At 41.8% G+C, this 72089-nt stretch overlaps 2 protein-coding genes across 3 annotated transcripts; both read left to right on the forward strand.

Annotated features, from left to right (window-relative positions):
* The first annotated feature begins 3769 nt into the window (after positions 1–3769).
* Positions 3770–21983, forward strand: HEMGN (hemogen). The gene is made up of 5 exons (XM_025359629.1): positions 3770–3912; positions 10509–10642; positions 12440–12533; positions 17826–19012; positions 21308–21983. The coding sequence occupies exons 2-5, from the start codon at positions 10564–10566 to the stop codon at positions 21400–21402; spliced, it is 1455 nt and encodes a 484-aa protein (XP_025215414.1). The 5' UTR covers positions 3770–3912; positions 10509–10563; the 3' UTR covers positions 21403–21983.
* Positions 21984–26110: 4127 nt separating this feature from the next.
* TRMO (tRNA methyltransferase O) lies at positions 26111–44858 on the forward strand. 2 transcript variants are annotated; one of them, XM_025360736.1, is made up of 5 exons: positions 26111–26263; positions 32105–32279; positions 34873–35030; positions 37788–38444; positions 44358–44858. In XM_025360736.1, the coding sequence occupies exons 1-5, from the start codon at positions 26188–26190 to the stop codon at positions 44615–44617; spliced, it is 1326 nt and encodes a 441-aa protein (XP_025216521.1). In that variant the 5' UTR covers positions 26111–26187; the 3' UTR covers positions 44618–44858. The 2 variants fall into 2 exon arrangements, with proteins under 2 accessions (XP_025216521.1, XP_025216520.1); XM_025360735.1 differs by having other exon boundaries at positions 26112–26263; positions 37788–38453; positions 44358–44814.
* The last annotated feature ends 27231 nt before the right edge of the window (positions 44859–72089 follow it).

A 72089-nucleotide genomic window follows, 5' to 3' on the forward strand; every position in this document is an offset into this window, starting at 1 on the left:
TCCAAAATTGAACACATATGGAAGTAAAGCACTCCTCACCAAATGTAAAAGAGCAGAAATCACAACAAACTGTCTCTCAGACCACAGTGCAATCAAATTAGAACTCAGGATTAAGAAACTCACTCAAAACCACACAACTACATGAAAACTATAACTTGCTCCTGAATGACTACCGGGTAAATAACAAAAGGAATGCAGAAATTAAGATATTCTTTGAAACCAGTGAGAACAAAGATACAATGTACTAGAATCTCTGGGACACATTTAAAGCAGTGTGTAGAGGGAAATTTATAGCACTAAATGCCCACAAGAGAAAGCAGGAAAGATCTAAAATGGACACCCTAACATCACAATGAAAATAACTAGAGACGCAAGAGTAAACAAATTCAGAAGCTAGCAGAAGGCAAGAAATAACTAAGATTAGGGCAGAACTGAAGGAGATATGAGACACAAACACAAAAAAACCCTTCAAAAAATCAATGAATCCAGGAGCTGGTTTTTTGAAAAGGTCAACAAAATTGATAGACCGCTAGCAAGACTAATAAAGAAGAAAGGAGAGAAGAATCAAATAGACACAATAAAAAATGATAAAAGGGATATCACCACTGATCCCACAGAAATACAAACTATCATCAGAGAATACTATAAACACCTCTACACAAATAAACTAGAAAATCTAGATGAAATGGATGAATTCCTGGACACATACACCCTCCCAAGACTAAACCAGGAAGAAGTGGAATCTCTGAATAGACATAATAGGCTCTAAAATTGAGGCAATAATTAATAGCCTACCAACAAAAAAAAGTCCAGCAGGTGGACTCACAGTCAAGTTCTACCAGAGGTACAAAGAGGAGCTGGTACCATTCCTTCTGAAACTATTCCAATCAATAGAAAAAGAGGGAATCCTCCCTAACTCATTTTATGAGGCCAGCATCATCCTGATACCAAAGCCTGGCAGAGACACAACAAAAAAAGAGAATTTTAGGCCAATATCCCTGACGAACATCGATGCGAAAATCCTCAATAAAATACTGGCAAACCGAATCCAGCAGCACATCAAAAAGCTTATCCACCACAATCACATTGGTTTCATCCCTGGGATGCAAGGCTGGTTCAACATACACAAATCAATAAACATAATCCATCACATAAACAGAACCAATGACAAAAACCACATGACTATCTCAAAAGATGCAGAAAAGGCCTTTGACAAAATTGAACAGCGCTTCATGCTAAAAACGCTCAATAAAATAGGTAATGATGGAACGTATCTCAAAATAATAAGAGCTATTTATGACACACCCACAGCCAATATCATACTGAATGGGCAAAAACTTGAAGCATTCCCTTTGAAAACCGGCACAAGACAGGGATGCCCTCTCTCACCACTCCTATTCAACATAGTGTCAGAAGTTCTGGCCAGGGCAATCAGGCAAGAGAAAGAAATGAATGGTATTCAAATAGGAAAAGAGGAAGTCAAATTGTTCCTGTTTGCAGATGACATAATTGTATATTTAGAAAACTCCATCATCTCACCCCAAATCTCCTTAAGCTGATAAGCAACTTCAGCAAAGAATCAGGATGCAAAATCAATGTGCAAAAGTCACAACCATTCCTATACACCAATAACAGACAAACAGAGAGCCAAATCATGAATGAACTCCCATTCACAATTGCTACAAAGATAATAAAATACCTAGGAATCCAACTTACAAGAGATGTGAAGGACCTCTTCAAGGAGAACTACGAACTACTGCTCAACAAAATAAAAGAGGACACAAACAAATGAAAGAACATTCCACGCTCATGGATAGGAAGAATTAATATCGTGAAAATGGCCATACTGCCCAAAGTAATTTAAAGATTCATTGCCATCCCCATCAAGCTACCAATGACTTTCTTCACAGAATTGGAAAAAAACTACTTTAAAGTTCATATGGAACCAAAAAAGAGCCTGCATTGCCAAGACAATCCTAAGCAAAAAGAACAAAGCTGGAGGCATCACGCTACCTGACTTCAAACTCTACTACAAGGCTACAGTAATCAAAACAGCATGGTACTGGTACCAAAACAGAGATATAGACCAATGGAACAGAACAGAGGCCTCAGAAATAACACCACACATCTACAACCATCTGATCTCTGCCAAACCTGACAAAAACAAGAAATGGGGAAAGGATTTCCTATTTAATAAGTGGTATTGGAAAAACTGGATAGCCATATGTAGAAAGCTGAAACTGGATCCCTTCCTTACACCTTATATAAAAATTAATTCAAGATGGATTAAAGACTTAAATGTTAGACCTGAAACCATAAAAACCCTAGAAGAAAACCTAGGCAATACCATTCAGGACATAGGCATGGGCAAGGACTTCATGACTAAAATACCAAAAGCAATGGCAACAAAAGCCAAAATAGACAAATGCGCACTAATCAAACTAAAAAGCTTCTGCACAGCAAAAGGAACTACCATCAGAGTGAAGAGGCAACCTACAGAATGGGAGAAAATTTTTGCAATCTACCCATCTGACAGAGGGCTAATATCCAGAATCTACAAATAATTTAAACAAATTTTCAAGAAAAAAACAACCACCCCATCAAAAAGTGGGCAAAGGATATTAACAGACACTTCTCAAAAGAAGATATTTATGACACATGAAAAACTGCTTATCATTACTGGTCATCAGAGAAATGCAAATCAAAACCACAATGAGATACCATCTCATACCAGTTAGAATGGCGCTCATTAAAAAGTCGGGAAACAACAGATGCTAGAGAGGATGTGGAGAAATAGGAATGCTTTTACACTGTTGGTGGGAGTGTAAATTAGTTCAACCATTGTGAAAGACAGTGTGGCAATTCCTCAAGGATCTAGAACTAGAAACACCATTTGACCTAGCGATCCCATTACTGGGTATATACCCAAAGGATTATAAATCATGCAACTATAAAGAAACATGCACACATGTTTATTGCGGCACTATTCACAATAGCAAAAACTTGGAACCAACTGAAATGTCCATCAATGATAGACTGGATTAAGAAAATGTGGCACATATACACCATGGAATACTATGCAGTCATAAAAAATGATGAGTTCACGTCCTTTGCAGGGATATGGATGAAGCTGGAAACCATCATTCTGTGCAAACTATCACAAGGACAGAAAACCAAACACTGCATGTTCTCACTCATAGGTGGGAATTGAACAATGAGAACACTCGGACACAGGGAGGGGAACATCACACACTGGGGCCTGTAGGGGTATGGGGGGCTGGGGGAGGGATAGCATTAGGAGAAATACCCAATGTAAATGACGAGTTAATGGGTGCAGCAAACCAACATGGCACATGTTTACCTATGTAACAAACCTATACATTGTGCACATGTACCCTAGAACTTAGTATTTTTTATATATATTGTAAAAATGTGCAAAAAATTGATGTAATATTCACCACAAAATGGCTAAAATCAGGCACAGTTATAGCTCAGAAAGGAGAGACCACATCTAGGCAGTTAAAGGCAATAGAACAGAATGGTTAAATCCCTAAACTTTGCAGTTGGACAGCCTTAGATGTGAGCCCTAATTCTGCCACTCATGAGCTTATGTGATCTCGGGATATAACCTCTTTAAACCACGGTTTTGTTATCAGTGAAATGGGGATAATATTAGTTGGAAAAATGAAATGAGATATTGCATATAAAGTGTCAGCTACCCATTATGAGTTTGTAGAGTGACTAAAGTCTCATCATATCATTGTCATTGTCGTCATCATCATCATCATCATCAAAGGCTTTGTGATGAAGGCACTCACTATCTGGATGCGCAGACATACGAAAGAAGACTGAACAACCGGAAGTTATGAAGATAGGTACTGCAGGTGTTAGATTCACGGCAAAACAGGGAAGGCAAGTGGCACTAGTTAATGGAAACATTGGGTAGTTCCAGGAAAGTAATGGGAAAAAACATTGGGAAATTAGACTTAAATACCAGACTCGGAAATTTAGTCTTTATTCTGCAGGCAATACTCAGGCTTTACAGGATTCTAAACATGGAAGTGACCGGTTCACAGCCAGCTGTAGCAGGAATATTCTGGATGTTTGTGCAGGATGGACTCGGGAGGGTGAGCGCAAATGAAAGCAGATAGCCACTTATGGAGCTTTTCCAATGCTTCCAGTGAGAAGTTGAGGCCCCTCTCTGGGATGGTGGTATAGGACAGGAAAAGAGGGAATGAGCAAGTGGGACACTGGGAAGAAAGAACTGGCAGAACTGTATCTAGCTGAATGTGAGAGACAAAGTGAAGAGGCACAGTCAAAGAGAGTTTTGAAGGCTTAGAACTAGATGGCCAGGCATGGTACTACTATTCTAACAGAAATAAAGCACAGGGAGCCTAGTTTTAATGGGGAAGATAAATTTGCTTTTAGTTATGCTAAGCTTGAGGTGCAGTGAGACATCCAGGTAATAAGTGATAACCAAGAAACACTAGGAAATGTGATCTTAGAACTCAGACATACTTAGAAGACATCTGCAAAGAGGTAGTAGCTAAAAGTATACAGTTGGATCAACTGTCTTTGGGTAAGAGTATTAACTCAAAAGGATCAGGGACTCCTAGAAAACACCTCCCACACCTAGGGGAGTGGAAGAGAAGCCTGTGAGCAAGGAGGAGGAGAAGGGAGAGAGAGTAGAGGACACCACACCATCAGAGAGGCCAAAAGTGGAGCAAGTTTTATGGAGGATAGGAGTACTCAGAGGAATTATGAGCTGCAGAGAGGTCAAAAAGAAAGAACCGAGAATGGACCACTGGATTTGGCCATTAGGAAATCATTGATGATTTATGAGAGAATGTGTGAAAGAAAAAGCTAGATTCCAGATGTAAAGCAATGAAATGGTGTAGGGGGAAAAGGAGGCACTGAGAATACATTATCAGTTCCAGAAGCTCAGAAATGAAAGGACAGAGATAAGGGGGAGGCTCAAGGTGAGACCAGAATTGCTCTTACCCAGATAAATGACCACTCACCAGTGTTTATTCAGAGACATTTATTTGTCTATACTCTAATAGAAGGCAGTATTTGTGGGAGGATTCCAGAGGAGGGACTTTGGGACAAACTAGACTGAAAGGCAGGCTACAGCCATTCTAGGTTATAGAACATGTTATCTGTATGTGTACAGCAGCATCTGTTTTAGCAGACAGAAGTCATTTATCATGCATCAACAGACTGAGAGAGAGGGGAACAAGAAACTCTCCTTCTCCACTTAGGAAAACAAAGCTTGATCCAGTCTTTGAAAAGTATTTAAAAGCTTTGAAAAAGTATGTCAGCAAGGAAGGAATGCTAAGAAAAACAAATGTCCATTGTCTTCCCTTCCACGACTTTTCCACCTAAATGTATTTTAGAAAATTGCCCAGGTGCATGATTAGAACACTCTAATATCACTATTAACACCGTCCAGGTTAATGGGACTTATATCTGCAGTGTTTTTCATTTCATAAAAAGCTCTCATGATCTCTTTTATCCTCACAGAATCCCCATGAGGTATTACCTTTCTCTATTTTACAAGGGAAGAAACTGAGGATCAGAAAGAATTAAGTGATTTTCCCCAAATTACCCAGCCAGGAAAATGATAGAGCCCTGTACCCCTCGTTCTTTTCAGTGTATGCTTTCAAGTAATATGGTCTTCACAGTATGTCTCTCTGGCTATGGCATGACAAACCAAGGTGTACCAGGACTCTCATCTCTCTGGTTTTGGAGACTCTATAATTTTTATCAATATAGCCTAAAATGGCGTTAACTTTGGGGCACTTTTACCCAGTCTTGTTTTTGACTAAACAGCATCCAGTACATGGCCTGAGCTAGTTTTTCCTGTGCTCCCTTTTCACGCCCATCTTAAAGGGCCCTAGGGCAGAAGTTTCAGCAATCTGTTTCCTTCCCTCCTACATTTGCCCAGTTCAGTCAGGCCTCTGAAATGCATGACCAAGTTCTTGATACTTACAGCTGCTCCAGACGATCAGGAGGCAGGAAAGCAACTCTCTCCCTCAATACCTAGTTTGTTCTAGTAGGAAGAGGGCCAGGCCGGGCTTGGTAGCTTCACATCTGTAATCCTAGCACTTTGGCAGGCAAAGGCAGGGGTATTGCTTGAGCCCAGGAGTTCGAGACCAGCCTGGGCAATGTGTCAAAACCCTATCTCTACAAAAAAATACAAAAAATTAGCCAGGCATGGTGGTGCATGCCTGTAGTCCCAGCTACTCGGGAGACTGAGGTGGGAGGATCACCTGAGCCCAGGGAGGTAGAACCTGCAGTGAACTGTGATTGTGTCACTGCACTCCAGCCTGGGCAACACAGTGAGACCCCATTTCCAAAAAAAAAAAAAAAAAAAAGAAGAAAAAAGAAAAAGAAAAAAGAAGGAATTAGGGGGAATTGGAGGCTGAAGGCCCAGCTTCTGGTGCAAACTACCAGTCTCCCTCTGTGATCTTAGTTATGTCACTCAATGCACTGAGCATCACTTTCTTGATCAGAAAAAATGAGGACAATAATAGCTATGTTATAAGTCTGCTTCAAGGATCCAGTGAAACACTTGCTGGGTTTAATTTTCTGCTACAGCCATCTTGAAATTCTTAACAATTTTTGAAGGAGAAGCCCTGTGTTTTCATTTTGCACTGGGCGCCCCCAAAATTATATGGCTGGTTTTACCTGCATGCCCTTGGCCAAGTTACTTCACCTCCATAATCTATAATTAATTGAAACGAATTGAATTGTTAGGAAATCAATTGTTAGGACAATTCTCAATCCTTCCTCTACTTTAGCAAAGTTTGACACAGTGGATTAGTCCCTCCTCTTTGAAACAGTCTTTCCTCTTGGCTTCCAAGACACTATATTTTTCCAGTTTTCCTCTGTCTCACTGGCTGCTCCTTTGCTGTTTTCTCCCTAACCTGTTAGCACATCCAAAATGAAACTCTTGATCATCTCCTCCAAGCCTGCTTCTCCCAATCTTCCTCACCTGTGAACGCTAACTCCATCCTTCCAGTTGTTCACAACAAATCTTTATCTTGATTCTTTATGTCTCACCCCATATACAAGTTATAAGTTAATCCAGAATCTGACCATGGCTTCACCACTGCCATCATCCAAACCTTAATCATCTCTCATCTGGATCATTGCAATACCATTCTGATTGTTCTTGCTTCCTCTGCCCCTGTCCCACACAGTAGCCAGAATAATTCTTTAAACATATAAGTCAGATCGTATCACTCCTCTGTCCAAAACCATGCCATGACTATCCATCTCACTCAGAGTAGAAATCCTACAAGGGGGAATAATAGGCTTTCTCTCCGATCCCACCTCCTTAACACTCCCCTCCTTGGGCCATTTGCTGGTGCCCCTATACCTGGAATGCCCTCACAGATATCAGCATGCCATGTCTGGCCCCTCACCTCCTTCAGTTGTGTTCACCTGTCACCCTATCAGTCGAGCCTTCTCTGACTACACTATTTAAAATAGCAGCCACCATCAACCTCCTTTTCCTTATCCTATTATGCCCAGCTCAGTTTTCTCCAAAGCAATCATCACCAGCTGATACATTATATATTTTATTTATTTCCTTATTTTTTATCTCTCCCCATTAAAATGTAGACTTCATAAAGTCAGGGACTTTGTTGTTCAATTATTCTATCTCTAGCCCATAAGACAGTGCTGGGCACAGAATGAATGACAGGAGAAAGAGCTCTGGCACAGATGATGATATTGCTATTATTAAGTCACAGCAGCCTCAAGCCCTGAGTGTATAAAGTACTGTCCCAGGCTGCATGTTCATGAAGCAGGGAGTGAGGGTGATTATGGGGACTACAGTGAGCCAAGCCTCCCACCAGCTCATACTGTGGAGACAGAAAAGTGAATCAGAAGCTGTATCTGCTCTCTAAGGGTTTGTGGCCTAGAGAGAGGTTTATGTATACATGCAAATAACTCTAGAACAAGTCAGCATTTGTCAAAAAAACATGTGGACTTTAATGCCTAACACACATTCTGGAAATTCTAGTTAGAGAATTCTAACTAAATTTCTAATTAGAATTTTCTACAGAGAGAAGGGTCCGTGAACTATGGTTTGTAAACTTACTGTAGGCTATTTCTGTCTCAAATTCCCGCTCTGGCCTGTTTATCATGCCAGAGACACCTTGCCTGACTTCCAATCTAGTTTGCTCCAAAGTATCTCTCCACTGGCCTCCTCCACCCAATATTACCTTCAATTTACTGTTAACTTGAAACCCCACCCTCTTACAGACCCTCCACACTCTGCTTCTAGATACAGGGAACACGGTGCAGGGGTGGAATTGACTTAGGTAGGTTGTAACAGGACATAAAGAGTATTATTTCCTTGCAATACAGATGTACACACTTTCTCCTCTATGAGCCTACAGGGCACAGGGCTCAGGCACTGCACCATCCATCTCTATAGCCTCACAGCCTTACTCAGTATGTAGCATAAGAGGGGGCATTAAGTAAAATTTGCTGAATTGTTGAACTGGGTGTTACAAGCTCTTAGTAAGGATAATTTTATTCAAGAAGTACCTCTGCATCCACTGGAGGTGTCCCAGAGGGATTCTATAATGTTATTTTATTAAACTAACCTAATGTAAGAAACAACCTAACTAATAAGAATTAAAACATATCAAATAAAGGAATCAATATTTTAAAAAACACTATTTTGTAATTTTTAAAATTAGTTTGAGTTCTTTAAACCCCATATCTGAAAATCCAAATTTTCAAGAGATAAATTACAAAGAATATCTGCTGTTCCGTGCAGGATTACTTTGAGTAGGGGCTCCCTGAAGTTACCTGAATTTTTAGGTACACAGATTTACTTAAGAGAAAGACTGGGGAACTGAGAGAGGTAAAGCTAAATATTAGGATTTAGTAATTAAAAACCAAGTTAAGTTTTAGTGGCAGATACTTGGGTGTTTGTTACGTCGTTCTTGATACCCTTTAGTGTGTTTGACAGCTTGTTTCTCTAATATGTTTACATGACACACACATTTTTATAACAAGGAAAGATCAAGCACACAAAATGATGACCCATCTCCTAACCTGTAAGAGATGCTGCTGGCAATAAGTAATAAAATACTGAGTGTAGGCAACTCTCCTCCTTGGTTCTCAGTTTCTTTGTATATAAAACAGGCAGGGACTAGATGATTTTGGGCTCTTCCAGTTCTAATGCCTTAAGATTCCATGGAAGTAGTGGGCATCTATTCACTTTACAAAGGTCTTTCTTTATAAAGAATCCTCTTCAGACTTTCTCTTTCTTTAGTGCATTTAAACTATGACTTGCTGTACCAAAATCTGGTTATTGTATTTTTATTGGTAGCTAACATTTATTGACCAAGTTCGATATGTTAGGCACACATAAAATGCCTCATATGGATTACTGGTCTTAATCATCCTAGTAACTTTATGAGGTAGATACCAATATTGTCCCCATGTTATGGATAGATAAATTGACTCCAAGGCTATCTAACTTGCCTCAGGTCACTGAATTAGGGAATGCCAATACTGGAATTCAAACTCACTTCAATTCAATCTGAATCCAGTACACATATATTAACCCTGCATCTCCCAGACTGGCTTCCTTTATCAGGAGGTGCTCAGGGTTTCTTCCTTAGTTGAACCATAGTAGTCTGTGGCTCCTTTTCTTCACAAATGGGGTGACTGCTTGGAGGCAGGATGGTTCCTTTGATGATTTCAACTTAATTTCTGGGATATAATGTGGTGATACTTTCATTAAGAAATAATCTTTCACCTTCCCCTACATGAGTAACAATGGATTTCACTAGTTATCTTGAGTCACTTGTGAATGATTCAGTGAGCAAAAAGGCGTACAAAATTGCTGTGAATTTCTAATTTGGTTATTTATGTCTATTTCTTGTCTAACAGCATACACAGCAAAACTGTACATTATTTTGCAACAGATTAAGGTGAAAAAAGCCACATACAGAAAACCATGTAAGATTAATATATATCACACTTTCTAAAAATTTTCACATCCATTATTTTTACTTTAACAAGAACCATATGAAGCAGGCAAGAATTATTTACCCAATTTGCAAATGCAGAAAGAGAGCCATAGAAAAGGGAGGTGACTTGCCCTGGGCCACTGAGCTGGTTGGAGCCTAGATTGTGTTCTTTCTACACCAGGCCACTTCCATCTGTAGAAAGGAACATCGGATCCAGACACTTCCTGGCAGATAGAACCGAAAGAGTGCTGACTGGAGGTTGTGCCATGCCAGGCTGTGGCCAGAGAGTTTCCCTGTATAAATAGCAAGCTATGCTAGAGGTTGCTAGCACCAGCCATTTCCCCTACTCACACCTGTGCAGTGTGATAAAGAAAGTAGAATTAGCCTGCAGTTGTGGTCCAACCAGATAAAACTTTTAGGCGGGAAGTCAAGTGACAGGCAAACTTGTGTGTGTGGTTTTTTTTTTTTTTTTTTTAAGTGTTAGTTGTTTTTGATATTTTTAAAAAGGATCTAGGCTGCTTGTGGAAGTCAGACCAAAATAGCAGGAAGGTATTGCAGCAAGATGGATTTGGGAAAGCACCAATCTCATTTGAAGCACCATCAGACACTTGATCCTCACCAAGAAGAGAACCATTCTCCAGGTAATGAAAAATACCTTAAGAGCTGGTGGCTGTTGAAAAGAATTCAGGGTATGATAGTTTTCTCTTTTCAATGGATCTGGCCAAAAAAAAAAAAAAAAGGAAATATACTTAAATGAAAGCTAATGAAACTACCCAATAGTTTCATCGGGTAGTTCATCCAATAATTTCATTAGATGGTTGTGGTAAAACTATGGTAGCACAAATTTCGTCTAACTTTTGGAAAGAGATCTGGCAATAAGCGGTGAGAGCTATAATACTGCTTATTCTTTTGACTCACTAATCTCAGCCCTTGGATCGATCCTAAAGCAGCATTTCTCAAAATGTTTTGTGGAACCTTAGTCCTTGAGATACCCTAAGACATTGTTTAAAATTTTTTTTTGCTACATGGATCTCTTTGGCATTCTGATGAACCCAGAGACTCCTTCTTTGAAGAAAAGTTTTAAAGGCATAAAATTAAATATATAAGATTACAAAGGAAATAACTATATTAAGATACAAATATCAAAATAAAAAATTGTGATATAGTAATATATATGATTATTTATAGATTACAATATCCAGTGGTGGGTCTAATAATAGTATCAAGTCAAATCATAGCCTGTAGGTAATATTTTAAGGTATCTGCAACAAGTATAATGTGATATAAAAATGTGTGATTTCTTTACAGGGACAAAGTCATATGCTGAGGGGGAGGGAGAGCATCAGGAAGAATAGATAATGGATGCTGGGCTTAATACCTAGGTGATGGGATGATCTGTGCAGCAAACCACCATGGCACGTGTATACCTATGTAGCAAACCTGCATATCCTGCACATATACCCCTAAACTTAAAATAAAAGTTGAAAAAAAGTCATATACTGCCAAAACTACTGTGGTTTGTTACCTACATTCATAATTGAAGGAACTGTCAATTTTAATTAGAGGTTAGTAAAAATAAAGGTAGAATTTTTCACTATAAATAACCCTTATCCCAAGAACAAGAGGAACCATTGTTCAAGGGGCATGCTGTATTCTTTAGAGGTCCCAGTGTGGATTCGTATCACTTCACAGGCTCTAGGAAGCTCTACATCAAAGACTCATTAGTTTTTCTCAACCTTAGATGGCAGCAAAAACTTTTTTGATCAAACTCTTAATTTTCCAAAGAACTTGAAGAAACACCATTCTAAGGAAGAAATCCAAAAGAAAACCTATATGCAATGAATATGCTTATTATAATTTGATATACAAGGCAAAGATAACTAGCAACAACCTAAATGCTCAATCCAAGAGGAATGACTGGGTAAATGAGAGTACATTAACCAGACTATGTATCATATTGTCATTAAAATTATCATTATGAAGACTACATCATGGAAAATAGTTCTAATATAATGCTAGGTTAATAAAAGGATAAAATTGTGCTATGCTATTCTTACAACTTTGTGTAATATAAGCACTGGATAGAAGTGAGGAATAAAAGGAAAACACATTATCATGTTAAAGACAGCAAAATATGGCTGCTTTTTTCATTATTTGTACAATATATAAAATTATTTTGAAGAAATTAATAGGTTGGTAGCACACTTACGTACAAATACTATGTATGAGTAGGTCTCTGACCTTCTCATTCAAAAACATTTGCTGAATGTCTGCTTTCAGGCTTTTTCTGGAGATACAAAGACAAATGAGATGCAGTCCTTGTCCTCAAAAAGCTAGGAGAAAAACCTAGCATAGAGATTCTGCCACTTGGCTACAGGACTTTTGCTGATAAACACCATGGTTCATCACTTTCTCTAATAACTTTCATTTTATTACAGAAGTCATTGGAACCTGGAGTTTGAGAAACAGAGAACGACTTAGAAAAAGAAAAGCTGAAGTGCAAGAAAAGGAAACGTCACAATGGCTATTTGGGTATGGTAGCACCACAAGAGAAAGGGAACTGATACATTTATTGAGGATGTTATGCATCAAGTAGTGCTGTGCACTTTACACACTGTATTTTATCTTTCCAACAATCCTGTAAATCACGCATGGTTGTCCCTATTTTACAGAAAAACAGAGACTAAGACTCCAGTGAATTAAATCTCTTGCCGAAAGTCACACACACAGCTGGTAACATGGTGGGAACATAATTTTTTCCCTGGTCTCTTTTAATTAAAGCACTGAGCAACCAAATTATATTGTAGAGAAGCTTGGCGTTTAGCTCCTGTGGTAATATAAACATAGAAGCACCCTGTTGGGAGTGGGAAGCATCATTGAAGAAGCCTCCAAGATTGTTCTCCAAGCTTTCTGTTAGCTAAATATTTACTGAATGAGTGTGATTAACTCTCCATGGAGTGAGCCAAAACATTCCCTGTAAATGAGTGACAAAGAGTTTAGATAACCTGTATGTTCACCTGTATGCAGGAAAGGGGTACAAGAACATGATTGTAAATTAGGCGGCATCTAATTGCATCCATTTCAAATATGATTGTGACAACTGGGGACTTGCTTGCTTGGAAGGGGAGCCCAAAGAGCCAAAAGTGCAGCATCCATCTAAGCCAAAGTGTCTCCACCTTGGCATTGCTGACACTGGGGGCAGGAGAACTTCTTGTTCTCAGTCCGGGGCTGTCTTGTGCACTGCAGATGTTTTGTAGCATTTTCTGGCCTCTAGATGCCAATAGCACCTTCCACCCCAGCTGTGACAACAAAATGTCTCCAAACATTGTCAAAGGTCTTCTGGGGTGGGGTTGGCGGGAGACAGGCAAAATCACCCCCAGTTGAGAACCACTAATTTAAGCAAAGCACTTTTCCTAATGAAGGGCATTTTCTAAACCCCCAAACCCCACTATGGAGCACTGTCTGTTCTGCTACAACAGATGTTTCTATAACACCAAGTTCACATATGATTGATAAATAGGAGAACAATGTCAGTATAATGTGGGAGCTGTGTCGGTTCATGATTTTTTCCTAGTCAAAAGAAGCCAGAATAGTGGGAAGAGAATTAAAGCCTTCAGTTGGGAAAAAAAAGCCTTCAGCCTGGCTGTTGTATAGGCAGGATTCTTTTCAGCCGGCATGCAGGGTTCCTTCCCCAGATAGGCACAACACCAGCCTTGCGCAGCTCTCCACCAAGTGGCAGCTTGCACTTCTCTCCTGTGCCCAACTTAATGGCAACCCCGCTGGCTCAGAGCTCAGGTCTCAGCAGCTTTAAGCCTACAATTACACTATATTTGTATTTACTATCCCCTGAGGCAGCCTCCAGCCACAGTAAACTACTTGTATGGACCAAGCAAGTTCTCTCTCCTGGTACCAATTACTGTTTTAGTTAGTGTTAAAATGTTGCAAAAGCTTTGAATCATTTGTCCCAAGCCTATTTGCCCCACCTCCATAACCACTGTAACTTTATAGAGGATAATTTTGCAGAAAGTGAGGATTTTTAGGAACAGGTGTATTATTTTACAGTAGAAATATTTGTACTGGGGTCCTGTGGCAGGTCTATTGAAGATTATCCAATTAGCTCCCAAATTCCATACCCACTAAGCAATCTTCCAATCATTATCTGGCTTCCCAAGTACTTACCTACAGAGACAGTGCATTTGTTTGCGAGCCCAGAGCCCAGGTACTCTCCTCTCCTCCCCTCCCTTCCTCTCTCCTCCCCTGCCCCCACCCCCTCCCCCTTCTCTCCCCATCCCCACCCCTCACCCATCCTCTCCTCTCCCCTCCCCTTTCCTTTTCTTTTTTCTCTCTCTTTTATTCATTCATTCATTCGTTTTGAGACAGAGTCTCACTCTGCTGCCCAGGCTGGAGTACAGTGGCGAGATCTCGGCTCACTGCAACCTCTGCCTCCCTGGTTCAAGTGATTCTTGTGCCTCAGCCTCCCAAGTAGCTGGGAATACAGGCACCGGCCACCATGCCCAGCTAGTTTTTGTATTTTTAGTAGAGCTGGGGTTTCACCATGATGGCTAGGCTGGTCTGGAACTCCTGGCCTCAAGTGATTCGCTCACCTTGGCCTCCCAAAGTGCTGGGATTACAGGCATGAGTCACTGTGCCTGGCCAGCCCAGGTATTTTCTACTATGTGACTTTGTATTTCTGTTCATTTAAAAATTGGTCTTTAGGTTTATATGTAAGTCTCCTTAAATCTGCTTGATGAGCTCTGCCCCTGATAAATGGAAGTAGTCTCAGTGTGCTAACAGTGTCAGGTTTCTGGGCTTGCTGGGCTGAGGGTATTCACTCAAATGGATAACACCTTGGTGAGCCTCTTGGCAGCTGGCTGGACTTGCTCTGGTGATACATCTCTATAATGCTGAGGCCTGCGCCCTCTTTTCTCACTACAACATACCATACAGTGCAATTTTATTAGTTTCAGAGAGAGGCAGCAGAGCGCATGGTTATGAGCCAGGCTGTTAAAGCCACAATGACTAGATTTGTAGCCTGGTTCCCCTACTTCGTAGCCAGAACCCTTGGAAATATTATGGAAAAGAAAGAATTCTCATTATAAATTAATAGATTGGCACTCTGGTTTATACACTAGTCTCTTTGCATTTAGTCTGTGTGTGTTACTTCACTACCCCTGAGTAAACTCATACTCAGGGTTTCTAGACCTGCGATCCAGGCACGGCTCATCTGTGCAGCCTGCAGGTGGATAATGTATATGGCTTGATTATCAAATACAAGTGTTGGGCAAGTTACTCAACATCTCTGTGTTTCAGTTTTGTCATTTGCAAAGTGAAAATAATACTATCTACTTCATAGACTGATGTGAAGATTATATGAGATAACAAAATAACTAAATTATTTAAACAGTGCCTGACATACACAAGCACTATAAGAGTTTCCTATATTCATATTAGAGTCCTAATTTATATTTGAATAATTAATTCATGTAAGTCATTATATACAATTCTTATAACCACCACATGAAATTGGGCAGATATTATTTACCTTATTTCACCTACAAGGAAACCAAGGCATGTAGAGGTTAAGTGACTTGCCTACAATCATGAGAGACTACAGACTAAAGTTTATGCCACATAGGTATTTTTTGTATTTTTTGAAAAACTACCAGGGAAGACATGGACTATTATATTACTCAGATCTCCTCACATAGATACCTAAATAATGAATTATTTCACATTTAATATCTAGGAAAAAATATGTGTTTCCTAAGGAATTTGGGTATACTATTAATATCTTTTTCAAAACATTTATAAGAATTTTATAATTTATCTTGTCACCTTGGTTACTTGTAGTAATAGTTCAAAATGCTGAGGTGCCATAACCGTCATCTTTAGATTTCCTTTTTATTTTATTTATTTATTTATTTATTTATTTTGAGATGGAGTCTTGCTCTGTCGCCCAGGCTGGAGTGCAATGGTGCGATTTTGACTCACTGCAAGCTCCATGTCCCAGGTTCACGCCATTCTCCTGCCTCAGCCTCCCGAGTAGCTGGGACTACAGGCGCCCGCCACCACGCCCGGCTAATTTTTTGTATTTTTAGTAGAGGCGGGGTTTCACCGTGTTAGCCAGGATGGTCTCGATCTCGTGACCTCGTGATCTGCCCACCTTGGCCTCCCAAAGTGCTGGGATTACAGGTGTGAGCTACTGCGCCCGGCCATTTTTGTTTTTGTTTTTGAGATGGAGTCTCACTCTGTCACCCAGGCTGGAGCACAGTGGCACAGTCTCAGCTCACTGCAACCTCCACCTCCTGGTTTCAAGCGATCCTCTTTCCTCAGCCTCCCAAGTAGCTAGGATTACACATGCGTATCACCATGCCTGGCTAATTTTTGTATTTTTAGTAGAGACGGGGTTTCACTATGTTGGCCACGCTGGTCTTGAACTCCTGACCTCGTGATCCACCCGCCTTGGCCTCCCAAGGATTAAGGCGTGAGCCACCATGCCTGACCTAGATTTCCTTTTTTAAATATAATTTTCAATATTATTTTAGACTGTTCTGTTACATCTGTATCTTTTTTTTCTTTTTTCTATAGCCTCATATTAGAAGTGAACATATATGCTTTTTTGATATTGACTTCAAACTGTGTTTGGTGAGGTAATCTTTTAAAAACACTTATTTACAATGGAAATTTCAAATATATACAAAAAAATGGAACAGGGCATACTTTTTTTAAATATGCAAGGAACGATGGGCACTGTAAAGATACAAAAAAACTCTGGTTTTTATCTCCAAAGAATGTCTAAAATGTTTACTAAAAGAAATACAGTTTCTTCAGAAATAACTACAGTATGAGGCAGCCTGCATTCCTAGTCTTTAGCATGGTACTCACAGTAAGTCCTATAGGAGAGCTAAGCTGGGAGAACATTTTAGTCCTATAGTCTGTTAGAGAAGGCTCCATAGAGCGGGTAGCATGAAACAGAATTTCAGTAGATTTAGAAAAATGATGAAATGCTTATTTATAGTACTTTCCCCAGCCCCCAGCCCATCTGTATTAGCCATCTGTATTTGGTTATATTTGCAGTGCCTAACAATTTGTCACTGGCTGCAATTTCCATGCATATCCTTTCATCTTCTAGATCTTTAATTTGTTAATTAGGATTAAGTATAATATGGCCACTCATGCCTATCTACCAGGTTTCTTAACTTCAAGAAGTGTTTTTGCAGCCTTTGACCCACTTACAATATATCTCATTTGAGAGATACTGTAGCAACTTAGAATTCTTTACACAAAACAATGTATTTGATAATCAAGCAATATATAGCCTCCACCTGCAGCCTGCACAGATGAGGAGCCGTGCCTGGATTGCAGGTCTAGAAACTTGGTTTGTATGAGTTTACTCAGGCGTAGGGAAGTAACACACATAGACTAAATGCAAAGAGACTAGTGTATAAACCAGAATGCCACTCTATTAATTTGTAATGGGAATTATTTATTTTCCATAACTAAACTTTAAGAATATGCTGTAACACACACACACAAACGCGCGTTCATACACATGCGCGCATCCACTACCCTCACCAAGAAGGCTCCTGGTAAGCAAGGTATCAATGCCAAGAAGTCCTGGAGAAACATTCCCTCTCCTAAGAACTGAGAACACCTAGAGCTGCTCCTTCATTTTACAAACAAGGAGATTGAGGCCCAGAGAGATTAAGTGATGAGTTCATGATCCTTGTGCAATGAGGCAGTAGGGGACCTGGCACTGTTATTACAAGCATTTATTTGAATTCTGTAGCACCATTGCTGACACTAATTCTGTTCTTTCTGCAGAGAACAGAAAAAACGCAAGCAGCAGAGAACAGGAAAAGGAAATCAAAGAGGCAGAAAGAGACAACAAAATACACAATTGAAGGTGGAGCCTCAGTCACAGATAGAAAAGGAAATAGTGGAGAAAGTACTGGCACCTACAGAGAAAAAAACTGAGCCACTAGGGAGCATAACCAAAGTATTTCCTTCAGTAGCCTCCCCGCAAAAAGTTGTGCCTGAGGAACACTTTTCTGAAATATGTGAAGAAAGTATTATACATCAGGAGAATTCTTCCAAGTACCAAGAAATAGCAGTACAAAACCATTCTTCTGAAACATGCCAACATGTGGCTGAACCTGAAGACCTCTCTCCTAAAATGTACCAAGAAATATCTGTACTTCAAGACAATTCTTCCAAAATATGCCAAGACATGGTGGAAACTGAAGACAACTCTCCTAATGCATGCCAAGTAATAGCTGTAATTCAAGACCATCCTTTCAAAATGTACCAAGATATGGCTAAACGAGAAGATCTGTCTCCTAAAATGTGCCAAGAAGCTGCTGTACCCAAAGTCCTCCCTTGTCCAACATCTGAAGACACAGCTGATCTGGCAGGATGCTCCCTTCAAGCGTACCCCAAACCAGATGTGCCTAAAGGCTATATTCTTGACACAGACCAAAACCCAGCAGAACCAGAGGAATACAATGAAACAGATCAAGGAAAAGCTGAGGCAGAAGGCTTTTTTCCTAAAACACAAGAAATAGCCGAGCCTAAAGACCTTTCCACAAAAACACACCAAGAATCAGTTGAACCTAAACACCTTCCTCATAAAACACATAAAGAAATTATTGTGCCTAAAGCTCCCTCTCATAAAACAATCCAAGAAACACCTCATTCTGAAGACTATTCAACTGAAATAAACCAAGAAACACCTGGGTCTGAAAAGTATTCACCTGAAACGTATCAAGAAATACCTGGGCTTGAAGAATATTCACCTGAAATATACCAAGAAACACCCCAGCTTGAAGAATATTCACCTGAAATATACCAAGAAACCCCGGGGCCTGAAGACCTCTCCACTAAGACCTATAAAAATAAGGATGTGCCTAAAGAATGCTTTCCAGAACCATACCAAGAAACAGGTGGGCCCCAAGGCCAGGATCCTAAAGCACACCAGGAAGATGCTAAAGATGTTTATACTTTTCCTCAAGGTAAGGGCTGTTTATAGCACCAAGGTAGGTATATCTCCCCCGGAGTAGTGATTTACAACCTTCTCTGACAATCCTGGGTTATTCTCAGTTATGTCAATGGATACTATTAATTTTATTGACTAGTTTTAAGTAAACAATATGTTCATGCAACCAATGTATGTCTTGGCATATTTCAAAGAGTTAAAAAATTAAAATGTAAGCATGTACAGTAGTACTTATTCATACTATTCATCCATTATGAGATGCTATAGTCAGTGAAATGAACCCAGTATAGGGTGAATTATTGCAAAATATTTTAAAAAACAATTAAGTCTACATTAACAAGAAAGCTTGATGAATGAACTTTTTCTAGAAAATTTAATTTGCCTGATAAATGGAAGGCAGGTAAATTCATAGTACAAAGTACCAAGGGAGATACAAAGCTGTAAAACATACAGCTGTATATTTTACAAAGCTGTAAAATACAAAGCTGTTACTAGGGAACTCATTCCTGTAGGATTTCAGGTTTACCGGAAACCGTTTCTATTTCAAGATTTGTTCCTGAAAAACTTTTTTCTAAGTATAGCAATTTGAAAATAATGCAACCGTTCTTTAATTCACTTGCCTCAGAGACATAACTGAGAACTTCACTTCTCTTCGTACAATACTGTAGACAGTGTAAGAAATGGACTGGAGTCTATCAGACCATAGTTATCCCCAGGAAAGGGATTTCTAAAGAAATCCCTTCAGTAGTTTATTTGCTCTTTATCCTAAAAAATGAGTGCAACAAAAACATAGGGCTAGCTGGTTTCCAAGTAATACCAGTTTTGAAGAACTACTTTAAAGAAATACATTGCAGTAAAAAGTAGGCATGTGAAGCAGTACGTTCACTGACAAAGTACCCTGCTGGAGAAGCAGCTCTAACCAACACAGTGTCCTGATTCCTAACTGCTTCATTCTAAACCCAGCAAGATCGATATGGTCAATTAATTAATGCTCATTTTATTTTTGGCTTTGTTTGACCAACTAAATGGCAATATCTATTTTTGCTGATTATAAAGTAGTAAGTGTTCATTGTAATAAAGCAATATGTAAGTGAATATCAAGTAAAAGTCTCCTTTAATACCATCTTCTATCTCCAGTTTCCAATGTTAAGGTTGTTCTGTTTCAACAAATGAGACAGTACTCATCCTATTCTGTAACTTGTTTTTGGTTTCATTTACAATATGTATTGGAGCCATCTTTATGATGTCTTTTGTAGCAACTGCATAGTACTATGCTATATGTATGTGCAATAATTTATTCAACCAGTCTCTATGAGGATGAACACTCAGTTTACTGCCAAGTTTTACTATTACAACAATGTTCAATGAACATCATTGGGAATAACATTTATTTAGTTAACACTTATCAGGTACTTTTCTACGTGCCCAACACCATATTATATATTTTATATGGTTTACTTTATTCAATGTCAAAAGCTCTACTGGATAAATAATACTCCCATTTTAAATATAAGGAAATGGAGGCACTGGAGGCTTAAGTTTGTCTGATTATTTCCTTTGAATCAATCCCTAGAAATTGAATTGTTGGGCCAAAGGGTACCCACATTTAAAGTCTGAATATACAGTCAGTCAGACTAGCCTCCAGAAACATGGTAGTGATTCACACAAGACAGGTGCCTTTTCCCCACACCCTTGTCAGCACTGTACATTATGACATTTTAAAAATCCTTGCCTGTCTGCTAGGTTAAAAAATACACTTGATCTTAGCCAAAAGGCCAAGAAGCGATAGGTTAAAAAATAAAACTCACCTAACCGTCTTAATCACCCCCTTTTATAATTAATGTTACTAGACAACTTTTCAGAATCATTATAAATATAATTTTTAAAGAATTGCCTGTTTGAATCCTTGTCCCATTCAACATCTTTGATTTCTATCTTTTTCTGATTAAAAAATCTCTTTAAATAATGGTTTTTACTATGTATATGTTGCAAATATTTTTCCAGTTGTCTTTGATTTCGTTTAACTTTGTTCATAGTGGTTTTTGCCATATATAATTTTAATTTTTAGATATTCAAACCTGCTAGTCTTTTCCTTTACAGTTCCTGGTCTCTGTGTTCTGCTTAGAATCCTGAGATTACTAAAAACACTATTATTTCTATAACTTTATGGTATTTAAATATTTAAATATTTACTCCATCTGTGGTTTGTTGTTGTGTATGTTGTGAAGCAGTTTTTCTCCCTCCAAATGGTTAGTCAATTGTCCCAATACAATTTATTGAACCTATTTTTTCATTTTATTTGATTTTACAGAAACAAAAGAAAAACCCAAAGAAGAGCCAGAAATACCAGCAATTCTGAACGAGATTCATCCAGAAAATGATGTCTATAGTTATGTTTTGTTTTAACAATGCTCAACCATAAAGTTGGGGTCCAATGGAACATAGAGCTTAACAGTTTATGCGTGATTTTCTCAAAATATTGTAAAACTTTTGACAATGCTCATTAATATTATTTTTTCTACTTGTAGACCATATCTGAAAGAAATAACATTTTTTAAGGCTCTGCCACATAGACAATATCATGCTAGAGTGTGTGTGAATGTGTGTGTGTATGTGTGTATATGTCTGGGAGAGGATAGTGGTGGGAAGAGACAAATAAGGAAGCGGGGAGGACTGGATAATTGGTTTTCCCCCCAAGAACATTTATTTAAGTCTTAAGAGCAGATAAGTGACTAAGACTGAACACTTACACTTTGGGGAGTGTATAGTTTTCTTGTAAATGCTGTTCATTACTAATGAAACAGTAGCATCAAATTTTTATTCAGGCTTTAGTTGGCTCTTTTGGTTAGTTTTAACAATTCTCCTTAAAAGATATTTTGGAGTGATGAATGTAGTTTACTTTTGTATTTGAAATTTGATTTTCTATTTTTACTTTTTAAATATTGCATTTGTGCAAAATGTACATTAAATCATTATTACATGCTTAACTGTGTGGATGACATCATGTTAAGAACTGTGGAGGTTAGAAGACATATATAACACCCCACGGTGGGGTTAATTTGGTTTCATGGGGAAATAAAACAGAAAGCAAATAATTACAAAAGAAAATAGTAAGTGCTGGTGCCATTTGAATGGTAGATACAAACAGAGAATGCTCACTTTTTGCTGGAGTGACCTGAAAAAATTACACAGGCATGAAGCCTTGAAAGATGGAAATGATTTGCATAGATGTGGAAAGCAGCATTATTGTATGTGACAAAGAGAACGGTGAGTTCAAAACATGTTCAAAACTGCAGGCAAACTACAGTTAATATAGAGACCATATGAAATAGCAGTAGGCTTTGCATGCTAAAAAGCTCATATTAGTAGAGCACAGAGAATTTTGCATACCTAACCAAGAAATATATCACTTGTTAAATAATGGGGAATGAAGTAAGATTTTTGAACAACAGAATGGCAATTTTAGTATTGTAGGAATATGATAAATATGGTGATAATGGCAAAGATTAACTGAAAACGACAAGAGACCGGGGCAGGAATAGAAACTCTTCTGGATGGGAAGATGTCTGAAAATCTACCCTGGTATTTTTTGTTTTCAGTTTTCCTTCTGTTATTACAGAAGACTAAGGAAATGTTTGCAAATAAAGGTTCATTCAGCAAGAACACACTTGCACAAGCTTTCCATATAGGCACTGTGCTAGGTACTAGCTACATCAAAGAACAAGACAGGGTCCCAGTCCCTCAGGCATTCATGGTATAATGAACATGAGAGAGCAATGGTTCTCTCAACTCTCCTGGTACATTAGACTCGCCTGGGAAGGTTTCGAAAATATATATATGTCCAGACTTCTCCCCCAGGGATTCAGATTCCCCCATCTAGGTGACATACAGGCATAGGTATATTTATTTTTTAATTGTTTTATGCTTCAAATAATAGTTTTTGGAGGAATAATTTTAGAATTACAGAAAAGTTGTCATGATAGTACAAAAGTTACTATATACCTTTTTCCCAGTTTACACCAATGTTAACGTCTTACATAACCATGGGCAATTTGTCAAAACTAAGAAATCAGGATAGTTACACTCATTAACTACAGACATTCCGTTTTCATGAGTTTTTCCACTAATGTCCTTTGTTGGCTTCAGGGTCCAATCCAGAGCTTTTTTTTAAAAAGCTCTCCCAACAATTCTAAAGTGGAGCTAGGGTTGAGAACCACTGCTACAGTGGGATGTTACAATATTGTTTCCATCCTATCTGCCTACTCCCTTTTGTGTGTACGTTAAATTTTTTACCATCAGGATATATTCATTGTACAATGATTCATACCCCCATTATATTTATTACACAACATACTGAGGGCAGCACAACCACAAAATAGTTTATTTATTTTTTTTTTGAGATGGAGTCTGGCTGTCTTGCCCAGGTTGGAGTGCAGTGGCGCCATCTTGGCTCATGGCAAGCTCCGCCTCCTGGGTTCACGCCATTCTCCTGCCTCAGCCTCCCGACTAGCTGGGACGACAGGCGCCCGCCATCACGCTCAGCTAATTTGTTTTTGTATTTTTAGTAGACGGGGTTTCACCGTGTTAGCCAGGATGGTCTCCATCTCCCGACCTCGTGATCCGCCCTCCTCGGCCTCCCAAAGTGCTGGGATTACAGGCGTGAGCCACTGCGTCCGGCCACAACCATGTAATAGTTTCTTACCTCTCAATGACACTTCAAGATTTATACTTTCACATAAACTACTTTATCTGATCTGTACAAAAGTATGTGAAATAGGCCAGGCGGTGATTATCACCCCCATTTAAATATGAGGGAATAACATCATAGAGGGAAGGTACTCACCCAAAGTCACATCTGACTTCCTCAGTGCTTTTTGTTTCTTCTTTGGAATGTGCTTCTCAATTTCACCTGCCAGAGTGGGCCAAAATTAGAGGAAAAAAAAAAGTAAACTGAAGTCTCAAGTTCTAAGAGTGTTGCATTAAGATGGACCTTAAGAGATTTGCATATGTACAGTGTACAGCAGCACAAAAATGAGATGGGGGAGTAGAGGGAAAGAGGAATGCAATACATTAGAGGAAGCAGAATTCCTCTCTCCACCTCTCAGGACCCTTTCTGCTTGCCCTCTTAAATCACTTCTGTATTCACACACAACTTCTGCCTTCTCACCATTCTTGTTCAAACATCAGTATGCATCTAAAATTCTTCTGGCGTTCTTGGCTTAGAACCTTGAGGTGATAGAATTAAACTTTTGCAAGAATCCTAGCTTGACTTTGTGCTGCCCTCCTCTCAGATTCTTAGAAATCCATGAACCCTATGATATTATATCCAAAATGATGTGTGAGATGGTTCAAAGCTTTAATTGATTCTCAAAGGGGTCCTTCACCCAAATGAGAGGTTAAGAATCACCCTACTGAGAAGTGCTTCTCAAAGTACAAGCTGAAGACCACATAATTATTTAGGTCATTTCTTTAAGGCAGATTTCTAGGTCTTACCTCTGGAGGAGAGATTAAGTCTTACAAACTGCAAATAATCACATACAATTCCAGACAAGATAATAAGAACTTCAAATCATAGACTAATAAATGTGCTGCATATTTAAGTTCCTGTTTTCAGTCAAGAGACATTTTACCTTTAAAAGAGGTATCAATCTATTTCACTAGTATATTCAAATCAGCTTTGCATTTCAGTACTTGTCACACTTAATAATTACATATTTTTTGTGTGTGATTATCAACATCTACCATGCCCTCCAGGCGGGCAAGTATCTCTCTTCAAGTCTACTCTTTCCACAAATTAAGCGGGACTATCATTTTCAGCAACATCACCATCTAGTGGCAAGTGCAGTAATTCCGGCCCAATTTTACACACATACACACACACTGGTTTTCAAACTTCTCTCCAGCTGCACAGAACTGTTCCTCCTAAAAAAAAAAAAATGGCAGCCTTTTCCAAGTTGTCATGTAAAAATGACCTGCCAAAAGACACTATATGCATTTGATCAGTTTTATTTCATTTTTTAAACTACAATCTTTAATTATTTGGCTCCTACTGCTGGTTATTTTCTACTAGAAATCAATGACAAATGGACAGACATGGAAACATCTTTTCATAGTTGTTAGGCTTTTCAATCTGTGGACTCATATGCTTTTGAATATTTTATACTGCAGATGTTAACAGATAAAAAGATAAAAGATTAAAAATTTTCTCCCATAAAGAGAATTATGTACATAGAAACTAGCTATAGGTGAGAGACAGCATTACAAGTGGGTAAAAGATAGGCTATCATTGCAAGGACAACTGGTCATTGCATTGGATTAAAAAATTATTCATATTAGCTCTTAGCTTCTCAGAACTGTCCAGAAAAGACAATAATCCCCACAATGTACATGGCATGTTGACTCTTACAATTCCATTCTCTCTTCAGTTCTGGTAAGGTGTGGAGCACAAGAAACAGTTCCCACTCCTTAACCCCTAGCACATAGTAGGGCTCCTTTATAATATTCGCCACACTTGAAATAAGACTTATTTGGGGTTGTTTCTGACAAAGCATAACTTCTATTATGGAAAAATTGAGGCATAAAAAGGATAATCACATCTGTTTTCCCACCACCCAAAGAGAATTTTTTTTTCTTTTTTTAGATACACGGTCTCGCTCTGTCACCCACGCTGGAGTGCAGCCTCAAACTCCTGGGCTCAAGCGATTCTCTCGCCTCAATCTCCGGGGTAGCTGGGACCACAGGCGCTAGAGGAGAATTCTTAACATTTCTTAACGTCCAGGCCTTCCGCTCTGTGGTAATTACATATACACATCCTTTAAAAATTAGGGTCATACTGGACGTGTAGGTTGCTTAATAGTTTCGAGAGAGACATAGTTGCGAGTTCTTCATCGAGGTGTGTTGCCTCTCAGAAAGCGCGGGAACCCGGAGACGCAGCCTGCCCTGGGAGGGCGGGCAACTGCAGCAGCTCTGTCTAAGATAAACGAGATTGGGGTCCCGGAAAGGAACACGCCCCGGATAGGGGTTCGACGCCCCATGGAGACCTCCAAACGTCCCTCAGCGCCACACTGCGCGCGCGCGCACTCTCCTGGGCTCGCGGGACCCCGCCGGCGAGGCTACTGCGCATGCGTCAGGCATGGAGCGCGGAAGCGGAAGGTTGGATGCGTCGAGTAAGCACCTCAGCAACCAGTAGCCATGCGCGGCTTGGAGGAGCCGGGTCGTCGGCCTACAGCGACCCCGTGCGGCTGCGTGAAGCCGGCTCTGGAGACAGGTAACTTCCAAGAGACTGGCAGTGCGACACTCTGGAGAGGTCTTCGTTGCCAAGCGGGGTGTGAAACGCAAGATCTGGAACTGACGTGCGTCATTCTCCTACCTACGGCGAAGGCACGGGTCATGTGCTGCGGCGACCACGTGATGTACTTCGGCGAGTGGGATGACGTCATCGGGGTTGTTCGGCTTTGTTACAAGGCTTGCACTGTCCGCCTAGTCTTGGCTCAGTAGCTGGAGCAGCTAAGTGTAGCGTAGCGGCTTTTCTCTCAGGGGTTTCGTTGCCATAGTGTATGGGGGGTGGTGGTAGGCGGGTTAGGAATTAGTAAATGCCATAGGAGAGAGGCATCCTGCGCTGTAGGAACGAGGAGAGAGAAGGGGAAAATTTCGGTCGGAGAAAATAGTTTTAAATTGGGCCTAGAAAGGCATGAATTTGTTTCTGTTTACTCACACGTTTTCATAGAGAAATATTTTAGCTTTAGAAACTAGAAAGCGAATGGAAGAGAAGTAAAATAGCCTGCCAGAGAAAGCCATTGTCAATATCTTGGTGTCTACCTTCCATACTTGTTTCTTTGCATACACACTTGAAAAGTGAGATACTATACGACCTTACTGTTTAGTAACTTTAAAAGAATTAAAAAAAAAACTTAACAGGGCAATTAATGTTAATTTTAACACTTTGTTTTGTTATTATTAATTTTTGTAGAGGCAAGCTCCCACCATGTTGCCCAGGCTGGTCTCGAACTCCTGGGCTTAAAAGCAATCCACCTGCCTCAGCCTCCCAAAGTTTTGGGATTACAGGCGTGAGCCACTGCAACCAGCATAACGCTTTGTTTTAGAGATGTACTCTAATTCGTGTAACCAGCTTCCTGTTACTGAGCATTTAGGTTATTGTCAGTTTGCATTGTTCTAAAAGAAAGCTCTTGAAGCCGAAATGTTTGTGTGCATTCTAAAGTTTGAACTTTGTTAAATTTCTTGGAAATGCTATTACCTGGTCAAATGTGCTTATTTTAAAAAAAATTGTTGCACACTGCAAGATAACAGGTCTAATATTTTGACAGGAAGGAAAACGCAGCAGCCAGGGCTCAGAAGTCTACACAGTATAGGTTTGGGGAGCTAGAAGTCTAAAGTGTTAGATGGAACAGGGAGGTGAGAACCTTTGGGTTCTGATTGTGAAGAACCTTGAGTGCCAGGCTAAGAAGTACAAAGTCTGTTAGCAGTAGAGACCATGAAAAGTTTAAAGAGTTAGCATAACACGAGAAACTCTAGGATTGTTGAGGATTGGTCTAGAGTATTTTGAGAAGGGGAAGAACTTGCAGTGGAAACAGAAAGCCTAAGAAGGGTAATTTCATAGTCCAGGCAGAAAGGAAAAGGACCTGAACTTATTTTCAGAGCAAGATATGTAGACAATCCTATATACAAAAAAACCCCACGTTGATTACTTACTGGCTTTTTACTTATTACGCAGTTAATACAGTTGTAATATTTAAATGAGGAAAAAGCCTGAGCAGGGACTTTAAAAAGCACTCTTTGCTGGGCACTTTCTATTTTACTGGATGCTTTCCATATTTTATTAGTACTCTTACAGCTTTCAAAAGTAGGTATTATCCTTGTTTTATAGATGAGAAAACGGATTCAGAGAGAGAAGCTAGTTTTTCCCATGGTCACAGAGCTAGTGTAGTGGCCCTGTGTTGTTTTTATCCTTTCTCCATTCTGAAACCAGTCCTAATTCTCGTGCTCCTTTGAGGAACCACTTCTCCCCTTTTCCATGAGATTCTTGTGCTGGTTTTTGGTATACCTGTGCTCATTTATCTCTATCCCTGCAAAGGCGCCTAGCTAGAATTGTGGATTTACTTGTCCTTCTCTGTCAATATACTGGAAACCCTTGAGGATGAGAACTGGTTCTTATTTGTACCCCCAAATCCTTAGCACAGTGCTTACCAAATGGTAGGTATTTACTGTTCTTTTGGGTTTTTGTTGTTTTGAGATAGGCAAGAAGACCAGAATTCCCCTGGACAAACAGTGTCAGGTCTCTGCTTCAAATAGCATTTGTATTTCATAGCCTTATCCCCAGCCTCCTGGGGATATATATATTTATATTCAGAGAATAATATATATATTTATATATATTCAGAGAATATATAAATATGTCCCAGAAGAGTTCAGACGTATTAGAATATGGATATTTGATATTTTGAGATTGGTCCCAAACAGAGTAGCAGAGTTAGAAGAACTCTTACAAAGTACCTCTTCAGTATACTTTCAGTTCGTTGCTAATCTAGTGTTGTCTTGCTTATGTTCTTAAGGAGATGCACAAAGAGGATAGAAATAAATCTAATTGGCAGCCATATCATATGTGTAATCTGAAAAACAGGCATAGACTGATTCAGTGAAGTGATGAATCAGCTATAATATAAATTCCTAGGCCCCAAATCAAACAGTCAAGGGCGGATGACTTTAATTACGTTACTGCTGATAGGACATTTTCCATGATATTGAAGTATGGTGTGAGGGTCTCCCCAACCATTAATTCCACTGTAGTAAGAGTTCTTGGTTTGTATCTTTTCTCCAAACTTAACACAATGTCTGGCAATTGTAGACACTTGGAAAATAGTGTTTCTCTCTTCCTTCCTTTCCCATCTTTCTCTTCTTCTTTCCTTTCTTTTCTTTTTTCTTTTCTTTTCTCTCTTCTTTCTTTCTTTACTTTTCTCCTTTTTCTCTCTCCCTTTCCTTTCTTTTCTTTGCTTTCTTTTCTTTTTTCTTTCTTTTCTTTCTCTTTCTTTCTTTCTTTTCTTTCTTTTCTTTCTTCTCTCTCCCTCCCTCCCTCCCTCTCTCTCTCTCTCTCTGTCTCTCTGTCTCTCTCTGTCTCTCTCTCGGTGGAGCAGGGCTAACTCATAGGCAGTGTGCCCAGAGTATCAGCCAGAAAATGTCTCTTGAACAAATGAAAACGAGACACAGGAATTTTGTGGCTGGGTTAGGAGTCTTTTTTGGCCATTTATCTTCCAGACATAAAGAAGATGCACCAGGTCGTTTGGCCTCAGTTTCTTCATTTTTAAGATGTCTGCTATATCTGTTCCACAGAAGCATGGATGAAGATCAAAAAGAAAAATAACAAAAAAAACAAAAAACAATGTCTATAAACATACTTGGAGAAAAATTAAAGTTGCCAAAAACATACAGAGTATGGATGGATCTTAGCCTCATAATATTGAGAGAGAAAAAGCAAGTCTGAGAAGACACCTTACAGTTTGGTGCCAGTTTTTATAGATCTTAAAGACAAAAATCAATGAAATGCTGTTTAGGCATGCATGTACATGTAACAAAATCATACTTTGAAAGGAAGTGAGTGATAAAGACCAAATTCAGGCTTCTGTTTATCTCAGAGGGAAAAGAAGGGTGTGAGATAAGAGGAAAACAACCTAAAAAGACACAAGTCGTTGGTAATGCTCTAGTTTTTGGGGTGGGTGGTGTGTACGTGGGGTTTCATTATATATATATTTCAGTTATTCATGCCGTATAACTTACATGTATGTTGCATATAATATATGTATCAAATAATATAGCTTCTAGAAGTGAAGAGTAATGAAAGATACTGTGAGGGACAGCCCCGGACCTAGAGTCTTACTGCTTATGCTGGTAGGGTAGATTTACGGAAGCAGGAAATAAAATGAAAGTCTGAAGTGCCTTTATATCAACTTTGAGAAATTGATAACGCTCTCATGAAATGTGAAAATAAAAAAGTTATCGATAAATTCAAAGTGGTAGCCATGGAAACCTTAGACTTTAAATTTATATTGATAGTGTCTGGCCATTTTTTTTCTTTTGAAATATGTTATTTAAAAAATTGATTTTTTTTTTTTTTTTTTTTTTTTTTGAGATGGAGTCTCACTCACCTAGGCTGGAGTGCAGTGGCGTGATCTTGGCTCACTGCAACCTCTGCCTCACAGGGTCAAGTGATTCTCCTGACTCAGTTTCCTGAGTAGCTGGGACTCCAGGCATGCACCACCATGCCTGGCTAATTATTATTATTATTTTTTAAATTTTTTTACTTTTAGTAGAGATGGGGTTTCACCATGTTGGCCAGGCTGGTCTCAAACTTCTGACCTCAGGTGATCTGCCCGCTTCAGCTTCCCAAAGTGTTGGGATTACAGACGTGAGCCACCGTGCTTGGCCTAATTTGTGATTATTGAAAAAATTTCAAATATTATAGAAATTACAAAGTTAAATTTAAAGGTAGTTTAAAAATCTTACCACCCAGATAAACCACTGTTGAAAAAAATTGGTGAATATTGGCCAGGTGTGGTGGCTCACCCCTTTAATACCAGCAGTTTGAGAGGCCGAGATGGGCAGATTGCTGGAGGTAAGGAGTTTGAGACCAGCTTGGCCAACATGGTAAAACCCCTTCTCTACAAAAAAAAACAACAACAACAAAAAAAACAATTAGATGGGCATGGTGGTGCGTGCTTGGGAGACTGAGGCACGAGAGTCACTTGAGCCTGGGAGGTGGAGATTGCAGGGAGCCGAGATCATGCCACTGCTCTCCAGTCTGGGCAACAGAGCGAGACTCTGTCTCAAAAAAACAAACAAACAAAAAACACATTTGGTGCATATCCTTCCAGATAGCTTTCCAAACATACCTGTGCATGTTTAAGAAGGTAAATAAATATATAACAAATTTCCATAAGTGGGATTATATACATATTATTCTTTTACTTTTTCAATTTCCACGTTAATCAGCTTAGACATATATAATCTTTTCTTCCATGCAACATGAATTTTTTGAGTACCTACTCCCTTGCAGGCAATGTACTAGACAGTGAAAATGCAGCAATAAACAAGACAGAAAAACTCCTGCCCACATGGAGCTTACATTCTAGAGGGGCAGCAGGCTACTGTACCAAGCCTCACTTGAAATCTACCTTGCCTCTAAATATTTTAGCACTATGAGCTTATAAGTTGTCTTTATTGCTTAAATTAGTTTATTTCATATGTTCTGTTGCTTTCAATTGAAGACATCCTTACTTATATATACCCAGTGTTTCCTCATCTTTCATTATTCTCTGCCTCTTATTTCATACTCCAGCCAATCAAAATAGCTTGTTTCCTGGATATGCTATGACATTTCTCACTTTTGTGTACGCTGTCTCCTCTATTAGAAATACCCTCATAGGCCAAGCATGGTGGCTCATGCCTGTAATCCCGGCACTTTGGGAGGTCCAGGTGGGCGGATCATGAGGTCAGGAGTTCAAGACCAGCCTGACCAACGTGGTGAAACTCTGTCTCTACTAAAAATACAAAAAAAAAAAAAAAAATAGCTGGGTGTGGTGGCGGGTGCCTGTAATCCCAGCTACTGAGGAGGCTGTGGCGGGACAAATGCTTGAATCTGGGAAGCAGAAGTTGCAGTGAGCCGAGATCGCATCACTGCACTCCAGCCTGGGCAACAGAGTGACTCCATCTCAAAAAAAAAAAAAAAAAAAAGTAAAATAAATAAATAAATAAATAAATAAGCCCTCATAGCCCTGGCCAAAGTCACATGACTTAGTACTGGTAGCATAGAATTTTAATTATGGTCATAGTAGGTATTCTGAAAATGCCCCCTTCGTTTCATTCTTTCTTGGACCATTATTCTTTCTAGTATATCTAAAGGGATATTACTATGTATGGAATGATGTGTGTGTGTAATGATGAGAATATACGTATTCATGAACATTATAAAAATCATTTTTATAGTTGTACAACACTAATATTTTAAAACTATGAAACCAATGCATTAGAGAAAACATGTTTTCTTACAACTTGGTTTGACCTTTTGACTAATAATTTCTTAACTAATTTTCTCCTGTAGGGAATCTTTTAACTGAGCCAATCGGCTACTTGGAATCCTGTTTCTCGGTCAAGAATGGTACTCCAAGACAGCCATCCATTTGTAGCTATTCTCGAGCCTGTTTGAGGATTAGAAAGAGCATCTTTAATAATCCTGAACATTCCCTGATGGGCCTAGAACAGTTTTCTCATGTTTGGTAAGTTATTTTATAGTTAGATGTAGGATTTTGGGCCAGAACTTGCCCCCAAATAAAGTACTCCAATTGAAGGCAACCTTGGAGTCTGCCATCCAGACCACCGTCATCTTTCTGTTTTGTTTTGTTTTTGAGACGGGATCTCTGTCACCCAGATTGGAGTACAGTGGTGAGATAGCGGCGCATTGCAACCTCTGCCTCCCAGGCTCAAGGTATCCTCTGACCTCAGCCTCCTGAGTAGCTGGGACCACAGGTGTACACCACCATGCCTGGCTAATTCTTTTTTGTATTTTTGGTAGAGATGGGGTTTCACCATGTTGCCCAGGCTGGAACTCTCATCTTTTGCGTGGATTTTTTTTATTTTTTATTTTTTAAGACAAGTGCAGTAGTGAGAAGGGGGGAAAAGTAGAACAAAAAGTTCAATCTGTAACTGACTGTGAACAATTGATTGAGATAACTCACGACCTTTGGACCAGCCTGTTGTATGGAATTTTGTACTGTATTTGTGCATATGATTGTCTGTGTCATTTAGACATCCTCAGGGAAGCTTGGGATCCACTGAGGTGGCATGTTCCATTTGCAGTTGGTTCTAATTGTGATGAATGCCTTCTGTTGAGTGGAAATTACAGACCTCCTTGACTCTGCCCCTGGGTCATTATTCTGCCCTCTAGACCAGGGGTCCGTAAACTATGGCCCATTTTTGGTAAATTATTTTTATGGAAACACAGTCATGTCCATTTGTTTATGTATTATTTGTGGCTGCTTTTGTGCTATAGCAGCAGAGTTGAATAGTCTATATAGTGACTGGTTGGCCTACATATCCTAAAATATTACTCCCTGACCTTTTACAGAAAAAGTTTACAGATCCTGCTCTAGACTCATGTAGAATTAAATATACTCCTAAAAGACAAGACGCTGTAGAAATCTGGATACTTTAAGTGTTACCTATATTAGGGCCTGTGTTATACTAGCATTGTTTGTGGTCTTTTCAAATTCTGTCTGTGTTCATGCTTCTTCACCCCAACATCAGCAGTTTAAATCGGTCTGTTTTTGTTGGTGAAGACCTAAAAATTAAGTGTTTATTCTGAAATAGTTTATTTTTCATGTTAATTTGGAGACAAGATTAGATTAGAAAGAAAATGTGTGTTCTGACCTAGTTTGTATTATGACCCTGATTGAATTATTTAAGTTATTGATGATGTAAAACATGGGTTCAGAAGTTGTAAAACATGGGTTCAGAAGTATATAAAGAGATTTTTCCTTATCCCTCCTATTTTCCTCCTCTCTCCCCAACCCCAACCCCTCATCAGAGATTATTACTGTTGACAGCATGGTGTAGATTCTGCCAGACCTTTTAATGTTTTCTTTTTCAAATACACATAGAAACAAATGTATACATACAGAGTGAGTATTTGTTTTTTTAAAAAAAGTATGTTTTCTTCACATAACAGTATATACCATGGAGAGCTTTCATAACGGTAGATTTACCTTTTTTTTTTTTTTTTTGCTTTAATAGCTGTCTATTATTACAAAATATAGATGTACCATGTATACTCTTGTTAATGGAGGGCTATATTGTTATAATACTGTGACAAACTCCCTTAGAAACATTCTTGGCCACTTGTGTATTTTTATGGACAGGATGTCAGAAGTGGATATATTGGACTAGAAGGTAAGCATATTTAGAATTTTAGAGAACTACTTCCAAGTTATCCTCTGAAATTAACCAATGTATACTTCAATAATATATGCAAATGGCCTTTTTCTTACACCCTTCCCAACACAATATGTTATCAGTGTTTTACATTTTTGCCTGATGGGGAAAAAGAGTATTTTGGTTTTTTAGCTTAATTTCTAAATTTAGAAATGTCTAATTATTAGTGAAGCTCAACATCTTTTCATATGGGTCTTAGCTACTTGTCATTTTTTTGTGAATTACTTATTCATGTTCTTTGCATAGTGTCCTATATTGGGTTGTCCTTGGTAATCTGTAGGAACAATTTATGTGCCACAGATACTAACCTATGGTCCATTATGTATGTAGCAAACATTTTCTCTTAGGCTGACATTTTGTAGTATAAATGTTGTGGTTTCATGAGTTCAAATCTGTTAGTTTTTCTTCATGGCTTCTTGGTTTCGTATCTTACTTAGGAAGGTCTGGTCATGCCAAATGAAAAAAAAAAGGAAGGTCTGGTAAAATTATTTAACATTTCTGAACTTCAATTTCCTCATCCCAAAAATGGGGGATAAATTATATTATTTAAGATAGTTAAGAAGATTGCATGAAGTGAGTGTAAAATTATTTTACCGTACTACCTGACAAACAGCAGACAGTAAATATTGTTCATTGGGCACTTGACAAACATCTCTTAAGTTCCTACTGTGTGCCAGTTGTTGTGTTAGCTGCAAAGGATGTGGAGAGAAGGAAGGGGGATGGTGCTATTTTCTTCCTGCTAGATTACAAGTTAATACTATTTAAAACATGATTTCTGTTAATTTGTGAAAGATTGCATTTTTTCCCCCATCAGATCATTGTGGTAAAATAACTTGTGCTCTTTTCTTATTCCGTGGTTTGTTTTGTTTTGTTTTTTTATAGGATTTTGTTTGTTTTTCATAAAAATGGTCATTTGAGCTGTAAGGCAAAGGTGCAGCCTCCTAGGCTGAATGGTGCAAAGACTGGAGTTTTTTCCACAAGGAGCCCTCATCGTCCCAATGCGATAGGACTGACCCTGGCCAAGCTGGAAAAGGTAGAAGGTAACCCATTTCATTTCTACTTTTACCTTTTTCTTTACGCAGAAAAGCCTTGTAAAATAAACACAGCATTCACCACTGGCTGTTTATTCAGATGAGTACCAATGATGTTAACTTCCTGAGAACCACCAGACATTGAAGAAAATACAATGAATAAAAGAATGTTAGCATTGAAAAATGTTGAAATAAACTCTCATAGGATGCTCAGAGTTTATGTTATTGCATATATCCAAAACCATTAAATTATTTAGAAATAACAAAAATTTCATAATCATTAAATTAGTAACCACAGTTTCTCTGACTTGGAATGCAGTGAATACAAAATGATTAAATGGACACTTTCCAATTTAACACACAATAACTCATTGTACATGCACATATGGAAGACACATAGACTGGTGGTATATCATTCCTTCCTTGCAGTCTTGGGGAAATGGACAGACATCATGGCTGCTGTGCTGATATCAACTGTGCTATGTGGCAGGAGTCTGGGATGAATCACACTACAAGGACAAACATTGGTCAGATTGTAGAAGTTCTAAACTAACTAGTTTTAACTGTGTGTTCATATATAATCTAGTTACACATTTATGAAAAGCAGTCCATTCTGACCTAACAGGCAGCAGATGAAATGGCAGGTAAACTAGGAGTCAGGAGACCATTCTAGGCTTCAGCCTGCTGGTTGTGAAGTGGGAAAAGGAGAAGGACCTACTTCCTCTGTGATTCAACAGAATATTTTGAGAATCTTGTAAGACAAAAGTTCTGAAACTATTGGACACTAAATAGATGAGAGCGGTTATTTTGTTCGTTCTCTCCCAGAACTTGAACTCTCTCACTGGATTGTACTCAACTGGGCCTTAGGTAGTTTCCCCAGAAAAATTCAGTAGCTGATCCACCTTGACTTTTATCATTTATAATAGCTAACCAACGTGGGTAGCAAGTACTAGAAGATTTTATGATTATTTATGCAACCCACACATATTTTCTAGCACTGATTATGTGCCAGGCATTGTCCTAGGTGCTGGAGCTATAGTGGTAAACAAATCAGATAAAAGTAGAAGTCCCTGCCCTAAAGAACTTAATGTTTCAATTGGGCAGGTCAAGTCAGAAAGGTTAAAAGGCAAACACAGTAGCACTGTAGACATTACTATATAAGCTGTATGACGACTAGTGTTTGTGCAGTGCTTTACAGTTAGTAAACAGTGTTCACGTACCTTATCTCACAGTGGCTTTGTGGGTTTGACACAGTAGCAATCCTCATAGGTGAGGAAACCAGGGCTCTTTAATGTTAGATAATCTGTCTAATAGCATCCAGCCAGGTGGTCATCTGACTAAATCTTTTGAAGTTTTAACTTATGCTACAGTGCCTTTCTTTTTCCTACAGATATTAGGCGTAATTCATCATCTAGCAAGTCTGGAATCATCCTTCCAGAGTTCAAGGCTCATTCATAATAAGCATGTGTCAGAAATCAGGGTCCTGTATTAGTTACATTTTTCTTAAATGGAGACGAAGTCAAATATGACTGCATGCCGTTTTTCTGTTCTCTTTTGACCTATTTTCCAAGAGTAAGGTTAGTAGATGACTATGTGTAGCAGGAACTGGACAGCATATGTCCAGTGGGACAGCTGGAGACTTGTCTTTAGTATTTGGTAATGCTGACTTATGTGCTGCTTAATCTTTTGAGTCTTCATGGATGTATTAGATTTCTATTGTTGTGTAACAAATTACCACAGAATCATCAGTTTAAACAACACACATTTGTTATGTGTTTGAAACATTATTATGTATCTGTGAGTTGGAAGGATGGGCACAGCTTAACTAGGTCATCATCTGCTTAGGGTCTCACTAGACTGCAATTAAGTTGTCAGCTGAGATGAGTTCCTATCTGGAGGCTTGACTGTGGAATAATCTGCTTCAAGTCACTTAGACTGTTGGCCACATTGATTTCCTTGCCATTGTAGTAGGACTGGGGGCCCCAGATTCTTGCTGGTTGTTGACTGGAGGCTGTCCTCAGCGTCTAAAGGCTGTTTGCAGTTCCTTGCTCCGTGGGCTTCCCAGCATGCCTGCCTACTTCCGCAAGCCTTCAAGGAGAGTCTCTCGAGTGAGTCTTCCAGCCAGCAGCAGTGCTAACAAAAAGCATAGTCACTGGAGGGACATCATACCTCTTTTGCCATATTCTATTGGTTAGAAGCCAGTCACAACTGAAGGGGGAGGATTATATAAGGACATGAACTTCAGGAGGTGCGGGTCACAGGGCCACCTTTGGATCTGTTTGCCACAGTAGAAACCTTCATTGGTCCCACAGAGATATATTGAGGACTACTATATCCCTGGAACAGAAGCACCAGTGATACAGAGATGAGTTGGCCCCAGCCTGTGTTAAGGGGCCTGCCTGCTGTCTAGGGATAAAGACTCTAAGCTGGTCACTGCCCTACCACGGGGAAAGGGCTCTGGCAGAGGTTTGTGCACAGGCTTCTCTATGGGGACTGTAGGAAAGAATACTTTTGTCTGGAGGAGCCAGAAAGGCTTTGTAAAAGGTGTACTTTGAGGGCCTCAAAGATCAAGTAGGAGTTTGATAGGTAGAGAAGAGGATAGGCTACCAGGTAGCAAGAAGGATGTGTGTTGGTTCCAGGTCTATGTGAGAGAATTATGAGTAAGCGCAGTGAGGCATAAGCAGACAGTGTTAGAGGATTCTGGGGTGTGATTGTATTCTCCAAGTGTTTGCAGTGTTCTTCATTTTTCATGTTTTTATGTCATAGGTGGAGCTATATACCTTTCTGGAATTGACATGATACATGGCACACCAGTACTAGACATCAAGCCCTACATAGCTGAGTATGACTCGCCGCAAAATGTGATGGAGCCTTTAGCAGACTTTAATTTACAGAATAACCAACATATACCAAACACTGCGTCCCAGTCTGACAGCAAGACTGACAGCTGTGACCAGCGACAGCTGTCAGTGTGTGATGAGCCACAACCTCACCATAGCACTAAGGAGAAACCTAAATGTCCTGAAGACAGAACTTCAGAAGAAAACTACCTGACACACAGTGACACAGCCAGAATTCAGCAAGCATTCCCTATGCACAGGGAGATAGCAGTGGATTTTGGTTTGGAATCAAGACGTGATCAGAGTTCCAGTATGTCAGAAGAACAAATTGGCCCATATGGCCCGGAGAAGAGCTTTTCAGAGAAAGGTACAGACAAGAAGCTAGAGAGAGTGGAAGGAGCAGCAGTCCTGCAAGGAAGCAGGGCAGAGACTCAGCCCATGGCCCCTCACTTACCTGCTGGAAGGGCTGATGGAGCTCCCTGCAGCGTGGTTCCTGCCTGGGTGACAGAGGCCCCTGTGGCCACTTTAGAAGTGCGGTTTACTCCTCATGCCGAGATGGACCTTGGGCAGCTCAGTTCACAGGGTGAATCAGGTATCTTCAGTTTCTTCATTCTGAATGAGAGATGAACTTTTACTCTGAGATTTAGCCAAGTTTGGTATTTGTGAGGGCAGTTATATGGAGTGTTTGTCAGTGTGACTGGTTTTTAGGAAACAGGTATAAAATAATATTTTTGCAGCACCATCATACAATGAGTCTTGTTGGACAACTGTGTGGTCAGCACAGTTAGTTCCAGGCTGTCAGCAAAGCATTGGCAGAGAGTGGCTGCTGCCTCACGAGGTGGCCCATGACTTACAGCGCCTTGTCTGCTTGTTAACAGTAGTTCTTAGAGTCTTCAAGCATCATTCAGAAGCTGAATTGTGCTTGTTCTGTACTTATGTACCTAAAGTTTTCTTATTTGTTTTACTGTCTTACTAGAGAAATGTTGCATTGTATTCTGATACAATTGATAGCAAACAGCAAAATTCAGAGCTGTTGCAGAAATAAGAAGTGATAAGACAGCTTAGCCTTTGGCACAGAGGACTCTAGGAGCCCAGAGTCAGAGGGGAAGAGTCTCTTAGCACAGAACTTGCCCCAACAAAGTCCCACAGCTAGAGGCATACACTTCGCTGCAGAAGAGAGGCCACAGGGCTCTTACATGGAGCCTGCTTACTTTAACACTTGGTTCTTAACAAATGTTATCTGGTTCCCCCAGCTCACAGCAGATCCCAAGCAGTAGCCTAGGATGAAGGAAGGGGCTGTTAAGATGTGGATACAGCGATACCAGTAAGAAGTAACTAGTTTCAGTTGTAGTAGGACTGGGGGCCCCAGATTCTTGCTGGTTGTTGGCTGGAGGCTGCCCTCAGCGTCTAAAGGCTGTTTGCAGTTCCTTGCTACGTGGGCTTCCCAGCATGCCTGCCTACTTCAGCAAGCCTTCAAGGAGAGTCTCTCGAGTGAGTCTTCCGGCCAGCAGCAGAGCTAACGAAAAGCATAGTCACTGGAGAGACATCATACCTCTTTTGCACGGTGGCTTACTCCTGTAATCCTCGCACTTTGGGAGGCCGAGGTGGGTGGATCACTTGAAGTCAGGAGTTCAAGACCAGCCTGGCCAACATGATGAAACCCCATCTCTATTAAAAATACAGAAAGCCAGTTGTGGTGGCAGGTGCCTGTAATTCCAGCTACTCGGGAGGCTGAGGCAGTAGAATTGCCTGAACCTAGGAGGCAGAAGTTACAGTGAGCCGAGATGGTGCCACTGTATTCCAGCCTGGGTGGCAGAGTGAGACTCCATCAAAAAGAAGAAGCTGGTTGCCAAGGAGATGTCAGATTGCAAAAAGCTCTTCTTTGTGTTACAACTCAGTAAGGAGCCAGCCTAGCCATATAAAGAGGGAAGTTCATTTATTCATTCTACAGTTGTTTACTGAGCTTCTGCTAGGTACCAGACATTGGTCTAGGTTCTTGGAGTACATCAGTGAACAAAACAGATTTTAAAAACCCCTGCTTTTGTGGAGCTTGCATTCTAATGGGGAGGAGAGAAACAAACTAAAAGCATAATAAGCAATCAAGTTATTATACCAAACATACTCAACATTATATAATATTGGAAGGTGATAAGAGTTACTGAAAAATTTAAGAGAGAATACAGCAGGGTTGGGGTGTTGTTACTATTTTACTTTATTTTTGAGACAGGATCTCACTCTGTCACCCAGGCTGGAGTGCAGTGGCAAGAATATGGCTTACTGCAGCCTCAACCTCCTGGGCTCAAGCAGTCCTCCCACCTCAGCCTTCTGTGTACCTGGGACTACAGGTGTGCATCACTACGCCTGGCTAATATTTTGATTTTTTTTTTTTTTTTTTTTTTTGAGATGGAGTCTCACTTTGTCGCCCAGGCTGGAGTGCAGTGGCTCGATCTCGGCTCACTGCAAGCTCTGCCTCCTGGGTTCATGCCATTCTCCTGCCCCCGCCTCCCGAGTAGCTGGGACTACAGGTGCCTGCCCCAACACCCAGCTAATTTTTTGTATTTTTAGTAGAGACAGGGTTTCACCGTGTTAGCCAGGATGGTCTTGATCCCTTGACCTCGTGATCCGCCCGCCTTGGCCTCCCAAAGTGCCTGGATTACAGGCGTGAGCCACCATGCCTGGCCTATTTTGATTTTTTTTAAAGAGATGGGGTCTCATTTTGTTGCCCAGGCTTGTCTTGAACTCTTGGGCTCAGGGGATCCTCTGTCTCAGCCTCCCAAAGTGCAGGGATTACAGGTGTGAACCTCTGCACCTAGCCTGTTGCAGTTTTATTTATTTATTTATTTATTTATTTATTTATTTATTTATTTATTTATTTGAGACAGAGTCTTACTCTGTTGCCCAGGCTGGAGTGCAGTGGCCAGATCTCAGCTCACTGCAAGCTCCACCTCCCGGGTTTACGGCATTCTCCTGCATCAGCCTCCCGAGTAGCTGGGACTACAGGTGCCCGCCACCTCGCCTGGCTAGTTTTTTGTGTTTTTTTAGTAGAGACGGGGTTTCACCGCATTAGTCAGGATGGTCTCGATCTCCTGACCTCGTGATCCGCCCGTCTCGGCCTCCCAAAGTGCTGGGATTACAGGCTTGAGCCACCGCGCCCAGCCTGCAGTTTTAAATAGGTGGCCCACTGGGGCCATATGAGCCTTTCACTGAGAAAGACACATATGAGCAAAGGTCAAAGAAGTGAAGACATGAGCTAGCCTGTCCGGAGAAAGGACATGCTGGCCTGAGGGACAGCCAGTGCACAGCCACAAGGTGGAGGGTGCATGGCATGTTTGAGGTCAGGTGGCCAGAATGGACCGAGGAGGGCTGAGTGGAAGGATATGAGGTCAAAGAGGCACTAGAAAAGGGATGAGGTCACCTAAGGGTTTTATAGGCCATTGTAAGGACTTGAGTTTTGATCTTGGGAGAAGTAAAAGGCAGAGGAACTTGATGTCGGTATCCCCGGAGAGCAGGGGGCCATCTCTGGGGTCAGATCACTACCTGTGTGATTTCTGGGATGTCACATCTCAGTGACATGCAAAGGCAAGCTGGAGTTCCTTATTGAGAAAATGAAGACTTTCATTCCATATCCAGAAAATAAAGGGTTACACAACCAAATATACTAGATTTTCCCCTGCTTTACTAGCAGGGAGAGAATGAAGAGGCTAGGCGGGTATTTGGCTTTGATACTCCAACCTGAAGGAGGTTCTTCTGATGGCAAAAGAAGTCTAAAAGTTGGGACTAGAGACACATGCCAGCGGACACTAAGATTTCCCCATTTCTTCCTGTCAGAGCCACAGCCAGCCTACACTGTTGCCTTTTGCAAAGGAAAAGCCACCCCTTCCTCTGGGTGGAGGCAGCCACCTGCCAGGGCTCAGGAACTGGTTTTAGCCCCAACATGCCAACCTCAGCCAGGTGCTGTATGCTGAGCACCCCCTGCACCTCTGGATGTGGCAGTTGCGTGGTCATGAGTGCCGATGCCACCTGAGGGTTGTGCTTCTCGTTCCTCCCTAAGGCTTTACTTTTAAACAGAGCTTTTGATTTAAAAATTGATCTCTTTGTTTTTAAAAGTTTTGTTGATAGAAATAATTTCATCACTGTATACAGTTGATGGGAGGAAGCTGGTCAGTTGTAAAAGGATTTTGTGGTGGAACGAAACAGTCCTGTCTTCTGGATAGTTTATGTTTACACTTACCACTTGTCCTGTGGTTATTGTTGAATGCAACCTACTAGGGAAAATTTTGTTTTTCTTTCTTTTCGTTTTTCTTTCCTTTTTTTTTTTTTTTTTCCTGAGATGGAGTCTCGCTCTGTCACCCGGGCTGGAGTGTAGTGGCGCGGTCTCGGCTCACTGCAACCTCTGCCTCCCGGGTTCAAGCGATTCTCCTGTCTCAGCCTCCTGAGTAGCCGGGATTACAGGCGTGAGCCACCACGCCTGGCCTGGAAAGTTTTGTTTTTTTAAACTGCAGTGCAATATGTGTCAGATGTTTGAAATATGCCTTATTGATTAAAAAAATGATTAAAATGAGAAATTACGCAGTGTAACTACAAAACAGGAACTGATTGATAGCAAACAGCAAAATTGAGAGCTGTTGCAGAAATAAGAAGTGATTTCAGGAAGCTCTGAGTCTAGAAGAGGTTAGAGGTGTTGAAATGGAAGGAAGTTTGGTGCTGGAGTAAAGGTCTGGGCAGAGTGCTGTGGGCACCCTGAGAGGAGAATCCTGACTTGGGTCTGGGAGGGAGTGTGGGAGGAAACGGTGCTTGAGCGGAGCCTGGTAGGATGAGTAGGCAGGGAACTGGGAGAAGGCACCCATGCCAGATGGACGGCCAACCAGAGGCCTGAAGCCTCTCCTAGAAATGCCATCATTGGGGAGTGTGATGAGCTTTCCTCATTTTTGAGTCGCCTTCAGAGCCATTTTCTATGAGCCATGCAGTAAAGGAATCTTATTGCCATATAATTGATTTTTTTTTTTTTTTTTTGAGATGCAGTCTCTTTCTGTCACCCAGGCTGGAGTGCAGTGGTGCAATCTCTGCTCACTGCAACCTCTGCCTCCCAGGTTCAAGTGATTGTCTTGCCTCCTGAGTAGCTGGGATTACAGGTGTGTGCCACCACACTGGCTAATATTTTTTTGTTTGTTTTTTTTTTAGATGGAGTCTTGCTCTGTTGCCTAGGCTGGAGTGCAGTGGCACGATCTGGGCTCACTGCAAGCTCCGTCTCCCGGGTTCACGCCATTCTCCTGCCTCAGCCTCCTGAGTAGCTGGGACTACAGACACCCGCCACCACACCTGGCTAATTTTTTTTTGTACTTTTTTAGTAGAGATGGGGTTTCACCATGTTAGCCAGGATGGTCTTGATCTCCTGACCTCATGATTTGCCCGCCTCAACCTCCCAGAGTGCTGCGATTACAGGCATGAGCCGCCACGCCTGGCCTATTTTTTATGTATTTTTAGTAGAGATGGGATTTTACCATGTTGGTCAGGCTGGTCTTGAATTTCTGACCTTGTGATCCTCCCACCTTGGCCTCCCAAAGTGCTGGGATTACAGGCATGAGCCACTGTGCCCAGACCATATAATTGATTTTTGACTAAAAATTGTACTTCATGGCTTTATTTACCCAACTTGCTTATTAGATATGGCCCACAGTGATTTTTGGCTACTTATGGAAATCAAATCCACTCTAAGAGGGATAAAGATCCACTGCCACCAGAGATGATATTTTGAGCAGGGACAGTGTTTTTAAGGTCTGTGCCTCCCTGGAAGGGGCCGGCCTTCATTTGGATGTATGTGATGTTGTAGTTATGAAAAACTAGATCACAGTTACTTTTTAAATTTATGTTTTATATACACTATTTAAAAAAATTAAAATACATTAAAAATCCTACAAACATAGGAAATTTTGCTGTTCCTTCGGGACAGCAAATGTGAGAGAGTCCCAAAGCAAAGGGACGTTACTGGTAACTGTGGGGCTGTGACACCAGCTTTCTGGTGCAGCCTCTCTTGCCTGTAGCTGGTGCTCTGGGTGTGTGTGGGTTTAGTTCTCTTTCTTGTGGCTTTCTGAGGATGCTGGGACTGTCATGCATTTCCTTGTCTCTGTTCTGAGAAGAAAATGACAAGGAATTAAAGTCTACATTGAGTATAGAAAAGTGACATTTTGGATGTCAGAAAAGTGACATTTTGGTTGACAGAAAACGAAAGCTCACCTCTCCTAGTTAGAAGACTAAGGAAAAATACTACCATGATTTTTCTGTTCAGTAAAACAAAAATTTGGGGGTGTATAAGTTAAACCTAATGACAATAAACACCTCTTGAAAGCGACAGTCTCCATAATGATCAAATAGATTTCCAAACCCTTTCCATGTCAAATGATCTTTAAGGAACCAACCAAATTCCACATTGAAGTTTGCTGTAATGAAATTCAACCTGCATGATAGTGCTCATTGAGTTGTGTTTTTTTCATTGCAGATGCTGGTCAGGCGTCATTTAAATATTTTCAGTCAGCAGAGGAAGCAAAGCGTGCCATTGAGGCTGTGCTGTCAGCGGATCCTCGGTCTGTGTACCGCCGGAAGCTTTGCCAGGACCGCCTTTTCTACTTTACCATAGACATAGCGCATGTCACTTGCTGGTTTGGTGATGGCTTTGCAGAGGTTCTCAGGATCAAGCCGGCTTCTGAGCCTGTTTATATGATGGACCCTGTGGGGTCCTTGGTGTCTCTAGGGTCTTAAGGAGCCTCCCTCATGTCTTTAAGATAGCATCATTGATTTTTGGATGTGGCTTTTGGATTTTCTGAACAAGCTAATGTTGTGCCGAGAAGCAACACTTTGTGATCTCGTGGCTTTTGTTGATTTGGGCTATTCAAAATGTTTATTTGAAAAATGCAATTAATAAACTTAACTAAGAGATATAAAATACAGAGAAGTCACGAAATGCTTTTTGATCTGTCGATATTAAAGAATCCAAAGGTGATGCTGTCTCTAATTTCTGAAAGAAGCTGTTCTTGGTGCACTTGATAAAATTAGACAAAGGTCATTCCAGCAGAGACTTTCAAGTTGAGGGGATCTGTTTAATAATTCATACTGGTTTTCCTGTCTGTCTGGAGAAGCCTGACCTTTCTATTTGATTCCAGATCAAACCTATATCTTAGGAAACTAATAAATAAAAAACAAGTAGTTGGAGATAGTTTTTGAGATTAAACTTCTGTGTTTCAGAGACTCTGTGACATAGTCACACACACATATATATGTATATATATTTAATACTGATTCTAAAATAGAGACTCTCTGAGATTTCTTTGGATGTCTTTGTATCAGAGAAGGAAATCACCCCCAGAAGTTCAAGAAAATTGTTACTGTTTTTTTTGTTTTTGTTTTTGTTTTTGTTTTGAAATGGAGTCTTACTCTTTCACCCAGGCTGAAGTGCAGTGGCGTGATCTCAGCTCACTGCAATCTCTGCCTCCTGGATTCAAGCAATTCTCCTGCCTCAGCCTCCTGAGTAGCTGGGATTACAGGCGTGTGCCACCACGCCTGGCTAATTTTTGTAATTTTAGTAGAGATGGGGTTTCACCATGTTGGTCAGGCTGGTCTTGAACTCCTGACCTCGTGATCCGCCCACCTCGGCCTCCCAAAGTGCTGGGATTACAGGTGTGAGCCACCGTGCCTGGCCTATAATTACTGTTTTTTAATATACTCACTCTGCAACTATTTATTGAGAACCTACCATGGGTTAGGTTTTGGTGATAAGATGAACAAAATGTAGTTCTTGTTGCAAGTCGTGGTTAATGGAAGAAATAAGACATAAACAAATTACTGTATTATAGTTTTAGAAATACAGTAATTATACATGGGTCCTCTGTAGTATCACATAGGAAGCAGTTGTAAGAATGTGTTGCCTATAGGTGATTTTAATGATGTGATCCCAGATAACTGAGGATTTATGATCAACATAACCAAATTAGATGCCTGTCAACACGATACATGCTTTCCTAATCATGATTGTAAATCTTAATAGCTGATTGAAATGAGCTGATTGGAATAGTCTTGAATAGTTTTGAAATGAGCCCTACTGCCTGTGGATGCTTGTGCAGAGTCATTTGTGGCTGATGACACTGTACTCCTAAGCCAAACTGGTTTGTAGTTGCTTTTGATGTTACTTAGAACTTCTTGGGGAAGTATCTTTAATTTGATTCTTGGTTTTTGATTTGTTTTTAGAGATGGGGGTCTCATTCTTTTGCCCAGGCTGGAGTGCAGTAGCCTGATCATAGCTCACTGCAGCCTTAACCTCCCAGGCTCAAGGAATCCTCCCACCTCAGCTTCCTGAGTAGCTGGGTCTACAGGCTCATGCCACCATGCCCCACTATTTTAAAAATTTTTTGTAGAGACAGGGGTCTTACCTCGTTGCCCAAGCTGGTCTTGAACTCTTGGCACCAAGCAACCCTCCCTCCTCAGCCTCCCAAAGTGCTGGGATTACAGGCATGAGCCACTGTGCCTGGGCTAATTTGATCTTTTAAAGTTTTTTATTTTGAAATAATCAGAGGTTCACAGGAAATTGCAGAAATAGTAGAGGTCCCACGTACCCTTCACCCAGCTTTTCATTTAACTTCTTCTGGTGGTTCCATCTTACATAACTATAGTAAACATTAAAGGAAGGAAGTCGACACTGGTATAGGCTACACTTTAGTTTGATTTTGTTGTCTTTTCTTTTGAAAAGTTATTTTGAAGCTTAATCAGGGCTTGAAGCACAAAATGTTTTGTTTAATATGTTAATGACTCTGGGGGATGGTAACCAACCAGCCTTATAACAAGAGGACTATTAAGTTGTTTGGGGTTTTATTATACAGTCTCAGGATTTTAGAGCTAAGAAGGATTTTAGGCTGGGCTCGGTGGCTCACGCCTGTAATCCCAGCACTCTGGGAGGCCGAGGCGGGTGGATCATTTGAGGTCAGGAGTTCGTGATCAGCCTGGCCAACATGGTAAAACCCTACCTCTACTTAAAATACAAAAATTAGCTGGGCGGTAACGGCGCATGCCTGTAATCCTAGCTACTCAGGAGGCTAAGGCAGGAGAATCGCTTGAACCCAGGGGGTGGAGGTTGCAGTGAGCCGAGGTCGTGCCACTGCCCTCCAGCCTGGGCAACAGAATGAGACCCTGTCTCAAAAAAAAAATAATAATAAAAAGGATGTTAAATATAATCTGGCTCCTCCGTTTTCTGCCAGTTCTTGAGTCTTTTCAGTGTTCCCACTATTTGGCCTTTCCAGGCCCCACCTAAACACCCTCAGAGATGAGGTATGCACCCATGACCTATGTAGCTTATTCTTTATGGGCAGTGCTCATTATTAAAACATTCTTCCTGAACGTGAGATCCACTCTGTCCTCTGACAGTTCTGCTCACTAGAGAGGCCACACAGGCTGGTCGCCCTCCCAAGTTAACCTGTCATACCACCCCTTGGTCTTCCCTAGGCTGAGCACCCCATTTTTCTTCAGCTGTTTCTCATAACACGATCTCAAGCCTCTTCTGAACCCCAGTCCTTCCTGAGTCCCCGTATGAGCATTTGTCTCTGTGGGCACAACTTCAAGTGTCCTTTGTGAGGAAATGCGCATCTCTGGTTGGTGAACTTCCATCCCTCAGAGAGAAATAGAAGCACAAATTTGAAACAAGCTCTCTGTTCCTTTATGTCTTGGAAACTTTTTATTTATCCATCCAAGCTTTTTTTTTTTTTTTGAAGCCTTCAAGAGCAGGCAACCATTTACGAACCTGTTCATGGAACTTATTCCACGAACCCAGAAAATTAAATATACCTGAAATGTAGCACAAAATAAGTAAATGATAAAAGTTCCCTCAAACCTTCCATCAAGTGGTTTAAAAACTGTCATTGATTTTATGTCTGGAATCGAAGTTATTTTGGTGCGTTCATGCACACACACACAAATATACACTAATCCTAAAAATGAGATGGAAATGAGCTACAAGAAAACTCAAAAGTGCCATAATTATGACTATCAAAAATAGTGTTACAGCTCTAGAGTCGTTTTGTGTCCTATTTGTATCAAAATCACATTTGGGAGGTCCTTTATAGGTGGGAGGTGAGTACGTCAAGAGGAAGAGGTTGCTTGATTCTTGGTCCTTTAGATTCTTAAGACTCTTTGGCCTGAGTTTTGGAAAAGGGATTATGTCAACAAGTAAAGTTACGGTTTCAGGACTGCCTTAGAAACTTTTTCAAAAGAAAGGAAACAGTTCTTTTTAGCCTTTGCTTTTTGGTACCTGTAGGGGGAGCCCTTGATAGCAGGTATTCTTCCCCCCTTCACTGGCTTGGAGGAAAACGCCAGGAGTTCAAGCTGGTTAGGTAATTTTGGCATTTGGCCCACCTGCCCCAGCTTTGAAGAACAGTAACTTGTACAAGCAGTGCTGACTGATGCTTGTCAGTCACATGTGAGCAGAGATTAGAAAGACGAGTGGCACTTATTAAATTTTTCTTAAATTGTAAGCTTGGCTTCATGGGTGGGATTGATTATTCCAGCAGTGGATCTGTGCACAACCAGGTGACTCATTAGCTAAGCCCATGAACACACATGGACAAGGCATTGACTTTGTTTCTGTGTGTGTGACTTTTTTTCTTGGAGAGAAGAAAATGAAGTTGACGTGAATCGACCTCTTATTGGTAGGGTTTTTTAAATGCTGCGGTCCCAGAGAAAGCAGGAGAAGATTCCATAAAAATGAAAGTCTGCATTACTGAACTTTTATAATGTCCTTGGAACTGGACTATGCGCTTTTCATACATTGGGTGGAGGTTAAGTAACATGCTCAAGCTGGTCACCTGCATGGCTAGGATTCTAACCCACTAGCCTGGCCTTACCGCCTGCCTTAGTACAAGAGCAGATGCTTAGCAAATCATGCTGGTTTATTGGAAGGTCAGCAGTTCATATGATTCAGCACAGGACTCTTTGGCAGAGTGAAGTCCATGGAAATCCAACCACTCATGAAGAATGCACAGAGGAATAAGCGCAGAAACGCCCATTCCCACAGGATCTGCATGGAACCTCCTGGGAAGCAGGATGGGAAATGTGAAGAGCACTGGGCTTGGCCTCAGAAACTTCAAGCACTTTCTGCCCTGCCATGGGCTAGCTTGTGACCTCAGGCAAGTCGCTGCACCCTGCCTCCAGCTCTGTGACTTTACAGAGTTGTTGCAAGGATAATGCTTGGGAAAGTGTCTTCTGAACTCTTCAATGACCTGTAAACGTAGGTAATATTTTTTATTGTGCTTCTCTTTATTGATAGCCTTTCTCTACCACTCTGTTCTGGCTTACCTGGCTAGATAAGCAGACTTCAAGGGGATCTGGGGGGTCCCTAAAATTCAATGTATGAATGGCTTCTGTTTTTGTTTTGTTTTTTGAGGCAGTCTTGCTCTGTTGCCCAGGCTGGAGTGTAGTGGTGCAATCACGGCTCACTGTAGCCTTGACCTCCCAGGCTCAAGTAATCCTCCTGCCTCAGCCTCCTGAGTAACTGGGACCACAGGTGCTTGCCACCATGCCCGGCTAATTTTTTTTTCTTTTTCTTTTTCGAGACAGAGTCTCTCTCTGTTGCCCAGGCTGGCATGCAGTGGCTCTGTCATAGCTCACTACAATTTCTGCCCCTGGGCTCAAACCATCTAATCACCTCAGCCTCTCAAGTAGTGGGGCTACAGGCACACGCCACCATGACTGGCTAGTTTTTGTATTTTTGGTAGAGACAGGGTTTTACCATGTTGCCCAGGCCGGTCTCGAACTCCTGGTCTCAAGTGGTCTGCCCGCCTCGGCCTCCTAAAGTGCTGGGATTACAGGCATGAACCACCGTGCCCAGCCTGTCTTTTTAATTATAGAAATATGTTTTTAGGCTGGGCTCGAGAGGCTGAGGTGGGAGGATTGTTTGAGCTCAGGAGATGGAGGTTGCAGTGAGCTGAGATCATGCCACTGCACTCCAGCCTGGGTGACAGAGCCAGATTCTGTCTCAAAATAAATAAATACATAAAAATTAAAATGACTGTGTTTACCAAGCAAGATGATGTTTTGCTAAGGGAAATAGCATAAAGTGCTCCTCACTAAAGGATTCAGTGATGCCACAAAACATCTTCCCCCTGTCATCTGGGTTTCCTTTCTGGGGTTACAGAAGTGCAGTACCATGGACCACCTTCACTGCCCAGGCAGGCAGTCACCAGCTCACAGGTTTTTTTTTAGTACCCTTTCTCTCCTACTCTCTTTCCTAATCCTAGCCCAGGTATTATAGGAGAATCTCTGCATTTCATTTATAAGAAAATAGACTGGGTGTAGTGGCTTACGCCTGTAATCCCAGCACTCTGGGAGGCCGAGGCAGGTGGATCACAAGGTCAGGAGATTGAGACCATCCTGGCTAACATAGTGAAACCCCATCTCTACTAAAAATACAAAAAAATAGCTGGGCGTGGTGGCGGGTGCCTGTAGTCCCAGCTACTTGGGAGGCTGAGGCAGGAGAATGGCATGAACCCGGGAGGTGGAGTTTGCAGTGAGCCGAGATCACACCACTGCACTCCAGCCTGGGTGACAGAGCGAGACTCTGTCTCAAAAAAAAAAAATAAATAATTTTTTTTATATATATGAAAATATATATATATGAAAATAAAATTGTAATCACGGCATGAGGTTATTAAAACAAGCCCTACCTCTATGATGGAGAAGGGGCAAGTCATAAGTTTTAAAGCTCAAATATATAATAGAGATGTTTATGTTGTTAAAAATCAGTTTCCTGGTGCGGCATGGCAGCTCATGCTTGTAATCCTAGCACTTTGGGCCACTGAGGGTGGGCAGATCGTTTGAGGCCAGGAATTTGGAACCAGTCTGGGTAACATGGCAAAAGCCCGTCTCTAAAAAAATTTTTGGGGGTATACAAATATATATACAAATGTATATATATTTATATAAGCACAAAATTAAAAAACGGGGCGTGGTGGCTTATGCCTGTGGTCCCAGCTACTCAGGGGGTGGGGGGACTGAGGTGGGAGGATCACCTGAAACCAGGAAGTCAAGGCTACAGTGAGCTGAGATCATGGTGCAGAACTTCAGCCTGGGCCGCAGACAAAGACCCTATCTCAGACAAAAACAAAAAATTTAGTTTCCTGATCTAGGTAAGTCATAAAATGACTCTCCAGCATTTACCCTATTCTTACCCTTTCTGCCCCTTCTCTGCCTTTGTAGGTTCCAGCAGATGCAATTCACAGAAGGTTCAAGGTTTAGGCCAGTGCATGTGGCTGTGAACACCAGATGGAAGAAGAGCATTTTCAATGCCCGCAGTGCAGAAACTCAGTGATATGTTGTTTTTCAGTGGAGGGGGGCACTTGGCATATGAACTCACACCACAAGAATCACATTTGAGTTAATGTGTGTTTATGTTGTGTTGACAAAAAGGGTAGGAAGCCAAGCATGCTGGTGTGTGTCTGTAGTCCCAGCTACTCAGGAGGCTGAGGCAGGAGGATTGCTTGAGCCCAGGAGTTCAAGGCTGCAGTGAGCTATGATCATGCTACTGTCCTGCAGTCTGGGCAACAGAGCAAGACCCCGTATCTAAAAAAATAAATAAATAAAAATTTAAAAAGTAGGATTAGATGTAATACAATGTTATCTTCTGCCTCATAGATAGCTTGAAAATTCTGAGATTCTTCACTAATATATCTAACTCTTCATCCAATTGAAGATATAAAAAACATTTTTAAATTCTGTGTTAACTTTTGTTTTTAAGTTATCCCATGCTAAACTCTGAAAAACTATATAATTCTTCATATTAGTATAGACTTTACAATGCAATTTAAAATATATTATCTTGTTTGGTATCTCAGTAATATTATGGATTAATTGTGCTTCTGGGAGCTAAGCTGCGGCCCTAACCACCATTTAGAAAAGGGGTCAGCAAATGATAGTCCAAAGGCCAAATCTGGCCCACAGCCTGTTTTGGCACTATCTGAGAGCTAAGATTGGTCTTTACATTTTTAAAGGATCATAAGCAAAACAAAACAAAAACAAAAAACCCAGAGAAGAAGACATGACAGAGACTGGTGGGCAAAACTGAACATACAATCTGGCCCTTTCCAGAAAAACCCCTGATCCCACTCCTCGATTTAGAACATTATTTTTCTGAAACTCATTTTGAGTTCCAGAAAGGTTATTTACAGAAAGGTTATATTGAATTCCAGAAAGGTTATTACAGAAAGGTTACATTTTTGGGATATCACATGCTTCTAAGTCAGAGACTGTTTATTTTTAAAGGATTTATTTATGTAGCCATGTGAGAAAACATATGAATAGGATATAAATGGCAAGTATGTATTATCCCATTCATATATGTAAAATGAGGAGGTTACACAAACCCATGTTTGCACATCTGTGGAAAATTTCTAGAAGGATAAACAAAAATATGCTAACAATGGTTACCTTGGGGCGGATTCTCGGGACTCACTGCAGAAGGGGACTTTTTGCTTTATTCTGTTCAGTACATTATGAATTTTCTGTCTAATCACAAACATGCATTATTTTTATATGTGGAACATGAGGAAAGTAAAATGTCTAGAACTCAAGCTGGAATGGATTGGATATGTTAGTGCATCTTAATAAATAAGTTAGGCTGGACACAGTGGCTCACACCTGTAATCCCAGCACTTTGGGAGGCTGAGGTGGGTGGATCACTTGAGGTCAGGAGTTTGAGACCAGCCCGGCCAACGTGGTGAAACCCCATCTCTACTAAAAATACAAAAAATAGCCAGGTATGGTGGCACACGCCTATAATCCCAGCTACTCAGGAGGCTAAGGCGGGAGAATTGCGTGAACCTGGGAAGCGGAGTTTGCAGTGAGCTGAGATCGCGCACTGCACTTCAGCCTGGGTGACAGAGCGAGACTCTATCTCAATAAATAAATAAATTAAATAAATAAGACATATATATTTAAATAGATAACTATATATCCTCCCTCTCTTCCATTTAGTAAATATGGTTAGAGGCATTTTTACTTTTTCCTAGAGCATAACATATGGATCACAATACCAAAAACCACCCGGGTCATACATTGGCTGTGGAGCTGAGCCAATTTGGAACAGGCAAACTGGCTAAGTCCGGGCAACTTTGTCCCTGAGGGTGCACTGATGTTTTCTGTTCTTCCAGAGACAGGGTTATGAATAAGGTGCTGTGCCTCCAGGCAGAAGACAGGCGCCCATGTGGATGATGTTGCTGGCAGGGCTGAGCCACCAGAGAGCTCCTTGACCCAATGCTTGCCAAAACTGTGTGGTTCATCCAGTCTGGAGTCTCTGCCTGCAGATCCACTCACTCGTCAGCTCCACCCACTGGTTCACTGTCTACTTGCAGGTAGTGAGCTAGGCTATGTGAGTGGTAGGAATTGCTCTTCCCGCATACCTAGGGCTGGACCTTGCCACTGTCAGAATGGGAAGTCTGAGCTCAGTCACTTGAGTCAACAGTAAAGGGGAGGCTTGGAGTCCAAGATTGGCTGTGCCCCTCTGGATAAGGTGGCTCTACTGATGCAGAGGTGGGCAGACCTAGGAGAAAGGCCATGCTGTAATGTTGGCAGGTGATGGAGCAGAGCCTGTGTTGGAGGTGCAGTAGAGTTGCCAACGGACTTGGGAGTTCAGGTTCTGCTGGGATTAGGGGAGGAGTTGAGATATGAGAGAACTGGAAGAACCAAGGCAGGATCTGAGTCCAAGAGGGGATAGGAAAGGCATCCAGGGCACTCAGGGACCTCAAGGCAGGGACTTCCTCATCATACTGGAGCTGGAGATTTGTATTTCTTAGTTTTTTGCCTAATATCTGATCTTTGCCAAGATACAAGGTCACGTATGACAATACCTTAAAAATACAGTAGGATGACATAAATAATTAATGATTAAAACTAATGAGCCAAGGGAAAGCAAGTGATGTTAAATGGGAGGCTGAGACAGGGGATGGCTTTGAAAACTGAACTGACTTTGGAACCTTTGCCCACAGAAAGTGAGTCATAATTTGTGGTCTAAACCTAACTGGGAAAAATTGTTAGGTTAAAAAAAAAATCAGTGTTCTCCAGAGGACTTTAATAGGATCCAGAGTCTCACAGCATAATACAGTCGTGTACCATATAACAATGTTTTGGTCAAAAATGGGCTGCATATACAACAGTGGTCCCTTGAGATCCTAATATCATAGTTTTACTGTTTCTTTTCCTGTTTAGATATATTTAGGTACACAAATACCACTGTGTTACAATTGCATGCAGTATTCAGTACAGTAACATGCTGTACAGGTTTGTAGCCTAGGAGCAATAAGATATACCATGTAGCCTAGATGTGTAGTATGCTATACCATCTGGTTTTGTGTAAGTACACTCTATGGTGTTTGCACAATGACAAAAGTGGTGATGCATTTCTCAGAACATATGTCTGTCATTAAATGACATATGATGTATTCAAAATGTCTAAGCTATAATCCAAAATCACTCAAAAAAGTACTAGGAAAATTTATTATCAATGGAAAGACAACCAATAGATGCCAATCCCAAGATGACTCAGATGTTGGAATTATCAAAGACTTTAAAGAAGTTGTTATAGTTGTCCTATAAGAACTAAAGTTGAACACTCCTGAAATGAATGGAAAGATAGAAGTTCTCAGGAGAGAAATAGAAACTACAAAAAAAAAAAAAAAAAAAAAACCCTACGGAATTTTAGGATTAAACACTACAATATCTAAAATAAAAATTCAGTTTAATGGGCTCCATATCAAAGTGAAAGTGACAGAGAAGAGAGTTAGTGAGTCAGTGAACTTGCAATGATTGGAACTTGAAATGATCCAATCTGAAGAACACAGAGGAAAAACACTTAAAAAATGAACATCAAGAATTTATGGGACAATATTAAAGGTCATGCATATGCATGCCATTGTATTCCTGAAGGAGAGGTGAAAAAGATGGCAAAAATAAAAATTGATGAAATAATGGCTAAACACTCCCCAAATTTGGTGAAAGATACATAGATTTAAGAAATCAGCAAGGCCAGGCACACACCTATAATCCCAGCACTTTGGAGAACAAGGGTGGGGGATCACTTGAGCCCAGGAGTTTGAGACCAGTCTGGCCAACATAGGGAGATTCCGGTCTCTTAAAAAAAAAAAAAAAAAAAAGAAAAAGAAAACAAAAAAGCCAGGACTGGTGGCATGTCTCAGCTACTTGGGAGGCTGAGGTGAAAGGATTACTTGAGCCTGGGAGGTTGAGACTGCAGTGAGCCATGATTGCACCATCGCACACTGCGCTCCAACCTAGATGAAAGAGCAAGGCCCTGTCTAAAAACAAAACAAAAAAAAAAAAGAACGAAAAGAGAAAAAGAAGAAACTCCACAAATCTGAAATAGGATAAATTCAAAGAAAACAATGTCCAGACACATCATCATTAATCTACTGGAAATGAGAGGTAGTGAAAACTATTTTGAAAGCATCCAGAGAAAAGTTACAAAACAGAAATTAAATGATTTATTGTAGCAGAACTCAATGAAATTGAAAACGGAACAACAGAGGAATATTAGTGAACAAAAACCTGGTTATTTAAAAGGATTAATAAAATTGATAAACTTCTAGCCCGATTGGCCAAGAAAAAAAAGAAGACAGATTCCTAATATATCAGGAATGAAAAAGATGACATTACTACAGGCCTTACAGATACTAAAAAGATATTAAGGGAATACTACACACAACTCTATGCTCATAAATTGATATCTTAGATGAAATAGACCAATTCCTTGAAAGACACAAACTATCAAAACTCACTCAAAAAGGAAATGGAGTAGCTAGGCTATTTGAGGCAAGGGGCACGTCATTGGGAAACCTGAGGCTGGCTTGGCAGTTTTACCTCCAGTTTGAGCCTCAACTCATCTTTAAGGCTTAGACATTCCAGATCTTGGGCACCAGTACTGTTGGTGATGGGGGGCATTTCTTGGTCACTGGAGCCCTTGACCACTCAGATGGCCATTTAGCTTCTGGACATCTCCTGGCTCACTGGCTTTCAGGACATCTTCTGGGTGTGGCTTAGTAGTTGGAGTCTCCTTGGACTTCCTATCTCCTCGACATCGTGGCTCTTGAAGGAATCCCTAAATCTCCAAATCTTTTTCCTAAAGTGAAAACTCTGAGAAGATGCTCTCCCCTGTGCTGAGCTGCTTCAGACCCTCTGCCCTCTGTCCTCTGCCTCTAAGTACTGCTCCTCTATGGCCAGAGTCTGTTGGGACATAACTCCACTCTCATCCACTGGGTATGTCCTGCCATTGTCGGACTTGAAGTGATTTTGGACTGCCTCTCTTGTCCCCCTTACAGTCTCACTCTGACACGCTTTGTCCATGAAGATGGTAAGAGGAGCTTAAAAGTTTGCCTGCTTTCCTTCTTGGACTCACAGTCCTCTGTGACCAAATCTCAGGGCCTTCTGGACTTCCTGCTTATAGCTGAGGGAGCAGGGAAGGAATCTCTGGGGTGAGGACTGAATTTTTTTGTGATTCTCTTGTCTGCTGGCTTCAACTTATCTAACGGTTTATTTCAAGGATCTAAGCAACCTCAGCTTAGCCATCATGGAAGCATGGGTGGCTGAGGGAGAAAGGTGGACTTGGGAAGAGCCATGATTGGGCCTCTGTCACCTTAAGTTTTATGGATTCAACCACCTTGAGAGGTAAGCTATACCTCTACCTCTGCCACACTCAAAACCATACCACCTGGGCTTCTAGTGCCTATGTAGCACTTGAATCAAGAAAGGAAAGCTTCCAAGAGGTATTCAGGCAGTATTCTGATTCACTGAGGGTGCCAAGGTTTCCGTTTCCAGGAAGATACAGGACTTCCCAGAAGGGGGCGGTATATAGTTGGCAAGAGTCATGAACCATGCCAGTGGTCTCCAGCCTGGGACATTCGTCCAACTTCTTGTTCAAGTGAATGGCTGTGGTCTAGGTTCTCTTTTGGACCCCAGATAAGTCATTCCTTTAGTGACACTTCAAGCTATTTCTTGTCTCCTCAGAGTTGGACCTTAGGCTCCTCATGGGGTAGCTTTTTAAGCACCAGAATAGATTTTTTTTTCCTTTTTATCCTTCCTCAAGTTGGGCTCCATACTCTGCCTGTCATTCCCTACTGGAACTTTGCTGGGCCTCTCACAGGAAGCTTCCGGTCACCTTGGTGCCATCTTTCTTAGATCTTTCCTTGCTGCTTTGACCCTTACCACAGAGGACTGTATGTGTCCACGCTTGCCCTTTGGATGAGAATTTGTTCTCAGGCTGTATCTGTGCCAGGTGGGGCTGGTGTTGGATGACGCTTTTTCAATGGTGGTGCTCCTATTGCCCCCAGATCCTGCTGCTGACGGGACATTCTCCAGCAAGGATGGAGATGGGTGCTCAGGTCTGAGAGGCCACGCTATCCTGAGGAATGTTGAGAGCCGAAGGATTCGAGGTTTCCTGAGATCTTTGGACCAAAAAAAAAAAAAAAAAAAAGGTAAATGCCACAAATATTCTAGTTGCTTTTGCAACAAGTGCCAATTCAGGTATTGAATTTCCCTTGGGATGAGAGACTGTACCTCTTCCTGGGCTCTAGGGAAAGATACCCCACAGGCCCTAATCTGGGGTGAGAGTTAGAATGGGAGAGAGGATTGAAGGTGGGCCTGAGGTGGGGCTGGGATTGGGACAGGGGCGGGGGATGCAATGCAGATTCTTCAGCCTAAATTAGGCTGGGGGCCATTAGGAGAGCACTGAATAAGACAAATGGAAAATCTAGTGGGGATCAACTACCAGAGACCAGGACTGTAACCTCCAGGAACTCGCTGTGCAGAGGGCAGACCCCAGGAGAGCTGGCTCTATTCATGTTGCAAATGGTTCTGCCAGGTTTTGGGATCTGGGAGCTGCTGAGAAGTGTCCAGACTGATTTGTCTTCAGTATTCCACAAGGGTTGGGAGCCTGTGGTGTTTTGCACGTCAGCAAGACATTGACTGTAAAGTAGACCCAGAAGATTTCAGTTGATTTTTCCCATTGTTTGGGAAAAATCCCTCCTGCATTTCTCTCTTCCTTAACCTAGAAATGCACTCTCTTTGTGACTTGTATCTCTAGAGCTCCTGGATATCAGGGCTGAGGAAGACAAGCTACCGTCTTAACACCTGCTGGCAGAGTCGGCTAGAGACAGGCGTCTGAGGGAGAGAGGGCCCAGGCAGAGGAGCTGTGGAAGTTAAAGGGGAACCGGAAGGAGTAGCGTCTTCCCCAACCCCCATAAACAGCAGAAGTTCAGCTTCTATGGTCAATCTACTTGACCCTCCCAGCAGGAATCATCTTGCTGCAAGCTGCCGTCATCAGGAAGCCTGCCCAGATGGCTGCAAAAGTCAGGAGATACAAGCTTCAGCCAGAAGCAGAATGGGGTCTGGGCATGATGGCTCACACCTGTAATCTCAGCACTTTAGGAGGCCAAGGGAGAAGGATTGCTTGAGGTCAGGAGTTCGAGACCAGCCTGGCAAACATGGTGACCCTGTCTCTACAAAAAATACAAAAATTAGCTAGGTGTGATGGCAGGTGCCTGTAATCCCAGCTACTCAGGAGGCTGAGGCAGGAGAGTCGCTTGAACCCAGGAGGTGGAGGTTGCAGTGAGGTGAGATTGCACGATTGCACACCAGCCTGGGTGACAGAGTAAGACTCCATCTCAAAAAAAAAAAAAAAAAGGCAGAATGGGGATAGGTAGAAGGCCCAGCAGGCCTGGTGGGAGTTACATTCTCCCACATCATGGGCATTGTGGCACTTCCCTTGTTCCTCATGCTGGGGCTTTCTTTCACATTCCCTTCCTGTGGGATTCCCCTCCCATGCCAACCCCAGCAGCACTAGGGCCCTGGAGTCACACAGGCCATGCTAGGAAAAGGGGTACAGGAAAGGCGAAGAGATTAATCAATACCTGCTTTTCCAAAGAGCAAGCAAGTCCATTGTCAACATAAGCTCCTTTCTGGCAATCTCTCCCAGCTGGGAAACCAGGGGACTCGGTCACATGTGGTGAAGGTAGGAGCAAAGGGTTCATAGAGAAGACTGGGGAAGGTCCTGGGACACTAGATTCTGACAGCCCCAGCCTCTGGTACAGAGTGGAGTGGTCAGTGACAACAGTCCACAAGCTCAAGTATGTCACCACGTGTTATACTTAAAAGTGCTTTCTTACACATTATCCCGTGTGATCTACATACCTGTGCTGTAGGGGATACAGGCCAAGTGTATCTCAAGGAGGAATCTGAGCCTCAGGGAAGTTAAATGATTTGTCCAAAATCAGAACCTCAAAGGTTCACCTCTAGCTACTCTTCCCACTGCATCGCACAGCGCCATCTAGTGGGTGAGGCCCATGGGCCGTCTCTATCATTCTTTCATTTCAGGGGATGGACAGAGCAGGCAATCAGCTAAGTATTCCAGATTCAGATTCCTTTTTTTGAGTGTCCCTGCTGGGGGCTTTGTCTTCTGAGAGTAATGAGCTCTAGCAGCTGACACAGCCTTAGAGGCTGTAGACCGGGGTCCTCATGCGAAAGGAGAGATTAAGGTTAGACCTTGAGAGTTCTAGGCTGAACAGGCAGAACCTTCTACTATTGACTGAATGTTTATATCCCCCCAGTTCATGTGTTGAAATCCTAATCCCTGGTCCAACAGTATTAGGAAGTGGGGCCTTTGGGAGGTGAGTAGATTGTGGGGGAGGAGCCTTCATGAATGGGATTAGTGGCCTAATAAAAGAGACCCTTGAGAACCCCGTTGTCTGTTTTACTATGGGAGGACATAGTGGGCCTCACCAGATACTGAATCTGCCAGTGCCCTGATTTTGACCTTCCCACCCTTCAGAACTGCGAGAGATCAATTTCAGCCACTTAGTCTATGGGCCTATGGTATTCTGTTATTGCAGCCCAAACGGACTAAGACGCTTTCCTGGAAATGCACCCTCTTTGCTGCTCCTCTTCTCTCTGCATTGATGCTGAAAGACAAGAAAGGAAGGAGGGCTGAGGTCCAATGCTATCTCTCCTCTCTAGGTAGACCGTGCTCATGGATAGTGTTTCTCCACTGCAGGAATGGAGCTTTATGTTACTTCCTTTTTATTCATTTGTAACGTGGGTAAAAGCGTTTTTCTATTTTCTTCTTTTGAAAACCGTAGAGAAGGGTTATCTGTGTATTCCTCTCTTGAGGAAGGGGACAAAATCTCCAATAGGGTTTGCTCCTTGAGATGGGATTCAGCTCCACAAGGACAGCACTAGGGCTCCAGCCTCCGACTGGAAGCTTTCAGAGGCTCAGTGTTGCTATTCAGATCAGCCCTAAAACGAAAGAAAGGCTTGGCCAGCACAACTAAATGGAAAGGACTGATGAACAGGGTGAAGACTCTGCTTCCCCTCGGTTATTCTGAACTCTTAATAATTCAATCCCTGGCTGGGAATTTTCCCTGAACCCCTCTACCACATCCAGATAGATGGTCTGTGAGTGTTGAGTAGAAGCCCTAGTCTCAACCCTAACCTCTCCCTGTCCATAAAGATGATGCTGTCTTCTTTCCTGAGAGTTCCCATCTTAGTTGTCTCTCTGGGCTAACGTAATAATTCATTTAGAAAAGTAGGAAGAGAGACGAAAAAAAAAAGATTTAATCTCTGCTGGCATCTGGGCTTCAGTTTCTCTAGGGTGGGCATGGGAAGGACAAAGAGTGCCAGGTGACCTCATAGTCTCCCCCACCCCCACTATTTAGTCCAGAAGACCCTTAACCCTCTAGCTCCTTCTAAATCTCCCCATCCTTCTCTGGGCCTTCCTATTCTCCAACTCCATCTTTTCATCATGTCAGATATATCCCTTATGCTACTTCCTGTTTCTCCCACCTAGAACCTAGGCATTAATTGGGTCCATTACCCCTTGAGATCTCAGCTTGACACCCCCTCAATTCCACAGCTTTTGAAAGTCTTTCTCATTTCCAGGAATTTACCCTGGATATTTCCATTCCAGCTTCCCTTCATGATGTGTTTTTGCCTTGCATCAACACGCACATACAATTCATCCTTGCAGGCCAGGTGCAGTGGCTCACGCCTATAATCCCAGCAGTTTGGGAGGCTGAGGTGAGCAGATCACTTGAGGTCAGGAGTTTGAGACCACCCTGGCCAACATGGTGAAACCCTGTCTCTACTAAAAATATGAAAATTAGCCAGGCCTGGTGGCACATGCCTGTAACCCCAGCTACTCAGGGGGCTGGAGCATGAGAATCACTTGAACCCAAGAGGTGAAGGTTGCAGTGAGCTGAGATCACACCACTGTACTCCAGCCTGAGTGACAGAGCAAGACTCCATCTCAGAAACAAACCAACAGTTCATCCCTGCATCCTTCAATACTTCCAGAAGAATCCCCTTTCACACACAAAAAATGACTTTTCTAAAGACAGTGTAAGGATGACAGGAGGGAAGGAGGTCCATAGCACACACCATGGCAAACAACTTAAAATTCCCTCTCATTAATTCCTTTTCTCCCAAAGTCTTTTGTGCTGCTGTGCCCCTAAGGGCTCTCACCTTCTGTCCTTCATTCAGGCGGTGCCCGGCCCTGCTGGCTGCTCACTCCCCTCTCCCAGGTCCCTCCCCTCCCCGCAGCATTATGATTCTTCTCTTTTTTGTACAGAACAATTCACCTCTCCCAAAACTCTGCCCTAACCTGCACACCACCCTGATTTGGGAGTTCTTATAGCAGTTATGACTATAATGCACAATATTCTATACAAACCGAATTATTCCTTTTGTCATTCCTTTCATAGGTAGTATAGGAGCAAACCATTGTGTTAGCTGGTGGTTACTTTAGAACACCCAAATGTTGTTTAGATATGAAAACATCTTAACAATTTTGTTGTTTTGAATATGAGACCTGGATTTGGGAAAGGCAAAAATCAAGAAAAGATGGTTAAAGGATGGCCGGTTATAGTGACTCATGCCTGTAATCCCAGCACTTCTGGAGTCTGAGGCAGTCAGATCACTTGACGTCAGGAGCTCAAGACCAGCCTGGCCAACATGGAGGAACCCCACCTCTACTAAAAACACTAAAAATTAGCCGGGTGCGGTGGTGCATGCCTGTAATCCCAGCTATTTGGGGGCCTGAGATAGGAGGATCGCTTGAACCTGGGAAGTGCTGGTTGCGGGGAGCTGAGATCGAGCCACTGCACTCCAGCCTTGGCGACAGAGCAAGTCTCTCTCTCTCTCTCTGTACGTGTGTGTGTGTGTGTGTGTGTGTGTAGTTAGAGGAGAAAAGATACTGGCATACTTTGGAAATATTATAGGTTTGATTCCAAACCACTGTAATAAAGCAAATGTTTCAATAAAGCGAATCAAACAAATTTTCTGGTTTCCCAGTGCACATAAAAGTTGGTATGCAATAGCATTATGTTTTAAAAAAAATAAATTAAAATACTTTATTAAAAATGTTCAAAAGAATAAATCTGACCTATTATTTGATAGCAAAATAGGGTGACTGTATAGTCAATAATAGCTGTACATTTTAGAATAACTTAGAGTGTAATTGGTTTGTTTGCAACTCAATGGATAAATGCTTGAGGGGATGGATACCCCATTCTTCACGATGTGCTTATTTCATGTTGCATACCCGTGTCAAAATATCTCATGTAGCCCATAAATATGTACATCTGCTATGTATCCACAAAAGTAAAAAATACTTTATTGCTAAAGAATACTGGCACACAGACATGAAGTGAGCATATGCCATTGAAAAACGGTCACTGATAGACTTGCTTGATGCAGGGTTGCCACAAACTTCCAATTTGTAAAAAATGAAATATCTGCAAAGCACAATAGAGTGAAGTTCAATAAAGCAAGGTTTGCCTGTATAAATCATAAGTATCTGAAGACAAGGCAGGTGACATTGTAACACATGGCAATAAGGAACAATTTTTTTTTTTTTTTTGACAGGGTCTAGCTCTGTCACAGAGGCTGGAGTGTAGCCACACAATCTCAGCTCACTGCAACCTCCACTTCCTGGGCTCAAGTGGTTCTCCCACCTTAGCCTCCTGAGTAGCTGGGACTGCAGGCATGCACCACCATGCCTGGCTAATTTTTGTATTTTTTTTTTTTGGTAGAGACAAGAGCTCCTTATGTTGCCCAGCTGGTCTTGAACTTCTGGGCTCAAGCAATCCTCCCCACCCATGTGCTGAGCCACTGTGCCCGGCCTAGGAGCAATGATTATTAGGAACTTAACTAAGTATGTTAGAAAGCACCAGGAGTTAAAAAAATATATATTTTGGTGACAAAAAAGGAAACTTTACTAATGTGGGCATAAAATATTTGAGTAATTTTATATAAGCATTACATCATGATGTATAATAAATGATTTACTGATATCCTTTTATACATGTGAATCTAGATATGTGCCATTATATAAAAATACAAATGACTACTAAATCTGAAGTTTATGTCTATCACTTTGAAACACAAAGTATCAGTATATTAAATAAAACAAGATATATGTATATTTACTAGCTGACTAAACTGAAACAACTTTTAAAAATAAACATTAATCATATCCATTATATTGCATACATGTTTGTATTTATCTATAATTATTATCCTTAGAATAGTCAACCAATTACAGTAATTATCATCTTTAACCCAAGTACAGTCATAGCCTAAGGATGTTTAGGTCAATAATGGGCTGCAATATGTGATGGTGGTCCCGTGAGATTATAATGGAGCTGAAAAATTCCTATCGCCTAGCAAGATCCAGCTGTTGTATCATCAGAGCACAATGTATTACTCACGTGTTTGGGGTGATGCTGGTATAAACAAACCCACTGTGCTGCCAGTCTTATAAAAGTATAGCATATACACGATGTACGGTACATAATACTTGATAATAAATGACTATGGGCTGGGTGCAATGGCTCATGTCTATAATCCCAGCACTTCGAAAGGTTGAGACAGGGGATGGCTTGAGTTCGAAACCAGCCTGGGCAACATAGTGAAAACTGATCTCTATAAGAAATACAAAACCCAGGAGGCGGAGCTTGCAGTGAGCCGAGATGGTGCCACTGCACTCCAGCCTGGGCGACAGAGTGAAGACTCCGCCTCAAAAAAAAAAAAAAAAAAAGAAATACAAAAATTAGCCAGTCATGGTGATGTGTGCCTGTAGTCCCAGGTACTTGGGAGGCTGAGGTGGCAAGATGGCTTGAACCTGGGAGGTGGAGGTTGCAGTGAGCCGAGATCCCACCACTGCACTCCAGCCTGGGCAACAGAGCCAGACTCTGTTTCAATTAAAAAAATAACAACAACAATAACAACTATGTTACTGATGTATGTATTTATTATACTATACTTTTAATCATTATTTTAGAGCATGCTCTTTCTACTTATGTAAAAAGAAGTAAAATAGCCTCAGATCCTTCAGGAGGCATTCTAGAAGAAGGCATTGTTATCATAGGAGAGGACAGCTCCACGTGTATTATTGTCCCTGAAAACCTTCCAGTGGGACAAAATATGGAGGTGAAAGACAATGATATGGTGACATGGCGAAACCCCGTCTCTACTGAAAATATAAAAATTAGCTGGCCGGGCGCGGTGGCTCAAGCCTGTAATGCCAGTACTTTGGGAGGCAGAGACGGGCGGATCACAAGGTCAGGAGATCGAGACCATCCTGGCTAACACAGTGAAACCCCGTCTCTACTAAAAAATGCAAAAAAACTAGCCAGGCGGGTTGGCGGGCGCCTGTAGTCCTAGCTACTCGGGAGGCTGAGGTAGGAGAATGGTGTAAACCCGAAGGCGGAGCTTGCAGTGAGCTGAGATCCGGCCACTGCACCCCAGCCTGGGCGACAGAGCAAGACTCCGTCTCAAAAAAAAAAAAAAAAAAAATTAGCTGGGCGTGGTTGTACACGCCTGTAATCCCAGCTACTTGGGAGACTGAGGCAGGAGAATTGCTTGAGCCCAGGAGGCAGAGGTTTCAGTGAGCTGAGATCTTGCCACTGCACTCCAGCCTGGCTGACAAAGCGAGACTCTGTCTCAAAAAAAAAAAAAAGAGAGAGAGACATAATTCACATACCATAAAATTCACCATTTTAGTACACTTTGATGACTTAATTATTTTTTTGAGAAATGGGGTCTCACTCTGTTCCCCAAGCTGGGGTGCAGTAGTGCAATCATAGCTTACTGCAGCCTCGAAATCCTGGGCTCAAGCAATCCTACCACCTAAGCTTCCCAAGTAGCTGGGACTGCAGGTGTGTACCACCACACTGACTAATGTTTAAAACTTGTTGTAGAGACAGGATCTCAGTATGTTGTCCAGGCTAGTCTTGAACTCTTGGCCTCAAGCAATCTGCCCACCTAGGCCTCCCAAAGCGCAGAGATTATAGGTGCGAGCCGCTGTGCCTGGCCTAAAGTGTACAATTAGGTGTTTTTTAGGATAGTTTCAGAGTTCTACAATCATCACCACTATCTAGTTCCAGAACATTTTCATCATTCCTTGAGGAAATCCTGTGTACCCATTAGCAGTCACTTCTTATTTCACCCTCCCCCTAAGTCCCTAATAAATCTTTCTTTCTCTGTGGCGGTTGACTCAACTAGCACTTTTCTTTTGTGCCTTTTCATCCCTCTACTGCTTCCTGCCCGAGTTGCAGACATGGCTGGAGCTCTGGCAACTCTATTGAAAGACTAAGACAGAGGTATAGGGTCACACCCTGAAGATCACAGCTATAAAAGGGAAAGCTGTAAGGAGCCAGGTCCCTTTGGCATCATAGACTGCAATATTAACTCTGAACTACTTTTGATGTCAGAGAAAATAACACTCTATCTTCAGGTTTCTGTTACTAGTGCATTTTCTACTTGATAATCAATATATGGATATATAATAGGGTAATCTAATTGCTATAACAAATAGATGCCAAAAGGCATACCAACTCAAACATAATAGAATTCTTTTTTTGTAATGGTACTGGGCGGGTAGAAGCAGACTGGCAGGTCAGACTTCCTTCTTTCCCTCATTCAGACACTGGCTGACGAATGCTTTTTTTTTTTTTTTTTTTGAGATAGAGTCTCACTCTGTTGCCCAGGCTGGAGTGCAGTGGCATGATCTTGTGCCTCAGCCTCCCAAGTAGTTGGGATTATAGGCATGTGCCACCACGCCTGGCTAATTTTTGTATTTTTAGTAGAGATGGGGCTTCACCACATTGCCCAGACTGGTCTCGAACTCCTGAACTCTAGCAATCTGCCCACCTTGGCCTCCCAAAGTGCTGGGATTACAGACGTGAGCCACTGTACCCAGCCTAATGAACGCTCTTTCATCTTTAGTGTGTGGCTTCCAGAGCCTGCCAGGACATCATCTCCATTCCAGGCAGCCATAAGAAGAAAGATCATAAACTGGGCATGGTAGAGCTCAGGAGCTCAAGACCAGCCTGGATAACACGGTGAAACCCCATCTCTACTAAAATACAAAAAACTAGCCAGGCGTGGTGGCGTTTGCCTATAGTCCCAGCTACTAGGGAGGCTGAGGCAGGAAAATTGCTTGAACCTATGAGATGGAGGTTGCAGTGAACTGAGATTGTGCCACTGCACTCCAGCCCAAGCAGCAGAGTAAGACTCCATCAAAAAATAAATTAAAAAATGAAAAACTAAAACAAGAAGAAGAAGAAAAAGAAAGATCATAGAGGAGTACATGGGAGTACATGGTGGTTTTAGGGACCAGGCTTCGAAGTGGCAGTAGCACTTCTGCTCACATTTCATTGGCTAGAGTTCAGTTGCCTCTAACTTCAGGGCTGGGGACCTGGAAGGGGTAAGAGGAGACAGGAGCAGGAGCTGAAGAATGAGATCTAGCTGTACACCCAGGAAAAAGAGAACATGGATTGTAGAGGGCTGTTAGTCTCTGACATAGCTTATGACTTAGAAATATGCAGGTAACCAACATAAAAGCAAGCTTAAAGAGTTGGAAGTTGCTACCTCCTGAGAATAGGACTTGGAGGTAGAGCAGGCTAGGCCAAGGGACCACTGGTTTTTGTTAAAAAAATCATTTTAATACTATTTTATTTTTATCTCTTTGTTTCTTTGTTTTTCTTGAGACAGGGTCTCACTTTGTCACCCAGGCTGGAGTGCAGTGGTGCAATCTTGACTCACTGCCCCCTGAGTTCAAGCAATTCTTGTGCCTCAGCCTACCAAGTAGCTGGGATTACAGGCATGCACCACCATGCCTGGCTAATTTTTGTATTTTTAGTAGAGACAGGGTTTCACCATGTTGGCCAGGCTGGTCTCGAACTCCTGGGCGATCCACCTGCCTTGGCCTCCCAAAGAGCTGGGATTACAGGCGTGAGCCACTGTGCCTGGCCAATACTATTTTATTATAAAAACACTTTATAAATATTACCTTGTAAAAAAAAAAAACACTGCCAAGTTAATTTATAAAAATAAAGCAAAAAGGCCAGGCGCAGTGGCTCACGCCTGTAATCCCAGCACTTTGGGAGGCCGAAGCGGGTGGATCACCTGAGGTCAGGAGTTCAAGACCAGCCTGGCCAACATGGTGAAACCCCGTCTCTACTAAAAATTACAAAAATCAGCAGGGAATGGTGGCATGCCTCTGTAATCCCAGCTACTCAGGAGGCTGAGGCAGAAGAATCGCTTGAACCTGGGAGGCAGAGGTTGCAGTGAGCTGAGATAGTGCCACTGCATTCCAACCTGGGCGAGAAGGCAAGACTCCGTCTAAAAAAAAAAGAAAAAAAAAAATTTCAGCTACATCTTCCTTTTGCATGCCTGTCTCTGCCTCTGCTGCCAGTCTCCCCAAGGGTAGGAACCCTTTCTTTTTTTCTTTTTTCTTTCTTTCTTTTCTTTACTTTACTTTTCTTTTCTTTTCTTTCGATGGAGTGCCACTCTGTTGCCCAGGCTGGAATGCAACCTTTGCCTTCCTGGTTCAAGCGATTCTCCTGCTTCAGCCTCCTGAGTAGCTGGGACTATAGGTGCCTGCCACCACGCCCGGCTAATTTTTGTATTTTTAAGTAGAGGTGAGGGTTCACTATGCTAGCCAGGATGGTCTCGAACTTCTGACTTCGTGATCCGCCCGCCTCGGCCTCCCAAAGTACTGGGATTACAGGTGTGAGCCACTGCGCCCAGCTGGGTGACAACCATTTCTTAGCTCCATCTTCTTTCTTCTTCTCCAGAGACCCACACAAGACCACATGCTGCTAAACACACACGAAAAACTGGTGAACAGAATGGCATTCTGCCCTCTTTCCTTGCAGTGGGCTCGCTCTCATCTAACAGCTGCTCATTCTTCCCACGTGTCCAGCCTGGTAGATTTGTGCTGTAGCATGCACTGCTTCAGTCCTGAGAGACTGGCCAGATTCCAGGGCCCTTGTACTCACTGCTTGATGAAGCCAGAGGAATGCCTGCAGCAGATGAGCACATTCCCAACCAGTGTGTAAATGGTAATGAAATCACTGCAGCTTCCTGTGGGGAGTCAAACGCCATGACCCTAACCCCAACAAGAAAATGCTGATGGGTATGTTAATAGAAATGGATTTTCCAGGATGCAGAGTCCTTGCATTTTACTCTGTCCTGGATCATTACCATTAAGTTATAGCATTATCTTTTCCTTTGACTTTCAGTATCGTGAGATTGCATTTGCAAGAAAAGGTTTTCTTAGATCCTCACTTGCTCAACAAGGAAATGGGATGCCGTGGGAAGTTATGAGTTCCCTGCTTGTGGTGCTGGATAACTGATTGGCAGGGATGTTGTGGAGGTGGAGAGGAGGACTCCAACCCCAGGATGCTATCAGTCTTTAGTGCCCATTGTCCCTAGGACGCCACCAGAGGTACGCAATCTGATGCGGATTTCGCAACACAGCTTCTGAGGTTAGTGATGCAAGTTCATTCAGGAGAAAACTGAGTGGCTGGTGAGATGGACCCAGGCTGTTGAGGCTGCTGCTGGGGCTAGAAGGGCCTGACTCATGCTTCACAGTCCGTGCCAGCATTTCAGAGGGAAGCGATGTTGTCTCTTGTTCTTCCTCCGCTCATCCCCTAAGCTGGGTGTCTGGTCTTCAGCCCTTCTCTCTTTCATTCCACACAACCCCCTGAGAAATCTCAGCCATACCCCAGCCTCAACTCCCATCTCTGTGATAACTCCTAACTCCGTCTACAGCCTTTACCTCATCCCTAAGCAACAGACTCATATAGCTAACAGTTTATTGGACATCTTCATCTCACTGTCCTACATTTCAAACATGATGTATCTTAAATTGGGATGTTTTCTCCTGGCTTTAGATCTGATGTCCCTCATCCCCCCAGCCACCTCATACAGAAACCTTCCTCCATCTCCCTCTTAAGCTCACTTCTACCTTGTGTGCAAGTCCTGTATATTCCACTTCTATGGTGTCTCTTTTTATTGGCCTTTTTCATTCTAGCTGTATTACCACTGATTTCATTCCTGCCAGAGTGAGTATACTTCAACCCAAGTGGGACTTCACCTCCCCCAGGTGGTCATTCCTCTCAAGAAAAACAAGCATAAAACACAAAAAGACTGACAATACCACGTGTTGACAAGAATATAGAGCAATGAGAACTCCTGTGCATTCCTGGTGGGTGTGTATATGGGTAGAACAACTTTGGGAAATTAGTAGTATCTACTCAAGTAGATATATGCATAGCCCATGACCCAGCAGTTCCACTCCTAGGTATGTACACAGCAGATTTACCCACAGAGGAGCACGTAAAGGCATTTGCAGGAAGGTTTACATCCCCAAACTGGAAACTGCACAAAGCTCATCAACAATTGCAGTGCATCCATACAATGGGATGTTAACCAGCAATGAGCAACAACAATTCGCATGTATGTCTAGCAACATGGGGGAATCTTGCAAACATATGTGGAGTGAAAAAACCACACACAAGAAAATTGCAAAAACTGGTTTATGATGTTAGGATGGTTATTTTTCTTGTATGTAAGTAGTTCCTGAAAGAGGGCCAGAGTGGACCTCTGGAGTTTTAGTAATAATTTGTTGTTGTTGTTGTTGTTGTTGTTTTAATCTGAGTGCTATTACACAGATGTGGTTCAGTTTGTGAAAAATTTTGTGCTTTTCTATACATATGTCACATTTCAATAAAAACTTTAGTAAAACACATCCACCTATGCATACACACTGAAAAAACAAAATCTCTTCCATGGTTCCTCACACCTAGAGGAGAAATTTCCAGACCCTAACAGAACACTCATAGATCTCCATGACGTGACCCTGTCTGTCAGGCCACACCCTTCCCACCAGTACTATGTGTGCCATGCACTAGACCATTCTCCTTGCTGATCTCTGTGCTACTCCCTCAGCCTGAATCCCTCTGTCCACCTGGCTCTGTCTGAAGACGCCACCTCTGTGAGGCCTCTTCTGATTTCTGAGACCACACATGCTGCTTTTCTCTCTCACACACCTCTGAGCTCTCTCTGCTTGCATGCGTTCCCTTGACTGAAGGCAGCATGCCATGAAAATGCAGCCCAGGGAGAGATTTGTGTGGTCTCAGAAATCAGGAGAGGCCTCACAGAGGAGGTGGCGTCTTCAGACAGAGCCAGATGGACAGAAGAATTCCAGGCTGAAGGAAGAGCACTGAGACCTGCACAGAGAATGTGGAGTGGGCTGGTAGATGGCACACATGCCCCAGGTGGGAAGGAGGTGACCTGCTAGACAGTCACATCATGGAGAGCAGAAGGTAAACCTCCTCGAGGTGGGAGAAATGGTGCCCGGTTTATCTTTGTAGACCCTCTTGGGGCCAGTGCTGTGCCTGTTTGAGAAATGATTGAATGTATGCTCTAAGTTAAGCTGTAGTTCACAGTGCCAGAAAGCCAAGACGCTCAGTGTGCCTGCAAACAAGCTTCTGCCGAGAGCCGAGTCCCTTTGGAACCAAACACATCCTGTGGTCCTTCATTGGCTGCTGACAACCAGGTTGATGTAAATGTGTTGTGCAGCATTGTGGGCATGTCCAATTAGACTCAGTGAGATGGAGCAGCCCCACTAACATGAATAAGCCGTGCAAATATGTGGTTAATGACCATGTCGCTCCATGTCAATTCTTAATCCCGGATAATTAGCAGATACATAATTGGTGGAAGAAGGGGAGGTGCTGATGGATGGCCCATCACTTGGGTGAAGCTAATGATCCTCTATGGATTAAGACCCACCCTCTGTAAGTGTTGATGGCTCCTATTTGAAATGCTCCTTTTGAAAGGGCCTAGATCCAAGAAAAGGTGTCAGGAACCCCAGAGCCAGGCGTTGGCATCGGGACTAATTCCCTGGGCTGCTTCCATGAAAGGTGGGCAGACATGTCCCACTGCTGCCAGCCTTGTGCAGGCAGCCAGAGTCCTGGACTGCTCCTGACTTGCTGGGTAATCCCAAGGAGGGCCTTTTTCCTCTCTTAGTCTCATCATTTGTCTAATAGCAAAGAGCGGGAAGGCTGGGGTGGGTGTGCTGACTTGAGAATCCATTGTAGATGAGAGTTTCCCTCACCTTCCCCTCCTTGACCACACTGGAAGTGTGTCATTTGCTGCCATTGAAATGGTTTGGGTGGACTAGCTGGTCTGGATGATAGGGTGCGGTGGAGGGGACATGCAGGGGTTGAAAGCAGACGCCTGAGATGGAAGCTGGTGGTACCTTATGTGATTTGAGGCAGGGCCAGCTAGCTGTCTACCAGGATGGGTGCATCTGGTACCATGGTGTGAGTCATCACTGCACAACAATTGCTCAGCCAGCAACTCCATTTCCCAGGCCCCTTTGCACTAAGTCAGGTACAGTACAGTGTTTCCTGTTGTTGATAGCTGGCATTTGTTCCAATTGGCTGGGTGTCCACTCTGACTGGTTGATGCATGTGCTGAACTAGTCAAAAAGTTTTTATTTTTTTGGTTTTAAGGAGCAAAAAGTTTAATAGGCAAGAAAGAAGGAAGAAAGAAGAAAGCATCTCCCCCATACAAAGACAAGGGAGTAGGACTTGGAACAAAGAGAAACCCTGTGTGCAGAAGAAAGGCAGTCCATTATATAGGGAGGCTGGAGGAGGCAGTGTCTGGTTTCATAAGGACCAGGGGATTGGTTTGACCACGTGTGTCATTCACACAGCCCATGAAAATCCTGGCCTTCCCACCTTAGCCTTTTAATATGCAAATGCGAGTCGCCATGATGTTCTGAACACATCTGGAGGTGGCCACCACACTTGGCACAAGTGGCGACAAGGAGAAGATGGTGGGAATC

Source organism: Theropithecus gelada, chromosome 15 (assembly GCF_003255815.1).
Source record: "Theropithecus gelada isolate Dixy chromosome 15, Tgel_1.0, whole genome shotgun sequence".
NCBI classification, from domain to species: domain Eukaryota; kingdom Metazoa; phylum Chordata; class Mammalia; order Primates; family Cercopithecidae; genus Theropithecus; species Theropithecus gelada.

What these genes read in the sequence shown, in the direction of transcription:
- HEMGN (XM_025359629.1), top strand. Translation starts at nt 10,564, where the DNA reads ATGGATTTGGGAAAGCACCAATCTCATTTGAAGCACCATCAGACACTT. An exon ending in AGAAGAGAACCATTCTCCAG is followed by an intron (nt 10,643 to 12,439) that starts GTAATGAAAAAT and finishes ATTTTATTACAG; the next exon opens with AAGTCATTGGAACCTGGAGT. An exon ending in ACGTCACAATGGCTATTTGG is followed by an intron (nt 12,534 to 17,825) that starts GTATGGTAGCAC and finishes TTCTTTCTGCAG; the next exon opens with AGAACAGAAAAAACGCAAGC.
- TRMO (XM_025360735.1), top strand. Translation starts at nt 26,188, where the DNA reads ATGCGCGGCTTGGAGGAGCCGGGTCGTCGGCCTACAGCGACCCCGTGC. An exon ending in GAACAGTTTTCTCATGTTTG is followed by an intron (nt 32,280 to 34,872) that starts GTAAGTTATTTT and finishes GTTTTTTTATAG; the next exon opens with GATTTTGTTTGTTTTTCATA. An exon ending in CAAGCTGGAAAAGGTAGAAG is followed by an intron (nt 35,031 to 37,787) that starts GTAACCCATTTC and finishes TTTATGTCATAG; the next exon opens with GTGGAGCTATATACCTTTCT.